At 34.0% G+C, this 60,948-nt stretch overlaps 1 protein-coding gene across 5 annotated transcripts; it reads left to right on the top strand.

Annotated features, from left to right (window-relative positions):
* Positions 1-2,354: 2,354 nt before the first annotated feature.
* LOC143248876 (clotting factor B-like) lies at positions 2,355-58,968 on the top strand. 5 transcript variants are annotated; one of them, XM_076497750.1, is made up of 13 exons: positions 2,355-2,502; positions 2,645-2,745; positions 5,113-5,248; positions 7,045-7,317; positions 8,390-8,556; positions 31,577-31,692; positions 32,312-32,568; positions 48,653-48,943; positions 50,233-50,411; positions 51,771-51,886; positions 56,422-56,678; positions 57,210-57,373; positions 58,003-58,968. In XM_076497750.1, the coding sequence occupies exons 3-13, from the start codon at positions 5,140-5,142 to the stop codon at positions 58,165-58,167; spliced, it is 2,094 nt and encodes a 697-aa protein (XP_076353865.1). In that variant the 5' UTR covers positions 2,355-2,502; positions 2,645-2,745; positions 5,113-5,139; the 3' UTR covers positions 58,168-58,968. The 5 variants fall into 5 exon arrangements, with proteins under 5 accessions (XP_076353865.1, XP_076353864.1, XP_076353867.1 ...); XM_076497749.1 differs by having other exon boundaries at positions 2,358-2,502; positions 2,626-2,745; XM_076497752.1 differs by lacking the exon at positions 2,645-2,745 and having other exon boundaries at positions 2,359-2,502.
* The last annotated feature ends 1,980 nt before the right edge of the window (positions 58,969-60,948 follow it).

Genomic DNA, 60,948 nt, shown 5'->3' with positions numbered 1-60,948 from the left:
AAAAAAAAAGACTTGATGTCAAGACACTTTTCGCATTATAAATCGGTAAAAAGAGAAATATTGTCTACTCGATTAAAATTAAGATCGTATGTAATAGCATCGATTTTGTGTATATATGTGTTTTACGTATAGCTGGTGCACAAAAACATAGCGAGAAAAGTGAGGAAAAATTCTCACTGAGTAATTTAGTGTAATCTCGACTAAAATGATTTGAAGTGCTACGGCGATTGAGAATTCCTTCTTATTTATAATTTCAATGTCAGACAACAGGTGGATGGTTGTTTAGAATAAAGCTATTTATCTGTGCTCTGCCCATCAGGGGTGGTGGTGGTTGAAATCCGGTTTGTAAAGTTATAGGCCTTCAAACTTTCCACTGAACCATTGAAAACAGACAAAACTACTTCCGTTTTAGTGTATAAAACTTTATCCAAGAACAAAATACTGAAATGTTTAGACCTATATACCTTTTATGCGAATAAACAATGTCCATTATCTGAGACTTAAGGTCATCGTGTCGTTGTAACATAATACATCATGTACAAAATAATCTGCTATTCAGCGCTTGTAGCAATACTTACCTTTTTACAAAGTTTCCAACGCAGCTAGAGTAGTAAAACAAAATATTTCTCACTCTTTAAGATATAGGTATGTTGTAAAATATAAGGTTATTCTTTCATCGCTCCCTCTGGTGAGTAGTTCAAAAATTAAGGATCAAAACAAGTGGCCTGAGTAGTTTTCCCATAAATAACATTTTGTTCTTTTTTTCGTAGTTTCGCGCAAAGTTACACGAGGGCTATCTGCGTTAGCCGTTCTTAATTTAGCAGTGTAAGTCTAAAGGGAAGGCAGCTTAATCATCATCATCCACTGTCAACTGTTGGGCTATTATTTTACCAACGAATAGTGGGAGTGATTGTAATATTATAATGCCCCCACGGCTTTGAGGGCGAGCTTCTTTGGTGTGACAGGGATTCAAACTTACGACCCTCAGGTTCTAACTCGAGTGCCTTAACCAACCGGACATGTCGGGTCAAATAAAAGATAAAAATACAATTGCTATGTAGGTATTCCGACAATAACATTATTTAAAAACATCGAACAACAGCAGAGAAAGCGCTTTATATAACATTTTTCTTTTCAAATTTTAAATAAGAAAAAACAAAACAACAACTTTGCTCCACATCTGTCTGCTCAACAATAAGTTAGGGAGCTTATAAGTCTAAAATTGGGTTTCGATACCTGAGGGTTCTAATTTAGCAGTGTGAGACTAAAGAGAAGGCAGCTAGCCAATACTGTCGATACAATACATGTGATCACGTGTTGTTATTGATTATCTGACAACAGGGAATCTTGCCAACAGCTCTGCAGTGTAATTTATATTTTAAAACGCTTTATCGTGAGTTATTTTTTTTTGTGCACCACTCTTCCATGCTTGCTGTCTGTAGTATATCTAGTGAAGGAACACCACACTTTAACAGCACCTGTTTTAACAATCAAGTCAAAATAAAATCTACAGACACTGCGTTTATTGATTTGACTAATATGTCTTCTTATGGAATAGCATGAGCACCCATTTCATTCTCTAGTTGCTTGAGGTATGCAACAATTGAAAACTAGATGAACAGAAGGCTGACCATGGTCAACTCATATCTTTTTTACCACATTTCAAGATGGAAATTTTATTTGTTTATATAGCATACTGTTGTAATATAACTTGATGCACATATGTTTTATTGGATAGTTTTTGTGCCTCAATTAATCCATCTGGATGTCCTTAACATCAGCTCAAGAATGTTTAGCTTCAGAAAACCATTACATGTTCTTCTCTACAGCGATGAACTTTTGTTGCATCAAACTACATCAACAATGTCAAAAATTAGTCCTGATATATTCCATTACACCACAATTCTGTATCATCTGTAGTCGTCACGTGACTTACTAATTTATATATTCAAAATAATTTAATACACTGAACTTTCTGTTCCCTCTATGACAACATTCCTATACAGCTTTGTGCTTAAGAAGAAAAAAAAAACAGTTTGTTTGTTTGGAGTTAAGCACAAAGATACACAATGGACTTCTTGTGTTCTGTCTACCACGATTATCAAAACCCGATTTACTTTGCTACTAGTCCATAGACATACAGTTGTGTCACTGCGGAGGCAAGAAGAAACACACACACACGCCCACATATGTGTACACATATGATATTCAAAGCGCAAATTGAAATACGAAATCATTATTTAACAACCTACTCCGTGTAGATGAAGGTCAAAGTTACGGATTTCCCATTGGCTCATGCTAAATGTTCTAAAACATAAGGCGTCAAACAGGTTTGGTAGGCTGAATAGAAGAAGGATTTTGTTTCCCAGGGATTCGTCACGTGAATAAAATCGTAATTGCTAGAAAAACAACAACAATATCCTGAGGTTATAGACCCTATTTACACAGGATATTAAAATATGAACTATACTCTTACTGCAGAAAAGGAATATCGGTTTTATAGTAAGTGTTTACGTTTCATTTATCAGTTTTACACTGCTTTCTTTAATTCTTATTAATCAAATCCAGATATGAATAGTTTTAAGGAAAAGGATTTATTAACCAAGCATATTAACTACGTTATAGTTACTCTAATCGCTTCCAGGAGGTAACCACGTGACTATCTGGGTAGCTACAGGATAAGGTGTGTTACCTTTAATTCATATCTCTTGCTTCAGTGGCATCATTACGTGGCAGTTATAACGGGTAAGTTTATCATTACATTATAGCTATTTTTGAGTCTCGCTGAACTACATGTTATTTGTGGTAACTGTAAAATCTATTAAATTTCTGTGGGCAATTCGTTAGGCAAAAATCAATAATATGAAACTTTGTTTTTAATGTTTTGTCCACAATAGTCATATTATGAAGCCTGAATGTAATAACACTGGAATGATTTCATATGAATTAACACTGTATTTTACATTAATCTAATCACACCAAATATGCTCGCTTTTTCAGCTGTAATGACGTTATAATGTGACGATCAATATAACTATACGTTGGTAAAAAAGTAGCCCAAGAATTAGCAGTGGGAGGTGATGACTAGTTGCCTTCCCTCTAGTCTTACACTGCTGAGGTGGGGACGGCTAGCACAGACAGCCCTCGTGTAGCTTTGCGCGAAATTAAAAAAAAACAAGATTTCCGATTCTGATGTCATAACAAAATAATAAAAAAAAAATATGTTGGAAGTTGCTAGTTTGGTTAGGACAATAAAAGCATTTATCTTCAACCAATCGGAGCATCAGCATTTTTTAAAGTTTGTATGTTTGGAAGGAAGCAATTCGTTTTTAAAGTTTGGTTTTACCACCACACAGCGTTACGTCTACAGGTTTACGATGCTGAGTGTCGCGGGTTCGAATCCCCGTCACACCAAACATGCTCGCTTTTTCAGCCGTGGGGGCGTTATAACGTGACGGTCAATACCACTATTCGTTGGTAAAAGTAGCCCAAGAGTTGGCGGTGGGTGGCGATGACTAGCTGCCTTCCCTCTAGTCTTAAACTACTAAATTAGGGACGGCTAGTACAGATAGCCCTCGAGTTGCTTTGTGCGAAATTCAAAAACAAACAAACAAATCGGAATTTTGAGAAATGCGTGATGGCCGAAAGAACCCTCTGCATGTAAATTTACAAATCCAATTAAACAACATTAAGGAATATTCTCAAAAATACAAAATTAATACAAATGTTCCCGAAAATCAACTGGTAGTATTTACAAAAGAAATAAAACACGAAAAAGATCCACTTAAACTATATACGAAAACTACTTTAACCAAATTTCTAGGCTTAACCTATGACCCTAAATTAACCTGAGTAAACCACATAAATAACATGTACAAGTTATGCTAGGAGCTTAGCGGGTAAAAAGAAAACTATTGAGCTGTAACAGACAAAATGATCAAAATTTACAAAACATATACAAGATCAGTAACTGAACATGTATGACCAACATGAATATATATGCAGTAGTAAAACGTATCATCAAATTATAAACAATACAATACTCATTACTACATACATTGTATGAAATGGTACTCAGAACCACTTCATCACTATTGACTGAGAAACGTTACCCGATATACTTCTGTAATTCGCTAAATTATTTATGGCAAAATGGGCATGAACATGACTTACAGTGCGACTTAGATCACTTCTGCATGCTTAAAGATAGACTTAAATAGCTCTTGTGCATTAATAAGTACATTAGTAATATCACTTAATAAGCCACCATACACTAGCCAAAGAATTGGTTTGTTTTTTGAATTTCGCGCAAAGCCCTCACGGCTGAAAGGGCGAGCATGTTTGGTGCGACGGCGATTCAAACCCGCGACCCTCAGATTACGAGTCGAACGCCTTAACTCACCTGGCCATGCCGGGCCCTAGACAAAGAAACCGATATCAGTTTTCAGCTGCTAGTCATGCACTGATAGGGTATTTATGTGTCATGCTCTCGATGAGTGTGTAAGTTTTCTTATAGCAAAGCCACATCGGGCTATCTGCTTAGCCCACTGAGGGGAATCGAACACTTTTTCTTAACGTTGTATGTCCGTAAACTTACCGCTGTACCAGCGGGAGACCTCCCGATAAGTAAGTAAAACTAATAAAAGTGTGAAAACTCTTATAGAACTGCATGCCATGTGCAAAACTTTAGCAATAACAAATTAAAAAAAAACTTTTTAACATGAATGCTACTATAAATACTTTCATGAACATTGTCCTGAGAGAGGTCAAAGTAATTTCGTCATACTCTGACCCTTAGGTAGTAATTATAATAACATTCTCCATAAACCAGCTATTATTGTGACGTATTATAATTTATCCTGGACGAGTTTCCGATTTATTATGTTACGTAGTACGATTTCATAGACTCCCTGCATGGCCAGTGGCTCGGGCGCTCAACTCGTTATTTGAGTTAACCAGTTAGTTTTTATATAAAATCGCTACTTCAAGTCAGAGTGCGAATATAATCCACATATAAATGTGTTCTTAATTTTAATAGTTTCTCGTTTTTTTATTATCAGATAAAATAGTATATTTTTTAAATATATCTGTCATTAAAATCCATGATTCCAGATAATCCTTATTTAACAAAGTCCAACTATGAGGAGTCGTTTATGTCCATATTTATTTACAACTCTTGTCACAACGATATTATGTTTGAAGGAACCAGATACAACTGTGAGGTTAAAGCCAGGAGAAGTAAGTGATGGTAAGTAATAAAACTTATTATGAATTGTAGCTTTCTTTTCTAAAATAAGTGCGAATTACACTTGTAGTAAGAGCAGAGGTGAAGATTTTGTTTCTGATATAAATTCTGTTCGGTGTACTAACGAGCATGTGCCTTTTTCGAAGAAACTAATAAAGTTTATAAAAAGTTGAATCATCTCAATCCTTTCAAAACCGTGCATCATCCCACTTTCTCTGCAAGGTGTGTAATATTACTATGTAGTTATTTGTCTTCGTTGTGGTCAATCCAACGTAAAACTGTATATACTAAGGATAATAACAAAAATTGAGAGAAATTAAAATATTAGGCTTAGCTCAGTCTTTGGTTACACACATTTCGAAAGTTTCGTCATCAAACAAAATATACGAGAATAACAATGAAATCTTAATAAAATAGCATGTGCACTCTATGAATGTTCGTTTAGAAAGATGCTAATTTAGCCTTGCTTTCACTACAGTTTACGTAAATTTATTCTTCTGAACCTATCATAATCTGGCATGAACACAAATCAACGAAGTATTTTTTTCAAGCATTACTAATTAAAATATGAGCTAAATTAAAAACTAAAGTAATAAAGCTGTTATAATGATGATATAATTTAGTGAAATGTTCTCACAATAACCAATAATTATGTTTTCTATGATTTATCTAAAAAAAGGAATACGAGAAATAAACTGTTTTACTAATTAAGTGGCAAGTTTGTGGACTTACAACGTTACAAACTGGGTTCTGACACATATGGTAGGCAAAACACAGAGTTCTCACTGTGTAGTTTGTGATTAACTACACAAACAACAACTAACAAACAAGAAATTCATATAAAAGAAGCGGTTTGAGACTAATGTTTTCGCTTTATATTATATGACACTTTTCTTGTAAACAGTTTTTTTATTCTCACACAAAAACTTAAGTTTTGAGAAGAAGTATGTGTTGAATACAACTACTTTTATAATCTTAGAATCGTGTAGCCCTTGAAAATGTGAAATTAAGTGTTAATACAATAACTGTAACAGTAGTTATATTAAAATGTTAAATTAACAATAACAGACAAAATAAATTAGAGAACGAAGCCTTTGACGTTGCTTATGCACATCCAAGACATACTTACATTGCCGATGGTGATTTGTTTTTGTCCATTTATATATCTATGTATGTAAGCATGTAAAACTTGTGTATGTGTATGACCAAGTAAGTGTATAATATACCTCAGTAGCATTGTGTGTCATAACATTAAAAGTGCACTATTCTATAATGAAACATCCGAAAAATTACCTGTTCTATGCACGGGAAGCGAGTATTTATTTTAATATTACAAACTAACTGACGCAACTAATTAGGTACTAGCACGTGATTCCATCAGTTCAACTGGTTATTTGCTCCCTCTTTGTACACTTCATACCACCCCTCACTGCAAAGGAATATCTTTTTTCGTTTCTTTCTTTCTGCGCCTAATTTCATTTATTGTTCGATAATCTATCATTATTCAACCAATCATCAAACAACATAGCAATTGAAATTTCTGTGTTCAAAGACCAGAAATACATTTGTAAAAACTCCTTTTGATGACTGTCGAAAATGGGCTATGAAAAGAAAAAGCTAATTAAATATAGCACGTGCACACTAAATATTATGGACATTAATGATATGAAGACTAAAGTTTACATAACTTAATTAAGCATGTGTCTAACAGGAGGACGTCACATAATATTTGCATGTTAGAGTTATATGGATGAACAATATTTAGGTAATAATATTATATACATTTTTCTGAATCTCAGGAAAAACTTTGAGCAAGTCCGTCTTGACCTCTCTTAGAAGTGGCATTTCTTTCCCTGGAAATGTGGGTGACTCAACTCAAGCGTCTTGCACAACACCGAAAGACAAAAATGGAAAATGTAAAAATATTTCTGACTGCCCTAAAGTACTAGATAATCTAGCTAATGAATATCCTGCAATTTGTAAATGGATTGGTTTAACCCCAGTTGTTTGTTGTCCTGAAGAAACTCCAGATCCAAATACGTCGGAGAACGTTCCGGACCTTCACCTCCAAGGTGAGGAATTTTGAGTGGTTCATGATTTATTTTTAGTGGATATTTTAACCAAATAAAAACACGTTTGTTAAGATTGTTTCTTCTAAGAAACTTGTATAGTTTCAGTTAATCGTTTTGCCGTTAAACATTTTACATTCCATGTTAACTTGTCTGACATGTATTTCTCATCTATTTAATCTTGATGCAAAAGTTTTATTTTTGTATCAATACATTATTTTAACACCAATAGTATTTACGAAGAGGTGTTTAGAACTCTACTTTATTCACATGGATATATTCTGTTCAATGTGTGGAAGGTTACGTTAATAGCAATTTAAAATCAATAATATTTATTTTCCTATTTAGTAACATTTCTGAGTTGGGATAATCATTGTAAATGTTGTTAAGATATTCTTCAAGTCTGAGGTTTCCTTTTTGAAATATCAAAACATTTTTCCTTTCATTTTCTAGATGGCTCTGTTATTATTATTTTCTGTGTGGTACTTGTAATGAGGTTCTTGATTTTAATTCTTAGCTATTATAGTATTACGGTATATATGTCGACGCTGAGTTTCTTCACGATCAAGTCGATGTTGTATTTACCGTTTATTTTTTAGCCTCACGTTTTACCTTTTAGGATACTTTGATTATTTTTTAATTTCTTCTCTTTCTTAATGATTTGTTCGTTTTCGAATTTAGCAGTGTAAGACTAGAGGGAAGGCAGCTAGTCATCACCACCCACTGCCAACTCTTGGGCTACTTTTACCAACGAATAGTGGTATTGACCGTCACGTTATAACGCCCCCACGGCGTTATGAAAAAGCGAGCATGTTTGGTGTGACGGGGATTCGAACCCGCGACACTCAGGTTACGAGTCGCGTGCATTAACTACATGGTCATGTCGTATATAATATAAGAAAACAATGGAGCACAATATCGTACTAGTACAATGATGATAATAAAATTTAGAAATAAAACTGTGTATCTGTAAATTATTTGAGCTTTGTTTTACAATAACAGCTACAATTACTCTAAATGTTTTCAATATTTTTTTAGAAAGTGTCATAAAAGTAAAGTTCTATGTTTACTTCAGGTTGTGGTCTACGCAAAATCTTAAAAATAAGCACACCATTGGTGGCAAGACAACTACAACCATTCAGAAGAAAGCTATCCACATCTATTCTAGATCCGGAAGAGATAAGAGATGAGGTAGCTGTAGTCGGTGGACATGAGGTGGAACGTTATTCTTGGCCATGGATGGTAATTTTCTTTATCAATTCAGAAAGTGTTGTATTCGGTTAATAATTAGGTAAATATTTTGTAAATACCGTGAGATTTAGATACTTCGACATTGCATAAGACTTTATTATATAATTAAGAAGGTATGTTAAACACTGAATTTATGTACGAAATAACGAAGACAATTAAATTATAAGTCGAGAAATAGTGTCGTTCATACAGGAGACTCAGTCTTGTAGTAGCTGCTGACTGTATACATTATACTGATGGTATTAGTCAGGAATTTCCATTGCTTATCAGATATACTCATAGATTACATTTGAATCTAGTTCAAACACTACGGCGTGAGTTGAGTTTTGGAACTCGTGAAATTCTGACTTTGACTTCGTACATTACCATAAATTTTCACTACTATTTAATCGAAAAATACACTGTACGTGTGATGGTCATTCAGTTATTGTGGATGGTTGGATTTCGGCAGAGTGACTTGCTGACTTTTCTGTCATTAGTAGTTCAAAATTAAATACAATGTCAGATAGTCTTTTAATAGCTTTGCAAAAGATAAAATATAGGCTATTGTCGTTGTTTTGAATTAAGCACAAAGCTACTTAATAGGATAACTGTACTCTGCCCTCAACGGGTATCGAAACCCGGTTTTCAGCATTGTAAATCCACAGACATACCGCTGAGCCACTGGGTGGCAGGCTGTTGTCACCTGATCTAGAGTATTATTATACTGATTAATTGCCAGCTACCACGGTGCTATTATCTATCTGTTTCTTTGACAATATTTGCTTCTGGTCCCATACTATGGTAGTTCAAATCTTTTGTGATTATTAGCTAAGGTATGACCTGCCGGTATCGTATACAGATAACAGAAAAGTTATTACATAAAGAATTTTTAAATTATTAACAGATATTTTTAATTTTTATAGAATTTTATACCGAAACAACAATGAAAGTTCCAATCACGACAAGAAATGTGTTTCATTTCAAAACTTTGTGAATAGTGAAAAACATCTACTCATCAGTTACTTTTTACGGTATAATTTTTTTTCATTTCGTAGTATCGATTTAATTTTAATTTTACCACAGTGGAGATGCATGATAAGTTATACGACTGTTATTTTGAGTTTTATATATGGCGATCCTAAACCTCTTTATTAGGTATCAATATAACAGTCCTGTTAAGTTATTATCTTAATCACTTAGAAAAGGAAACAGATGAGGGCCAGTTTTGTTATGTTTTTATCTTACGTTCAGACAAAAGACCCGAGTCGTGTATAATTTCGAAACAATATCTCAACTTCAATAGCACGCGTTTAAACGGTTTCCTTGTTGACCTCACTTTAACTCTTCTACGATACTTGTCAAGAAGAATGCAACATATTAAACGCTAGAAGGAAATGGCTCGATATTTCTTAGAAGAGAAAGAACAGGGTGCTATATTTTAATTGAACAAGATATACAGTACTTTTGTTTAATTGTTTCCAGCGACTTGTATTGATATTTTATTTGTAAATTTTAGATCTATTTGTTTCACCTCATTTTATTTAGGTTTGAATGCTATAAAATAGTTTTTATTTAATGTGAATTTGTAGTGGTAATTTAAAACATGCATTTATATATCACATTTTAGGTTGGAATTTCGCGAAAGTCTACATTTTCTGAAAGATTTCTTTGCGGTGGTGCTCTTATATCGCCTAATTATGTCATCAGTGCTGCCCACTGTTTTAAGATATCAGACGAACCTGTGTAAGTAATAGCTTATTTTTGGTTACAAGCGTTTTGTTCGTTTTTGAACAATGCTACTCGAGGGCTATCTGTCCTAGCCGTCCCTAATTTAGCAGTGTAAGACTAGAGGGAATGCAGCTAGTCATCACCACCCACCGCCAACTCTTGGGCTACTCTTTTACCAACGAATAGTGAGATTGACCGTCGCATTATAACGCCCCCACGGCTGAAAGGCCGAGCATGTTTGGCGCGACAGGGATGCGAACCCGCGACCCTAAGATTACGAGTCGCACGCCTTAACACGCTTGGCCATGCCGGGCTGTGGTTACAAGCGATGTTAAGTTATCTCAAAATTACAAACATAAAAGGATATGGTTTTAACTGTTTTAGTATTTATGCGTAGCTAATAGGGAACAAAGAGTACAAGTTTGAAAAAAAGAGATCAATATTCTTTATTACTTCTTGAAATTGAATACCAAACAATCGCAACGTTACAATAAAACAGGGGTTCCCAACCGGTGGGTCGCGACCCCCTAGGGAGTCGCCAAGCCTTGGCAGGGGAGTCGCGTAGCTTTGTTAGAAGTAGCTTGGGATAACATTAATTTTATTTCATCAATTACATTTTCATGCTTTTACATTTTTTTTGTTTCGGTGCAAAGCAAAACGTGTGCTACCTTAGTTCAATGTCATTAGGTGATATTATGGGTGTATGTATGCGTGCCTGTGAGTGAATGTGCCTGTGTGAATGTGTATGTGTCTGCAACTGTATGTATGTGTGTACTAGTGAGTAGCGAGTATGTGAGTGCACGCGCATGTACGTATGCTTGTGTGTCTGTTTAGCTGTGATTAAGTGTGTGTGTGTGCTCGCTGTCGACACGTGAGTCACATGTCCGTTGCTGATTGGTGGATGACGAATCGCACGACTGGCCACGCTCCCTTCCCTCCCAATACTTACCCCATCATTACTCTACCTGCACCCCCCACAAGTAGTCAGTGTAAGATCTACAGTTGCCAAAGCGTTCATTATTCAACATTTTTATTTTATTTTAACAAGGAGATAAGTAAGCAGTAGAGGTGAGTTGTGTCCATGGCTGAATGGCGCAGATACTCAGAGTGGCTTCACCACTGTGCTCGCCAACGACGGCATCGAGAAACCACAGTGTGTTTTGTGCCATGCTGTCCTGAGTGCAGAGTCAATGAAACCATCAAAACTCAAGCGTCATCTCGAGACGAAACATGCAGAACACGCAAAGAAGGGTTTGGATTTCTTCAAACGGCATGAACGGTGTCTTAAAAGCCAAAGAATCGAAAGAAGTGGGTCGTTTCAGCAGCAGAGTGCAGCCGTAGTGGAAGCTTCATATGAGATTGCATTCGAAATTGCTAAACAAAAAAAGCCTCACACGATTGGAGAAACACTTCTTAAACCCTGCATGATGAAAGCAGTAAATCTTATTCTTGGAGAAGCCAGTGCAAAGAAGATGCAACAAGTATCCCTGTCAAATAATACTATACAGAGGCATATTTCTAAAATGTCTATGGATGTGAAGGAACAGGTTTTGACTGAAATCAAGGGTTCCCCTTTGTTCTCCTTTCAGCTCGACGAGTCAATAGATGTAAGTTCATGTTCTCAGTTGCTTGTCTTCGTGAGATACATTAATTCATGGGACATCAAAGACGAATTCTTATTCTGCAGTGCACTTGAAACCACAACAAAAGCTGATGACGAAGATCTTCAATGGGAAAACGTGTGTGGGATCGAAATCAGGATTCTAGTCGAGAGTGAAGAAGCTAGCACCTAAAGCAAAGGGCATCCACTGCATGATTCACCAATATGCTCTCGCCAGTAAGACTCTCCCTGCCACTCTGCAGGAAGTGCTTGAATCTGTAATCAAAATTGTAAATTATGTGAAGACTCAAGCACTCAACACTCGCCTATTCAAAGAACTATGCAAAGACATGAATGCTGACCACGAAGTCCTTCTCTTCTACACAGCAGTACGTTGGTTGTCGATAGGAAACGTTATTAATAGTGTCTTTGAAATGAAAGATGAAATAAAGTTATTCCTGGAGACTCAAGAAAGGAAAGATCTTGTAGCTCTCTTCGAAGATGAAGCATGGAATAAAAGGATTGCGTACCTAGCCGACATTTTTGACCAGCTGAACAAGCTCAATTTGAAACTTCAAGGAAGGGAAACACATGTTCTCCTTTTTCAAGATAGTCTTCGGACCTTTGTTTCCAAACTGCAGAACTGACGTCGGAAAACCAATCTTGGAAACATCGTTATGTTTGAAAAACTTTGTGGAGTGACGGATGAGTCTCAGATCCAACTGGATCAGTTCCTCAAGGATGAGATTACCGAGCATCTTCAGTCTCTAGAAAAGGAAGTCGAGCGTTACTTCCCTGAGCTTTCACAGGAACAGGAGGCCCTGGTAAGGAACCCATTTTGTACTGAACTTGATGTATCCAGCATCCCAGATGATATCCAAGATGAATTTCTGGATCTAAGGAACGACTCTTCAGCTCGTGATCTCTTCAAGGTGAAATCCGTGACTCAGTTCTGGTGCGCTTTGTATCAGTCATTCTCCAAAGTCAGCATGATAGCTTTACGTGTCCTTGTTCCATTTGCTTCTACCTACTTGTGTGAGGTAGGATTTTCCACTCTTGTCAATATAAAAACAAAGAATAGGAACAGATTGGATGTTGGAGATGACATGAAACTGGTTCTAACAAACGCTCGGCCACGAATTTCAAAGCTTGCTGCTGAAATGCAACATCAGGCATCTCACTAGCTGGGTTGGATAGCTGTTCAAACATACGTTAATATTTTAAGAAATATATGTTCTTTTTTGTGAATTCAGGTTGGACCAATGTGATTTAATTTGCTAATAAATAATTACAGAATTTTTAAATATTTTTTTTAGATGTTTCTTTCCCTCTCCTTCACAGAAAATAAAAGAAAAATTAAGCTGCTGATAGTAAGCCCTAAGTAGGGGGTCACATGGGTTTCAAACTTTTAGGTAAGGGGTCGCGAGTGCCAAAAGGTTGGGAACCCCTGCAATAAAACATCAGTTCCTGTCATGTTACAAAAATTGTTATTACTGTTGAGATGGTGTAAAAAATAGTTGAAAACTGTAAACACTCCTAAAATGTCATATAAACATGGATTTTTTAACGTTCATCAAATATAATTAATTATATAATTTCTGTTTTGGGAAAATTTGAATCGTAAGAAATGAGATTTATTACCACCTATAAAATTTATATTTCATCTTGAACAAATTCGTTCATTCTTCTACAGTTCTCCGTCTGTGTATACGTTTCGTGTGGGAGGTCACACGCTAAAAGATGGAACAAAATATGATGTGGAAGACGTTATTGTACACGAAAGTTACAAGCCCAGCCAGAACTATCACGATATTGCTGTTTTGAAGGTTAAAGGATCAGTTAGCTTTAATAATAAAGTTACACCAGTCTGCTTACCTAAGCCTTCTCATGTGCGTGAAGACTTTATCGGAAGAAGAACTACAACAACTGGCTGGGGAGATACGTCATTCGGTAAATTTGAATATTAAAACTTGATTCTTATGACTGGTGGATCATAAAATCTATTTCTTCGTTTTTTTTTTGAAATTTAGATTTAGAACATTGTTTTCTCAAATAATGGATTATTATTATAATTAGTCACGACATTGTAGTGATGAAATAACTGGTGAGATATTTTAGTCAAAGAGAACTGATTACATTAAAGTTAATTTATTTTCATAAGAATATATTTTTACCTGACTTCTCGTAAATTGTTCATTACAGCTCGAACCAAGAGTTGTGCAAGAAATAACATTTGAGATCGACATTTTGTCTCTCACAAGTCACTGCCCAATAAACTTTCATTCAGTACCACACCTAATCAATTTGGGTGGACAATGGGAGAAATTAGACTCTGTACAACGTTGTTTATGTATGATTTTTATTTGATTGGTGTTTAGCGGAAAGTTACAAAATCGGGTATTTGCGATCTATCCATTAGTGGGAATTAACTCTTTGTAAATTGGTAGTCTTATTACTGACCTACCGATAGTTTAAACGCCGGAAGTCTGCGAACAATTAATCTGAAATCAATAGGCCTAAAATTGTTATGAGAAAAATAATAAGTTAACTGCAGATGTGTTTTCACATTTATTGTAACTTGTTCATTACAAATTGGAATGAGATGGGGTGAAAATAGCATTAAATATTTATACTGTCTCACATAAGTCATTGCCTAATACATTTTTTAACTTGTTAGTTAATAGGAAAGTGAAACGAACACCTACAGTTAGTGTTTATATAACAACTTTTAGGCCTATTGGTTTTTCAATATTACGTATTATTTCGTCATATAAATCGTGGCTTTTAATTAATTCTATTTGTTAATAGACGAGCTTTTTACGGAAGACGCGGCAATGAATTAGAATTAGGCTTAAAAATGAAGCAACATTTTTGGAATTTGTACTTTTTGTTACAAAACAATTTCTTAACCTCAAATGTTAACCTAGAAAATCTTCGTTGATTAAAATGTTTTCAGGAGGACCAAGCAGTGAAGTACTTCAAGAAGTTTCCATTCTTGTTGTGTCCAACAAGGACTGCAACAATTCTTACTCAAAAGTAGCATCGTCGAAGTATCCACAAGGTATCACTAGAGGACAGATCTGTGCTGGAGTGTCTGATGGAGGCAAGGATGCATGCCAGGTAGCAAGAATAATAGCCTAATTTTTCTTAACCTTGTTTAACGCAAATTGGACTTTATTACGAGAATTTTTTGTAAACGTAAGTAAAATAACGACCTATATCTCCAGACCGTATTTTAATTACCTCAATATTTATCTCTTTTGGCTTCATAAAGAGCTATCAATTCCCTACCAGTTCACAAATTCATTTGAAATTAATTACCTAAAATCTTCTGTTATCTTTTAAGCACAATGCTACACAATGTGCTGTGTATTTCATGAGTATGGAGACCAAAATGTTAGCATGAATTGTATACAGTAGTATTTGCTGACTTAGAACAATAACTGTATTTAGAGATTATCCTTTAATGCTTACGGATATTTGTACGTAATGATGGAAAAACTATATTCTCAGGTTTTTCAGATAAACTTAGAAATTGCTCTGCTTTTCATAATACCTTTTAATAGGATCAAGTGAGAACTATAAAATATTTCATTTTCGTTTAACCATTATTGCATAAAACTATTCGTTTAATTTAATTAGTACATGTTGATTAGCATTTACGTAACTGAAATATTGGAACCGATATGTATTATCATCAAGTGGTTGCGATACATCGACATCTAAACACATTTGTGATATTTTATCACCAAAAATTAAAACAGCGCCACGTATTTGACTGTTTTTCCTTAATCGTCGTTTTACAAAAAAAAACAACAACAAATATAATGGTTATTGGTGTGTTTATAATTTTCAGTCGTTTTATTTTTAAATACGAATACTTCATTGTTAAATGTTATAACATTTTAGGGTGATTCTGGAGGACCTCTGATGCAAGAAGAAAATGGACGATGGATATTAGTGGGAGTTGTGTCATTTGGATTGAACTGTGCTGAACCAGGTTACCCTGGAGTTTACACTAGGGTTTCTCACTACCTAAGATGGCTTGCTGCAAACACTGACTTAGGGAAATAACTGGCTTCATTATTTGGACGATTTCCGTTTAGTTAATTACTTTCCTTGCATTGAAATGACTGCTTACCTTTCCTTCCGGTCTCTCTTGTTTTTTAATTTGTAATAACTCTTCATGAAGTAAAAGTCATTCAAATAAGAATTCTGAAATTGGAAATTGTATTTTAATTCTGAGCATAAATGAGCTGCGTAACAGAATCGGCTAATTTTTACGTTAATGTTTTTTTTTGCCAGTATAGATTACAGTATTTAAATTAAAGCTATATTTCATTATACAACAGTTTTGATATCAGTATATTTCAAAATCAATATTTACATCACACTATAAGCTATATGTGTTGTATGTATATGTTTAAAACTTCTGGAAGTAGAATGTTTCAGTAAGCAACACAGTAGTTGTTTACTTGAATCAGAACGGGTTTTCTCCACAGCTAACATTTTATTCACAGACAGAACTGGTGTATCTCAATGCAATAAAATAATACTACCCAAATCGACAAGGACTGGTTCACTAAACACGAGGAAGAGTTTATACATCCAGCCTTACCACCACACTCGCCAGGTTTAAGTGTTGTCACCCTATACGGTCAGTTACTGAAAGAAAGTTCGATTTTCATCACCGACATAACTTTACCCATTAAAGGAAACTTTGATCGAAGAATAGTAAATATCATTTCCTAAATCACAACAGTTTGTTTCATCAAGTGTTGTGTTTTCTGCTGCTGGATGCAAAAATTCATACTAGTAAATCAATTGTAAACCTTAGGTATTACCAATAGTTATAAAACCCCTGTAAGCTTTTAGCATGATGATAAACAATTCGTTTGCATAAATGTTTCTGTCCTTATGCTAAACTGCTACATACACCACGTATTGAGAGTTTTGCTGTTCTGCCGAGACTGGAAATGGCCGGATCTATAAATGTTAAAACTACCACATAATACAAACTACAGTTTTGAAAGATATTTTCAGATAAAACTACTACGATAATGTTTTCGAATATTTTAATGACACAGAAGAAGAAACAACATGTAGTTTTCAAATAAAAATAGTGTAAGACAGAAAACTTTATATATATGCACATATTCTGACTGTATATAATCAGAATTTGGAATTTTTCTCTGACTGATTCATTTTACTTCTGGCTCCAAGAATTCTTATAGATATCTTTAAAAAGTGAACTTTTAGAATCAGGTAAAAGTATTATGAGGATACGAACTTCAATATTTAGACACATTAACACATGTCCATTTATAACTAGAGAAATACTGAATAAAATGAACTGACTATCTGTACTCTGCCTAATACGGATATCAAAACCCTGTTTCTAACGTTTGAAGTCCTGAAATAAAAAACTGTATTACTTAAAGTATGTGCACGGGTCAATGGGCTTATTAATGGGCATACTTGTAGTATGTCTGAAGACACTTGCTCTAGAGCTACAATTATTTGATCAATCTGGTAATAAAAATTGTAAATTTCATCCAGGTTGAAGCAAATGGATGGATTGATACGAACAGCAAGTAGCCGTCAATTCCAAACAAGAGATAATGGGAAACTTTTCTGCGCAACATTAAGTGTAGGTAATTGGTAGCGAGGTAAAATAGATATTGAGATGATTGGGCATACAGCCTTGAGTGTAACTGAGCAAATTCCAGAAGAATAAATGGCACTAGCCAGGGATAATCTCTGGTAAACGTCTTTAGATAGAAGAATGTGAAAGAAGTGCTAATTGTTCAACTCTAATCAAGACTTCAGTTGAAGTAAGTTGATCTACTGTACATCTCGGAACTCCAATTGGAATCACTACCAGAATATTATTGGTCAGGATTCACTAGTGAGTTTCCTAAAATATATTACCTGGAAATGACTTCTTCTGTTACAAGAAAACAAAGTTAAGACAAAAGATTATACAATTTTTGTATATTAAGCTACAGACAAAAAGAATTGATGTTAAGACAGTTTTCGCACTATAAATCGGTAATAAGTCCGGTTTGTGGCGTTAGAAGCCTACAGACTTTCCACTGAACCACTGAAAACAGACAAAACTACTTCCGTTTTAGTGTATGAAACATTATCCAAGGACAAAATACTCAAATGTTTAGGCCTATATACCTTTTATGCGAATAAACAATGTCCATTATCTAAAACTTTTAGTTATCTTAAGGTCGTTGTAACATAATACATCAAGTAAACAATAATCTGCTATTCAGCGCTTGTAGCAATACTTACTTTTTTTACAAAGTTTGCTACGCAGCTAGAGTTGTAAAACAAATTATTTCTCACTCTTTAAGCTATAGGTATGTTGTAAAACATAAGGTTATTCTTTCATCGCTCCTTCTGGTGAGTAGTTCAAAAATTAAGGATCAAAACAAGTGGCCTAAGTAGTTTTTCCATTGATAACTTTTTTTTTTTTTCGTAGTTTCGCGCAAAGTTACACGAGGGCTATCTGCGTTAGCCGTCCATAATTTAGCAGTGTAAGATTAAAGGGAAGACAGCTTAATGGTCATCATCTACTGCTAACTGTTGAGCTATTCTTTTATCAACGAATAGTGGGATTGACCGTAATATTATAATGGCCCCACGGCTGAGAGGGCGAGCTTCTTTGGTGTGACAGGGATTCAAACTTACGACACTCAGGTTCTAACTCGAGTGCCTTAACCAACCGGACATGCCGGGTCAAATAAAAGATAAAAATACAATTGCTATGTAGGTATTCCGACAATAACATTATTTAAAAACATCGAACAACAGCAGAGAAAGCGCTTTATATAACATTTTTCTTTTCAAATTTTAAATAAGAAAAAACAAAACAACAACTTTGCTCCACATCTGTCTGCTCAACAATAAGTTAGGGAGCTTATAAGTCTAAAATTGGGTTTCGATACCTGAGGGTTCTAATTTAGCAGTGTGAGACTAAAGAGAAGGCAGCTAGCCAATACTGTCGATACAATACATGTGATCACGTGTTGTTATTGATTATCTGACAACAGGGAATCTTGCCAACAGCTCTGCAGTGTAATTTATATTTTAAAACGCTTTATCGTGAGTTATGTTTTTTGTGCACCACTTCTCCATGCTTGCTGTCTGTAGTATATCTAGTGTAGAAACACCACATTTTAACAGCACCTGTTTTAACTGTCAAGTCAAAATAAAATCTACGGACACTGCGTTTATTGATTTGACTCATATGTCTTCTTATGGAATAGCATGAGCACCCATTTCATTCTCTAGTTGCTTGAGGTATGCAACAATTGAAAACTAGATAAATAGAAGGCTGACCATGGTCAACCCATACCTTTTTTACCACATTTCAAGATGGAAATTTTATTTGCTTATATTGCATACTGTTGTAATATAACATGATGCACATATGTTTTATTGGATAGTTGTTGTGCCTCAATTAATCCATCTAGATGTCCTTAACATCAGCTCAAGAATGTTTAGCTTCAGAAAACCATTACAGGTCCTGCTCTACAGCGATCAACTTTTGTTGCATCAAACTACATCAACAATGTCAAAAATTAGTTCTGATATATTCCATTTCACCACAATTCTGTATCATCTGTAGTCGTCACGTGACTTACTAATTTATATATTCAAAATAATTTAATACACTGCACTGAACTTTCTGTACCCTCTATGACAACATTCCCATACAGCTTTGTGCTTAAGAAGAAAAAAAAACAGTTTGTTTGTTTGGAGTTAAGCACAAAGATACACAATGGACTTCTTGTGTTCTGTCTACCACGAGTATCAAAACCCGATTTACTTTGCTACTAGTCCATAGACATACAGTTGTGTCACTGCGGAGGCAAGAAGAAACACACACACACGCCCACATATGTGTACACAAAGGATATTCAAAGCGCAAATTGAAATACGAAATCATTATTTAACAACTTACTCCGTGTAGATGAAGGTCAAAGTTACGGATTTCCCATTGGCTCATGCTAAATGTTCTAAAACATAAGGCGTCAAACAGGTTTGGTAGACTGCAATAGATAAAGATTTTTGTTTCCCACGAACCAGTCAATGAATGAAAACGTAGTTGCTGGAAAAAAGACAACAACAATATCCTGATGTTATAGACCCTATTTACACAGGATATTAAAATATGAACTATACTCTTACTGCAGAAATGGAATATCGGTTTTATAGTAAGTGTTTACGTTTCATTTATCAGTCTCACACTGCTTTCTTTAATTCTTATTAATCAAATCCAGATATGAATAATTTTAAGGAAAAGGATTATTAACCAAGCATATTAACTACGTTATAGTTACTCTAATCGCTTCCAGGAGGTAACCACGTGACTATCTGGGTAGCTACAGGATAAGGTGTGTTACCTTTAATTCATATCTCTTGCTTCAGTGGCATCATTACGTGGCAGTTATAACGGGTAAGTTTATCATTACATTATAGCTATTTGTGAGTCTCGCTGAACTACATGTCATTTGTGGTAACTGTAAAATCTGTTAACTACTTGTGCGCAATTCGTCAGACAAAAATTTATTATATGAAGCTTTATTTTCAATGCTTTGTCCACAACAGTCATGTTATGAAGCCTAAATGTGATAACACTTGAATGAATTCATATAAATTAAGACTGTATTTTACAGTAATATGATCACACCAAATACGCTCGCTTTTTCAGCTGTAATGGTGTTATAATGTGACGGTCAATCCAACTATGCGTTGGTAAAGAAGTAACCCAAGAATTAGCAGTGGGTGGTGATGATTAGCTGCCTTCCTTCTAGTGTTACACTGCTAAAGTAGGGATGTGTAGCGCAGATAGCCCTAATGTAGCTTTGCGCTAAATTAAAAAACAAACAGTAATATAAAAGTGATAATTTGTTAAACATTTTCGATTCTGATGATGGATGCCATAGCAACATAATTAAAACAAAACAAAACATTATAGCAAGTGCTTAAAATATTTATCCAAGAAAAATAACTTTGAATTAATCATTCATGTATTAAACCTTTTTAATTACTTTGAAATTTAAATTACAACGTTTTTCTGAAGCTGTAGAAGGGGATAATGTTGGGTTAACACCTAGCGCGACCTTGTGGTAGAACTCTGAATTTGAGATCTGGAGAGACTTAAACTGTGTGTGCATTATGAAAGTAACAGTAAATCTCTCTTAGCGTGAATTTAAATGGCAGTTTATTGCTAATTAGATACTTTCATTCTGGTCAGTTCATAATTAGGATGGCAACATATAGCCTTAGTAGGTTTGCTATAAATACGAAATTCACATTTCGTATGTTATATAAAGTTCTAACATGAAAGTTTTGTTAAGGTTTACGCGATAGGGCAAGAAACATAAATTTGTACTTTCATATGAAAGTTATGGAATATATCCTAGTTAATTTACTATAAGTGCGACCAAACTATGTCTTACAATTTATGTTAAAATTAAAATAGTATGTATCAAACAAAACAGGTAAAATAACTGTAAGACACGTTGAACGAGCTGTTATCAGTGTACGTTACTATTTTAAATGTAACATTACTAATACTGTTATTAACTTGACGAATAGAGAATTTTAAAGAATACACATATATTCAGAACAATGTGTTTGAATTATATTATTTGGAGAAAAAATTATTATTTGACCAACATTTGCATGACTGTTTTTCTGGTGATTAAAGATTGAGAATTATGGAAACAAAATTTGTAAACAAATAATGAATTAAATTACTAGTTAAGTATTGGTACATTACAAACAATGAAACAAATTATCAGAAGAATTGAAATTAGAGAAACTGGTTTCGAGACATCCATGTCATCTTCAGTCTTACGTTTCCTGGCAATAAACTTGTCAACACCTTCACGACCCCGAACCTCGAATTTTTTCGTAGACATAGGTTCAGTTTAAAGTGACTTAGTGAGTTGTTTGTGTTATAGAAGCATTTGTTTGTTTGTGTGAAGTTAAGCACAAAGCAATACAATGGCCTATCTGTTCTATGCCCACCACTCGTATCAAAACCCGGTTTCTAGCGTTGTGAGTCCACAGACATGGTACTGTGCACTGGAAGGCAAAGTGTTTGTTAAAGCAGCTTTCTTCAATTCGTTTTATGTAGTTATTAATTTTGTATAAAATTATTGTTGGTTTCAGTATCTATTTGATAGCTAGAATCCCTCTTCTGGAGAAAAATGGCGTTGTTTGTATTTTCATACGAGGGCTGTTCAAAAAATACGCGGACTGTTTGAATTGCGCGGCTCCAGTTGGTTCCAGGGGAATCCGCTTGGTGTCGCTAGGTTTGCACAGATCAGCTGATTACAACGCCATTTCCCGATTGCAGATATCTTCATTTGTGTATTAGCTACGCGGTTTTAAGTGAAGTGCGATTTTTTCGTTTGGCGGATTTCAGAATGAATGACCTGAAGGAGCAACGACTTGCTGTGAAATTTTGTGTTAAACTTGGAAAATCTGCGACTGAAACTTTTGCTATGCTTAACACGGCTTACGGTGATGTTGCTATGAAGCGTACGGCATGTTTCAAGTGGCATGCACGTTTTAAGGATGGTCGACAGTCCATTGAAGATGATGAGCGTCCTGGACGTCCTTCCACGTCAATTGACGACCCACACGTCGACAAAATCAACACCCTGGTGCGGGCAAATCGACGTCTGACTGTCAGGGGAGCTTGCTGAAGAGTGTGGGATATCGGTTGGATCTTGTTACGAGATTTTGACCGAAAAATTGAAGATGCACCGCGTTGCTGCGAAATTCAGCCTCAGAACTCGTGAGTTTGTGGCCAAACACTCGATCACTGTTCTTACCCCCCCCTACTCACCTGACCTTGCTCCTTGCGATTTTTTCTTGTTCCCCAAACTCAAAAGACCCTTGAAAGGAAGAAGATTTGAGACGATTCCCGAGATTAAGGCATATGCGACGAAGGAGCTGGAGGACATTACAAAAGAAGCGTACCAGGAGTGTTTCAACAAGTGGAAACACCGTTGGGATAAGTGTGTGCGTTGGGGAGGAGAGTACTTTGAAGGGGTCCCACACCTGTAACTTCTAAATAAAGTACAATTTATTTTATGACGTCAGTCCGCGTATTTTTTTAACATACCTCGTATGTAATGAATTTTTTTTTATGGTTAGAAAATATTTCAACACTCTCATTTACATAGGCTATCTCACGTAACTGGTATGATTTTAAATAAACGTCTTGTTTGTTTATCTTGACGTGTGATTTTTGTATTTGAATTTAGGTTATATTAATTGTGTTTAGACGTTCGCGTTCATGTCAGAATTATTATTACTTAGTGTTTTCTCAATATACACAGTATTTGTGTTGTAGTCGATATAAATGGGGTTTCATATTAACATAAGTTAGCCTTTCTCTGTCTTTTTATAACACAATATTTTTCTTGCTGTAAGAAGGCAATTTGTTGTAATACACTATGGAAAATTGGATTGTTTGAAAATACGGCAATGCTTTTAATTTTATGTTCAAGAAATGACAGTTAGCATTAAACTGTAGGTTAAAAGAAACAAATGATGGAATGATAAGCGTTTGGCCTCTTCTTGGTAGAAGGAAATATAACTTAAAGAAATTGTCGGTTTTGTGTATGCAGAGAGTAAAACCTATGTTTTGGTTCTCAAAGTGTCCAGAAAAGAAAAAATTGTCGTCATTATCCCAATGAACTTCAAATTTGATAGTGGGTAAAGATGTTGGAAGTTGCTAGTTTGGTTAGGACAATAAAAGCATTTATCTTCAACCAATCGGAGCATCAGTATTTTTGATAGTTTGTATGTTTGGAAAGAAGCAATTCATTTTTAAAGTTTGGTTTTACCACCACACAGCGTTACGTCTACAGGTTTACGATGCTACAAATCGGATTGTTAAGAAATGCGTGATGGTCTATAGACCTTCTGCTTGTAAATTTACAAATCTAATTAAACCACATTGAGGAATGTTCTCAAAAATACAGAATAAATACAAATGTTCCCGAAAATCAACTGGTAGTATTTACAAAAGAAATAAAACACGAAAAAGATCCACTTAAACTATATACGAAAACTACTTTAACCAAATTTCTAGGCTTAACCTATGACCCTAAATTAACGTGAGTAAACGACATAAATATCATGTACAAGTTATGCTTGGAGTTTAACGGGTAAAAAAGAAAACTATTGAACTGTGACAGACAAAGTGATCAAAATTTACAAGACTAGTAACTGAACATGCATGACCAACATGAATATATATGCAGTAGTAAAACGTATCACCAAATTATAAACAATACAAAACTCATTACTACATACATTATATGAAATGGTACCCAGAACCACTTCATCACTATTTACTGACAAACGTTATCCAATAGACTTCTGTATAATTCGCTAAATTATTTCTGGTAAAACTGGGACAAACATGGCTTATAGTGCGACTTAGATCACTTCTCCATACTTGAAGATAGACCGAAATAGCTCTTATGCATTAATAAGTACATTAGTAATATCACTTAATAAGCCACCATACACTTACCAAAGAATTGGTTTGATTTTGAATTTCGCGCAAAGCTACATGAGGGCTATCTGTTCTAGCCGTCCCTAATTTAGCAATGTAAGACAAGGGAGAAGGCAGCTAGTCATCACCACCTATCGCCAACTCTTGGACTACTCTTTTACCAACGAATAGTTGGATTGACAATAACATTATAACACCCCCACGGCTAAAAAGGGCGAGTATGTTCGGTGCGACGGCGATTCGAACCCTCGACCCTCAGATTACGAGTAGAACGCCTTGACTCACCTGGCCATGTCGGGCCCTCGACAAAGAAACCGACATTAGTTTTTAGCTGCTAGTCATGCTACTATAATTACTTTCATGAACATTGTCCTGAGAGAGGTCAAAGTAATTTCGTCATACTCTGACCATTAGGTAGTAATTATAATAACATTCTCCCTAAACCAGTTATCATTGTTACATATTATAATTTATCCTGCACGAGTCTCTGATTTATTATATTACGTACGTTACGTATAACGATTTCATAGACTCCCTGCGTGGCCAGTGGTTAGGGCGGTCAACTCGATATTTGAGATTTCGAATTCCTGTTACACCAAACATGCTCGTCCTTTCAACCGTGGGGTTGTTAACTTGTTACAGTCAGTCACAGTGCTAAATTAGGAACGTGGAGATTTGCTTGAAATTCAAAATAAAATAAACTATTTCATGTCACCGGAAATTATAAAATTAATTAAATCTCAATATGTTTTAAATTTGTGATACTTCCCAACAATGTTCATACTCACAATGTTCTTTCTTAACGCAAATTTATTTTAACATACAATTACCAATACAATTTATAACAATAGTTATTACAAATAGTATATATAGAAAAGTTTTAGAACCTCACAAACAATATTCAGTCTTCTATCTGGTCTGGAACTCAATATTTTCCCGACTATCGAGGTCCGTGACGATCGAATTAAGTCCGAGTTTGTACATTGTGCATTCCTTTCGACGGATAGCTAACTTGAAGCACATGTAAATGTTTCACCAACAACAATATCTAATGACCTCGTAAAAATACTGACTTTCGAAGTTATTTCACTGAAGTTGAACGGTTTCTATTTTCGAAATTTCTAAACTTTTCTCGTGAAATATCTGTAGCTTTCCGATTAATAAGCGTTTATCACAATTATAACTTTAGAGGTTTTATAATATACTGACTGTAACAGACCAACACTATGACTAAATTGTTTGCTGCAATAACTGCCTTTTATTGTGATTTGGCGAGATTCTCGAAAATTCAGCTGGCTCAAAAAGAATGATATTTACGTAAGTATGTATAATGAAGTTGTCCAGAAATAAATGTGGTTTTAGAAATGCGAAGGTTGGAAAAGTATAAATCACTGTTGATCTATGGTCAATGAACTCCCTGAAAGCTTTTTCTGCAGCTGCCTGGTTTCAAAAACGTTTATTGTTCAAAAAGTTGTGAAAGTGTTTGAAAAAATGAAAATTCTGGAGGGAATGGTCTGGGTTATAAGGATGTATGAGGCAGAACTTCGATTCTCAATTCGTTCAGTTTCTAGAGCGTCATGCTTGACAGGTCTCATAACACCAATCTGGTTGATCCTCAGTCAGCTCACGCAGACCCCACTTATCCAACTTTTTCATCTTTCCAATTGCACTCAGATGGTTGGCAATGCCTTATTTGATTGTGCCTAGCTATTTTACAAGCTCACGTACTGTTGTGTGAGAGTCTGTCTCAACTACTTCCTTTAATGTGTTTTAATTTATGGATGACTTCCTTCTACGACCTTCGTGGTCTTCAAGACTTTCATATCCATGCCGAAATATTTAGAACCAACGTTTACCTGAACGTTCAATAACAGATCCATGGTCGAATGCCTGGTTGATGTTCCATGTAGTTTCGGTAGTTTTTTGTTCAAGTTTGAAGTCGTAGAGAGAAATCAGATGAAAGTCCTTCTTGTCCATTCTGCCTTGGGGGTTGCAAAACGTACTCCGAGTAGAGTTGAAACAGCAGACAATTAATAAAGCCTTGTAAGTGACAAACGTTTGATTAAACCAAACCAACCAACGATAAGTTACTAAATATTCAGCTTCTAAATGACATCTTGAGAATTATGACATTTATTTCTGGACAACCTAACACATAGTTGATTCTAACGCTCGAGAATATACATAATTTTGAGAATAGGCAAGACTTTCCCAATATACATTTAACAATATAAGTCATACGCTTTCTTAATATATACTAAACTGAAACAAACATAGATATTAAAATAAATATACATCTGTTACACTTACTACCAACAGGGAAAAAAAGAGGTCAAATAAGACTTAACTGCGACAAAGATTGCAAACAGACAGACAGATTCTCTACTAGTTGTTGGGCTATATTTGACTCACGAACCGCGGAGGCCCGGCATGTACAGGTGGTTAAGACACTCGACTCGTAATCCGAGGGTCACTGGTTCGATCCCCCTTCCACCAAACACGCTTGCCCTTTCAGTCGTGGGGCTGTTATAATGTGACGGTAAATCTCACTATTAGTTGATAAAAGAGTAGCCTAAGAGTTGGCGGTGGGTGGTGATGACTATGTGCGTATTTCAAAAAAACGAACAGTGGAATATTTCGTAAGTTTCAAAGCGCATCCTCAGGCCCAAAATGCAACTCGTGATTTTGTTTTTGGAAGGCGTTTTTATCGGCAGAGAGTGCTTGAATTCATAATACCATACCAGGACCTCTTTACAAGACAAGAATAGGGATTCTTAAGGAGATAATCATCTCATTATAATAATAACATGATTACAAAAGATTGAAAAACAATTAGCCCATTGTTAAGTATCAATTCTTGGAAAGAGGAATTCTGAAAAATAACCAGTTATTTTTTATATAAAATCGCTACTTCAAGTCAGATTGCGAATATAATCAACTTATTATAAATTGTAATAAAAACTTATTATGAATTGTAACTTTCTTCTCTAAAATAAGTGCGACTTACACTTGTAGTAAGAGCAGAGGTGAAGATTTTGTTTCTGATATAAATTCTGTTCGGTGTACTAACGAGCACGTGCCATTTTTGTAGAAACTAATAGTGTTCATAAAGAGTTGAATCAGCTCAGTCCTTTCAAAACCGTGCATCATCCCACTTTCTCTGCAGGGTGTGTAATATTACTATGTAGTTATTTGTCTTCGTTGTGGTCAATCCAACGTAAAACTGTATATACTAAGGATAATAACAAAAATTGAGAGAAATTAAAATATTAGGCTTAGCTCAGTCTTTGGTTACACACATTTCGAAAGTTTCGTCATCAAACAAAATATGCGAGAATAACAATGAAATCTTAATAAAATAGCATGTTGCACTCTATGAATGTTCGTTTAGAAAGATGCTAATTTAGCCTTGCTTTCACTACAGTTTACATAAATTTATTCTTCTGAACCTGTCATAATCTAGCATGAACACACATCAACGAAATATTTTTTTTCAAGCATTACTAATTAAAATATGAGCTAAATTAAAAACTAAAGTAATAAAGCTGTTATAATGAAGATATGATTTAGTGAAATGTTCTCACAATAACCAATAATTATGTTTTCTATGATTAATCTAAAAAAAAGGAATACGAGAAATAAACTGTTTTACTAATTAAGTGGCAAGTCTGTGGACTTACAACGTTACAAACTGGGTTCTGACACATATGGTAGGCAAAACACAGAGTTCTCACTGTGTAGTTTGTGATTAACTACACAAACAACAACTAACAAACAAATTCATATAAAGGAAGCGGTTTGAGACTAATGTTTTCGCTTTATATTATATGACACTTTTCTTGTAAACATTTTTTTTTATTCTCACACAAAAACTTAAACACATTTTGAAAAGGAGCATATGTTAAATATAACCACTCTTACCATCTTGGAATTGTATAATCCTTGGAAATGTGAAATTAAGTGTTAGTACAATAACTGTAATATTAGTTATATTAAAATGTTAAATTAACAGTAACAGACCAAATAAATTAGAGCACGAAGCCTTTGACGTTACTTATGCACATCCAAGACATACTTACATTGCCGATGGTGATTTGTTTTTGTCCATTTATGTACATTATTTACATTAAACGTGCACTATTCTATAATGAAACATCCGAAAAATTACCTGTTCTATGTACGGGAAGCGAGTATTCATTTTAATATTACAAACTAAATGACGCAACTAATTAGGTACAAGCACGTGATTCCATCAGCTCGATTGGTTATTTGCTCCCTTTTGTACACTTCATACCACCCCTCACTGCAAGGGAATATCTTTTTTCGTTTCTTTCTTTCTGCGCCTAATTTCATGTATCATTATTCAACCAATCATCAAACAACATAGCAATTGGAATTTCTCTGTTCAGAGACCAGAAGTACATTTCAGAAAACAACTTTTGATGACTGTCGAACATTAAAATGGGTCATGAAAAGAAGAAGCTTATTAAATATAGCACGTGTACGTTAAATATCACAGAAATTAGTGATATGAAGAATTAAAGTCAACATAACTTAAATTAAGCACATGTCTGATAGAAGGACATCACATAATATTCGCATGTTAGAGTTATATGGATGAACAATATTTAGGTAATAATATTATATACATTTTTCTGAATCTCAGAAAAATCTTTGTTGAGAAAGTCCGTCTTGACCTCTCTTGGAAGTGGCATTTCTTTCCCTTGTACAAACAAAAATGGAAAATGTAAAAATATTGTTGACTGCCCTAAAGTACTAGATAATGTAGCTAATGAATATGCTAAAATTTGTGAATGGATTGGTTTAATCCCAGTTGTTTGTTGTCCTGAGAAAACTCCAGATCCAAATACGTCGGAGAACGTTCCGGACCTTCACTTTCAAAGTGAGGAATTTTAAGTGGTTCATGATTTATTTTTAGTGGATATTTTAACTAAATAAAAACACTTTTGTTAAGATTGTTTCTTCTAAAGAAATTGTATAGTTTCAGTTAATCGTTTTGCCGTTAAACATTTCACATTCCATGTTAACTTGTCTGACATGTATTTCTCATCTATTTAATCTTGATGCAAAAGTTTTATTTTTGTATCAATACATTATTTTAACACCAATAGTATTTACGTATCTACTTATTAAATAAACATTACTTAGCTTTCAGTCTTTATTTAACTTATGAGCTACAAATGTGTGAAGGCTTTATTTTAGCGAAGGCACATCGGACTATTTGCTGAGTCCATCTAAGGGAATCGAACCCTTGCTTTTAGCGTTGTAAATCCGTAGACTTACTGCTGTACCAGCAGGTGAGCATGAGCTACAAAAAATATAAAAACTTTTATATTTTTGTGTTATTTTATATCAAAGAATAATGAAAATATGTAAAAAACAGAGCTCAAAGTTACATGTATATTCCGTATCTTCAACTCTAACCAGAAATCTTTGTCAATGAATCTCTAAAATAATACAAGGATATAAAAGCGTTTATTTATTTGTAGTTCCGAAGTTAAATAAACATCAAGAGCCAGATAATGTTTATTTGATGAAAACGAAGATATGTTTAGAACTCTACTTTATTCACATGGATATATTCTATTCAATGTGTGGAAGGTTACGTTAATAGCAATTTAAAATCAACAATATTTATTTTCCTATTTAGTAACATTTCTGAGTTTGGATAATCATTTTAAATGTTGTTAAAATATTCTTCAAGTCTGAGGTTTACTTTTTGTAATATCAAAACATTTTTCCTTTCATTTTCTAGATGGCTCTGTTATTATTATTTTCTGTGTGGTACTTGTAATGAGGTTCTTGATTTTAATTCTTAGCTATTATAGTATTACGGTATATATGTCGACGCTGAGTTTCTTCACGATCAAGTCGATGTTGTATTTATCGTTTATTTTTCTGCCTCACGTTTTACCTTTTAGTATACGTTGATTATTTTTTAATTTCTTCTCTTTCTGAATGATTTGTTTGTTTTCTAATTTAGCAGCGTAAGACTAGAGGGAAGGCAGCTAGTCATCACCACCCACTGCCAACTCTTGGGCTATTCTTTTACCAACGAATAGTAGTATTGACCGTCACGTTATAACGCCCCCACGGCTGAAAAAGCGAGCATGTTTGGTGTGACGGGGATTCGAACCCGCGACACTGAGATTACGAGTCGCGTGAATTAACTACATGGTCATGTCGTATATAATATAAGAAAATAATGGAGCACAATATCGTAGATTTTGAGGTACAATGATGTTAATAAAATTTAGAAATAAAACTGTGTATCTGTAAATTATTTGAGCTTTGTTTTACAATAACAGCTACAATTACTCTAAATATTTCCAATATTTTTTTAGAAAATGTTATAAAAGTGAAGTTCTATGTTTACTTCAGGTTGTGGTCTACGGAAAATCTTAAAAATAAGCACACCATTGGTGGCAAGACAACTACAACCATTCAGAAGAAAGCTAATCACACCTGTTCTAGATCCGCGAAAGAGTAGATCCATCTACTCATCAGTTACTTTTTACTGTTTTTTTTTTTTTTCATTTCGTAGTATCGATTTAATTTTAATTTTACCACAGTGGAGATGCATGATAAGGTATACGACTGTTATTTTGAGTTTTATATATGGCGATCCTAAACCTCTTTATTAGGTATCAATATAACAGTCCTGTTAAGTTATTATCTTAATCACTTAGAAAAGGAAACTGATGAGGGCCAGTTTTGTTATGTTTTTATCTTACGTTCAGACAAAAGACCCGAGTCGTGTATAATTTCGAAACAATATCTCAACTTCAATAGAATGCGTTTAAACGGTTTCCTTGTTGACCTCACTTTAACTCTTCTACGATACTTTTCAAGAAGAATACAACATATTAAACGCTAGAAGGAAATGGCTCGATATTTCTTTGAAGAGAAAGAATAGGGTGTTATATTTTAATTGAACAAGATATACAGTACTTTTGTTTAATTGTTTCCAGCGACTTGTAGTGATATTTTATTTGTAACTTGCAGATTTATTTGTTTCACTTCATTTTATTTAGGTATGAATGCTATAAAATAGTTTTTATTTAATGTGAATTTGTAGTGGTAATTTAAAATGCATTTATATATCAATCACAGTTTAGGTTGGAATTTCGCGAAAGTCTACATTTTCTGAAAGATTTCTTTGCGGTGGTGCTCTTATATCGCCTAATTATGTCATAAGTGCTGCCCACTGTTTTAAGATATCAGACGAACCTGTGTAAGTAATAGCTTATTTTCGGTTACAAGCGTTTTGTTCGTTTTTGAATTTCGCACAAAACTATTCGAGGGCAATTTGTGCAAGCCGTCCCTAATTTAGTAGTGTAAGACTAGAGGGAAGGCAGTCATCACCCCCCACCGCCAACTCTTGGGCTACTCTTTTTACCAACAAATTGTTGGATTGACCGTAACATTATAACGCCCCCACGGGTTACGTTATCTCAAAATTACAAACATAAAAGGACATGGTTTTAACTGTTTTAGTGTTTATGCGTAGGTAATAGGGAACAAAGAGTACAAGTTTGAAAAAAGAGATCAATATTCTTTATTACTTCTTGAAATTAAATACAAAACAATCGCAACGTTACAATAAAACATCAGTTCCTGCCAAGTTACAAAAATTGTTATTACTGTTGAGAGGGTGTAAAATAGTTGAAAACTGTAAACACTCCTAAAATGTCATATAAACCTGGATTTCTAACGTTCATCAAATATAATAATTATATTTATATAATTATATAATTTCTGTTTTGGGAAAATTTGAATAGTAAGAAATGAGATTTATTACCACCTATAAAATTTATATTTCATCTTGAACAAATTCGTTCATTCTTCTACAGTTCTCCGTCTGTGTATACGTTTCGTGTGGGAGGTCACACTCTAAAAGATGGAACAAAATATGATGTGGAAGACGTTATTGTACGTGAATGTTACAAGCCCAGCCAGAACTATCACGATATTGCTGTTTTGAAGGTTAAAGGATCAGCCAGCTTTAATAATAAAGTTACACCAGTCTGCTTACCTAAGCCTTCTCTTGTGCGTGAAGACTTTATCGGAAGAAGAGCTACAATAACTGGCTGGGGAGATACGTCATTCGGTAAATTTGAATATTAAAACTTGATTATTATGACTGATGGATCTTAAAATCTATTTCTTTGTTGTTTTTTGAAATTTAGAATTAGAACATTGTCTTCTCAAATAATGGATTATTATTATAATTAGTCACAACATTGTACTGATGAAATAACTGGTGAGTTATTTTAGTCAAAAAGAACTGATTACATTAAAGTTAATTTGTTTTTATAAGAATATATTTTTACCTGACTTGTCGTAAATTGTTCATTACAGCTCGAACTAAGAGTTGTGCAAGAAATAACGTTGATATTTGAATATAATAACATTGAATTGTCAGATCTGAACGGATGAGAACCAGTACTTGAAGAAAGGCGATTACAAAAGGTTACATCAACAACGTGCAATCAGAACTCAAGATTAACAAAAATAAAAATCTATTATAAAATAAATCGCAGAGTTGGTTACCATGGTAGTTCTGTCAATTAGATATTTTAACAACACACAAACACTCGCACACAAGTAAAATCGAGAATGAATTGAGGTTTCAATGGAACAAACATTAGGATAAAGATCAATGAGACAATGTAGTCCAGTCACGTGATTAGTTTTCACACGATTTTCATCAAACTGTCTCTCCTTTCAAAGTTTTATGGCGTCGGCTACCTATAGTTTCTCTAGTTAAAGGTTACGTTAATACTTAAACCTTGAATCAGACCGGGTTTTCTCCACAGCAAACATTTTATTCAAACAGAACTGACCTGTCTCAGTGCAATAAATAACACTGCTGAAACTGACAAGGACTGGTTCACTAAACACAAGTAAGAGTTTGTATATTCAACTTGGTCACCACACTCGCCAGGTTTAAGTGTTATCAATTACACTTGTTTCATCAAGTGTTGTGTTATCTGCTGCTGGTTGCAAAAAATTCATACTAGTAAATCAATTGTAAACCTTAGGTATTACCAATAGTTATAAAACCCCTGTAAGCTTTTAGCATGATGATAAACAATTCGTTTGCATAAATGTTTCTGTCCTTATGCTAAACTGCTACTTACACCACGTATTGAGAGTTTTGCTGTTCTGCACGAGACTGAAAATGACCGGATCTATAAATGTCAAAACTACCACACAATAAAAACTACAGATTTAAAAGATATCTTAAGATAAAACTACTAAAATAACGATTTTGAATATTTTAATGACACAGAAGAAGAAACAACATGTAGTTTTCAAATAAAAATATTGTAAGACAGAAAACTTTATATATATGCACATATTCTGACTGTATATAATCAGAATTTGGAATTTTTCTCTGACTGATTCATTTTACTTCTGGCTTCAAGAATTCTTATAGATATCTTTAAAAAGTGAACTTTTAGAATCAGGTAAAAGTGTTATGAGGATACGAACTTCAATATTTATACACTCCAACACATTACGACAGTTTAGTGAGTTCAGTAGAGGTGAATTTTAATTGGTCCGAAATTAATTTAGAGGAAGTACTGAGGGTCAACTTATAAATATTAAATAGTAATAATGTTTTAGTATCAATTACACGACACGCACTCTGGTGTTAAGTTTTAAGCCTCCTTGAAACATTACGGGGTGGAGAAAGAGTATATTTATTGGTATAATCACCTTATAGGTGTACTTAATAGTAGCTTAAAATATTCCAGAAATTCACTCATCACTTAACTGCCCTTTTTTTAAAGTTTGATCCAATTCTTTCTCCCTTGTTAGCTCAGAAAGTTCGCAGTCATACAAAATATTTTAAACTTGTTAGTTCCTGAGTCCGGCCCGGCCCTTAACCAGGTGGGTTAAGGTGTTCGACTCGTAATCTGAAGGTCGCGGTTCGAATCCGCGTCGCACCGAACATGCTCGCCCTTTCAGCCGTGAGGGCATTATAATGTAACGGTCAATCCCACTATTCGTTGGATAAAGAGTATCCCAAGAGTTGGCGATGGGTGGTGATGACTAGCTGCCTTATCTCTTGTCTTACACTGCTAAATTAGGGACGGCTAGCACAGATAGCCCTCGAGTAGCTTTGTGCGAAATTCAAAAAACAATGATATTTTTGGCTTGTACAGGTTTTTTGCCTTATGCAGTTTACGGCTTAGACAGGTTTTACTGTATTAACGTACAAAGTTATTTCACTGAAATTAAACGGTTTGCAATGTTATAAATATATTATTGTTCCTGGTCAAATATCTGTAGTTTTTCGATAAATAAACGTTTATCACAATTATATCTGCTAATGTTTATAGTATACTGACTATAACAAACCAACAACAATATGAAAACTGTCTCTTGACGCTTCTACTTATAAACTTTAGGCGAGGTTCTCGAAATTTAATTTGGCAACAATATTTTACTTACACATAGTACATTGCTAATTCTTACATTCGAGAAACTTCTATAAATTTGCATAACAGGTGGGAATTTCGCAACATATATTTAACATTATAAGTTACATGTATCTCTAAATATATATTAAATAGAAACAATCACATGTATTAAAATAAATATATAATAATAAATCCATCACAGATAATATATCTTATAGGTACAGAAGTAAGAGCAGAACAAGATGATACTCAAATTAGCACTATTAAAGAGAAGTGGATCAGATCAGTCTGTGAGCTGGCTATGATCTACTCTCTAATCTATCATTTCCAAATCATGAACGGGTAGCGCATATAACTCTCGAGATGCTTGTGCGAAATTTAACAAAACAAACTAGCATGAGGAAAATATATATGTTAAAACGGCTCGTTTGGGTTGAGAAATGTTTTTTATGTAGAGGAGCGAACACCGTTTTTACCTTCTTCGGTCATCGTCAGGTTCACAAAGAAAGAAAGAAAGAAATAATTGACCGATAGCTGACCACTTGTTTGAAGAGGGTTGTGTAACTCAGTGTAGGAATGTAGAGGGAGTGCTTAGATGTTTGATTATATTTATTAATATAGGTATAAAAGTGTTCCTTTGTATTGGTTTATTTTGGGGTTGAGTTGTTGTATAAGTAAGGCTTCCCTAATTTTGCGTTTGTTTATAATTGTTTCTTTATTTAGTATTTGGGTGTTTTCTATGGTTATGTTGTGTTTACTTGATTTGCAGTGTTCGAAACATGAGGTTTTTCATACGTCTGTTTGTTTGTTTTTTGAAATTCGCGCAAAGCTACTCGAAAACTATCTCTGTTAGCCGTCCCTAATTTAGTAGTGTAAGACTAGAGGTAAGGCAGCACGCCTTAACACGCTTGGCCATGCCGGGCCATCCAAAAATATCAAAATTTTGCAGCATTATCTTAAGATTTCTTTTTAAAAATGCCCTCGATATGGCGGAACCTCCGTAACGCGGACGGAAACTATGTTTCTCTGACCTCACATATCAACAAGTAGGATTAAAACCTGAGTAAAGCGGGAAATTTTTTTTATTAAACATTAATTTCTTATTTAATTAATAATTTCTTTAAATATTAATAAATTCTTGTTAATTAATTATTTGTTTAAACTTTCAAATGTTCGTTTAGTCTTTCTACGTCCATGTACAACATCAGTTCTACAGCCACTAGATAATAGAATTATACAGTGTATAAAATTGAAATACAGAAAATTGATGCTTCAGCATATTATTACAAACATGAACGACTGTAAGAGAGCACCTGACCATTAAAATTGACATGTTAGATGCAATTGCATTTTTAAGTCATTCAATCAAATGCGTAAAAGATGAATGCGTGATAAAGTACTTTTGAAACTGTGGATTTGTTCTTGATAATGGCGGAGATTGTGGAGAAGTTGTTTGTTATGATGATTCTAGTGAAATCCAAACACTGATTGAGAAGATTGATGCAGATGATTCTGTGAACGCAGAAAGTTTTGTGAATGTTGACAAGAATGTTTTAACAGAAACTGGTGAAATTGATTTAAAATTTGTAATAGAATCACAAGAGACAGATTCATAAGATGAACAAAATAGAAAAGATAGTGAGGAAATAGAAATCCCTACTTCATCACAAGTGTTAAGTTATATTAACGTTATCAAATTGTATGCAAAAATGAGACGGGAAAATGAAATTCATAAAAAGGCCGCAGAATTGGTGTTCTCTTTTTTTACCGTATGAGAAAGCCCATTATAAAAAACGAAACAGTTGAAATTGGACACTTTCTAAAAATAAATTTGATTAAGATTTTGTGTACTTATGTATGTCTTCAATGTATATTTTTGTTCTTATTCTAATAAATATAGCAAAAACAGCATAATAACTTTATTCACAAACGTCTTACTTCCCTTGAGTCAAGCAAGTATAACGTTCCGCTCAAAAATTATATATAATTAAGGAAATACATGTTCACTGTTTAAGCCGGAAATTTTACTCGGTCCCGTGCGATTCCGCCTTAGACAGGTTTTACTGTATGTATTTCTATGAGAATATTAGATATCTACTTCGGAGTCAAGCCAGCATGTAAACAGCGCGAGTCTAGCCATTAAGCGAAGTATAACAATATCAGGATAGAATTAATTCACTCATCGTGAACCATCAATAAAACATTTAGTTCCTGATCATATAGATGACTTAATATTGTTTGTAAATTTGTAACAATGTTGTATATAAACCATTAATTATAATAAGCGTTATTTTAAATTGTATTGTTATTCTGTGTATTAAAGTTGTTGGCAAAAATCGTAAATGTGATATATATCGACATTCAATTAACTTTAAAATTTAAATTCAAATTTCTGGCTATTTAAAATCGTAGTACGTAACATAATAAATCGGAGACTCGTTTGAGATAAATTATAATACGTAACATATCTGATACCTAAGAGTTAGACTTAAGTCTTTAATTCCACGTAATAAACTGAGCATATTACCTAATCACTAGTGTAACCATAAGAACTGTTGCCAGTATATTTATTGTATTTTATTTTCAGGTTTTAAGAATAAAAGCATAGAGGTAAAACATACGCATATATGTGCAACGCTACACGTACACATTGAACTTATTTTCCGAAATATTATGTTCGTAAAGACCAGGACTAAATGTTTGGGTTCCACTCACAAACTGTTTCTTAAATCATGAATCACGTTTTGTGGGCTTTGATGAATGAAGATTTTTGTTATATTTTAACCACCAGATGTTTCACTTTTGACATGCGAATGTTTGCGATAAGCAGGAACGCTGTTTGCTTAATGTAGCGCCTTATTTGACGTACTGTTGATTAGTAAACAAAATATCTGTTTCATGGCTAGCTGTGTGTTATGTTTGTAAATTTGATATTAAAATTTTAGACGAATACGATTAATTTCTAAGTGAATTTTCTTTGACCAATCACAGTCTCTTTTTAGAGGTTTTTTTTTTATACAATTCCAAGAAATGATCACATGATCAGGTGGCTGGCTTCAAGGTAAAGTATGCAAATCTACCTTCTTTGATTCTCTTATTTATTGACGCTAGTAAGTGAAAGCAGAAATTGGTAAGTTTCTCACTACAATATTTTACTCGCTCAAAATGAGTCATATATATTCTTAAGTTTAGTTAATGTTAGTGTGAGAACTGTTAGATTTTGTATATGAAAATTTAGCAAAACTTATTTGATCATCTTCTTGTTAGAAGATTTTCTGAATAATTAGAATATATAGTGTTGAAGTGTAGGCTAAGCACGGCTTTTTTGTCAATACCAAACAGGCCACGCTTAGCCTACACAATTTCATTATATCATTTATTTCAATGAAAATAATGAAATGAAATGCTTCATTTCATTTATGAATCATATTTTCATGGTTTTGTGGCCACAGCAATTTTACTCATAGTAGTCGGAAGAAAAGTCATAAAATAATGAATTATATAAATAGTATGAACCCTTTATGAGTTGATACGAAGCTTGTAAACCTGATGCTTGTATGACATTTGTTTTTCTTAGTACAAAATAAAACAAAATTTGTATTATTAGTGCAGAAAGACAGATGGATCGATACACCGGCGTCGATACACCTTTTATCGAAAGTATTCAAGTTTCCATGCAGTATTTGTACTTTTACATTGTTTTAGTATTTATCATACCAAATGCTAGTTGTAAGAGATAATTCACACACATATGTCAATACGTACTTAGGAATATACCTAAGTAAAAACGATTTGTGAGTTCCAATGCAGTGGCATTTTACTACAGTTTTGGCCCCAGGGCGACAGGTTAACAGGTTTAAAAACTGATGTATTTGGTTCACGGATAACTTCCAACTAACAGTGCCTTGGTACAGGATGGCTTGTGGCGAGAGAAATATGTCATGGTCTTTCATAGGGCACCTCAGTGGTACAACGGTATGTCTACTGACTTACAACGTTGGAAACCGGGTTTTGACACCCGTGGTGAGCAGAGAACAGGTAACCCATAATGATTGATTACTAAAAAGCAAATTTTTCTTAGAAAGAATATTCGTATAGAGAGATTGTTAAATGATCTAAAGCCAAGTGATACAATATTTCGACATGGGGAACCTTCAATGATATCTATGAAAACTGGTGAACATGCGAAACAGAACATTTAGGATCAATGCAATCATCCGAAAAGCAAAGTTGAGGTTAAAAATGAACAGCTTGACAAATATTAAAATCCCATTGAGATGAAGCTAATATGTTTTATTTGATTGAAGATGAAACTTCACAGGGGCATTAAGGGTAAAAATGCAAAGGCAAATGCTAGATGTGCCACAAGTATTGGAACAGGTTGTTTTTTCGGATGTTTCCCATGGGTGTAAGTAGGCCAATGTAGTTTATTCAACCAAGAAGTAATTGCATAGAGACAAGATTCAAGTAATACTGCATAGTGCACAACATTTGTTTCTGTATTGGTGTACACAAATTCATAAAGACATTTCAGGATACAGTTTGTGATTATGATAGCCCGTACAGCAGATCACTGACGCTACTGTAATTGTCGCTGAGACGAGTAGTGTTGTACCTGAAGGAGTTATGGTGTGCAAATATATCTACTTGCTTCAGTAATATAGATATTTAAAAAGAATTAGTTATCATGACATTTTAGTACAGACACGTGGTCCAAAAAGTCGTTGAAATTACTTAATTCTTGTTGGTTTGTTTCTATGTTCATTACATGACATAAAATGACTGTTCTGCTCTACAAGATGTTCTTTTATAGCACTTGAATTGTAAGGATTACCAACTGTAATTTATTTTGCTGGCCAATTTGTCGTTGTTTAAAGATAACAGCCGACCAGAAACGAAGGTCTCAAAATGATCCTGAACTAGACAAAGAAAGCGAGTTTACCTGTTGATTTCAGGTAAAATTATTTTCATCCAGTACTACTAAAAGATTATCTAGTAAAGACTTACTTCATTGTGATAATGTTTAGTTAAAGGAAAGATAATGTCGAAAAAAAGAAAGTCATGGGGCTAAACACATTCTATTAAAAGTGAATTCCTTTTGTGCGTGAAATAATGTATGCTGTGTTTTTTTTTTTTGTTTTTTTTAAATAGCGAAGACTGTTTTCGTTTCTACCAAATTTGCTCAGTCTCATAATTTTACATACACACACGAGGTAAACTCAGTTGAGTTACCCAAATCATAGTTACTTCTCTTATTTTCTTAGCGAATCTGTTGTTACTTGCGTGTCTGTCTGATGCCTTTCAGAAAATCCAATTTTGCTTGAAAATACTATAAAACCCAACTGAAGTGCCGTTGGTGCAACAAAACACATTATGTTGCTTTCTGTCTGGGTTTGCCAATTTCAACCGTTTATCTGACGTTTTCGTCAACTTTACAAAAGTTCCCTTACAAGCCGCATATTGTTATGGCACTGATTGAGATGGATTTAACCCAACATTACAGTTGATGACAAGGTTGGAAGTCAATGACTAATGGACTGTAACTATTTAATGGACTGATAAAGTACAGTTCACCGTTTTGTCAGAAGTTAATATGCATATGACATCTTCTGTATGACTCCATGATTATTACATGTCAGTGAAGTTTTTTTTTTTAACCCACTGGTTTTGTTATTGATCATAACTATTGAAGAACCATCAACTATCAGCACATGAACTGTAAACCTATATATGTTCATAAATAACGTGACTCCCGTGCTGGTAGACTCCACGGTTTTAATATAGGACGGCGACTCATAGAATATTGGTAACCATGTGAAATACACGTGAAAGTTAATTTAATAGTGCTCACATTTTTCCTATTAAATGCTAAAAGTTTTTTTTATTATTTTCCCTTTTCTTATTTTCATCTTTCGAAGATCTACTTAAATAAATAGTTGAGTCTTACAACGCAAAATGTATACTTTTTCTTTGTGTTCATTGGCCTTAAAATTTCGGCCAGCAGTATATGTCTTGTGGGAGCATTTTCAGGACATAATAATTGCTTCTCACGTGCTTTGTGAATGACCACCTCGGTCACTAGTAGAAGCCTTTCGCAATTCCAGACATTAATGATACAGTTATCCTAAAATTGACCAACATACTAGATGGGAACTCATTATTAGTAAAATATCCATTGTCACATGGATGCAATGCAATTGCAGATACTGGAAGAACGCATTTTAAACATTTATTACGACTAATAGAGTAGTATATTTGACTATCACATTTATAACACATCAACAGCCTTAAAGTGCGAAATGTGATTTATTTGTAGAAATAGTCGGACCATGGAACATTAAATCAATAGTATGGAATGTTATGAATAGCTGTACGTTATTAACAGCTGTATGATAAATGGTTTAAGTGTTTAATAACTGTAGATTCTTGTGTCTGATTAGTTAACAGCAGTGTGGTAAATGTTTCATAACTGCAGAGTTTTGTTTGTCCTTTGTTTATAGCGGTATGGTGAATGCTTTAAATTCTAAAAATCACAAGGTTTTTATCTATACACTTTTCACAGCGGTATAATAAATTCTGTACATGTCTATCGACTGTGAATTTTAGTTTGCTGATCGTTATTGGTGGAATATTAAACGTTATACTTGTCTAGAAACGGTGGGATTTTGTCCACTCGCTGCCAATTGTTGTATGGTTAATATTGACAGCGCGTATTCAAAAACTATGAAGTTTTATTTGCAGTGTTTGTTGTGGTATGGTTAATACTGTACGTAGCTGAAACCCGTGGTTTTGTTTTGCACATTATTAACGGAACATGTCTAGAAATGATGGATTTTTGTCTGAACCTTCTTGGTAGTGGTAAGATTAATGTTGTACGTGCTTAGAAATTGATGGGTTTTATTTGTACCTTGTTGATAGCGGTATGGTTAATGTTGTACGTTTCTAAAAACCGAGGTTCGGTATGGCCAAGCGCGTTAAGGCGTGCGACTCGTAATCTGAGGGTCGCGGGTTCGCATCCCCGTCGCGCCAAACATGCTCGCCCTTTCAGCCGTCGGGGCGTTATAATGTTACGGTCAATCCCACTATTCGTTGGAAAAAGAGTAGCCCAAGAGTTGGCGGTGGGTGGTGATGACTAGCTGCCTTCCCTCTAGTCTTACACTGCTAAATTAGGGACGGCTAGCACAGATAGCCCTCGAGTAGCTTCGTGCGAAATTCAAAAACAAACAATCTAAAAAGCGTGGTGATTTATCTGCACTTATCGAAAACCTGTGGAGTTTTCTATGTACGCTATCGATTTTAACATTGAGACGCTTCACATACTGGAAACTTATTTTGTACTATACAATTTCTGGTAATTTAAAATTATTGAATGTAATATACAAACGTTTTACACCCTTATATGCAAAATGCTTGAAACTTTCGAAATAAAACACGTAAACACAAAATTCAAGCTTGCAAAATAAGTTTAGATTAGCTAATTTAACACTAAAAATATAGAACTAAGTGATAAAAATCTTCAAACTGTATAAATATAAATTCATAATAGATCTATCATAGTGATTACAACATAATTAGCTCACTGTATGTTTAAAATTGATGAATTGTATATTGGAATGTTGGTTGGACAAATATATTAACAAATACTAGGAATCAAAAGACAAAACGTATTAGCTTTTTCGTATACGTGTTATATCAAATAAAAAGATTGTAAAGACAGTTTTGTATAACTTGAGTGCATGTACTGTAAGAGGATAGAAACGAAGAGGGAAATATAAGTAAATATAAAGTAACTTGTAACTTCATGGGGTTATCTTGTGTGAAGGTGAGTTAAACGTTCTTAATAATAAAGTTAACGAACCTCTTCATGTTTTAAAAATTGGTTTGTTCTTTTTTAGTCACATCTAATCTTTGGATTTTACTTTCAGAATAATATTTTGTACGAAGAACAACCATGAAGAATCATCTCAGTCTGTGCTTACTTGTAGCACTTATTTCTGGGGTAAAAAGTGTAGAGAAGACCAACAGGTCAATACCAGAAGACATTATTACAGGTTAAGTATAATATTCGTTTAAAATTATAAATTTTTATTAAGTATTCAAACGACTTAAACATACACTTGTAGTAAAAGCATGGGTATTGGCTTTTTAATCAACTCTGTTACGACCCCAGGTTTATATTTACAGTCCTTAAAAATGTTTATTCAGCCTTTTTTTTTTCCCATTACTTTACCTTTCTCTCAGTGATTATTTCAAGAGACCTGAGCTGGAAACATATATGACGTTACAGCAAGTGGGTTGAATAGTAAATAATAAATCGTAGCCTTGAAACAAGGTAGAACTAATGGCTAGAATTATCGGAGAAAAAAAATCTTGTATATTTACGTTAGTGTAATGTAAATAAAGTGGGGTAAGGAGTAACGCATGGTTTCTGGTAAGGAGTAATGCATGGTTTCTGGTAAGGAGTAATGCATGGTTTCTGGTAAGGAGTAATGCATGGTTTCTGGAAATGTAAATAAAGTGGGGTAAGGAGTAATGCATGGTTTCTGGTAAGGAGTAATGCATGGTTTCTGGTAAAGAGTAATGCATGGTTTCTGGTAAGGAGTAACGCATGGTTTCTGGTAAGGAGTAATGCATGGTTTCTGGTAAAGAGTAATGCATGGTTTCTGGTAAGGAGTAATGCATGGTTTCTGGTAAGGAGTAACGCATGGTTTCTGGTAAGGAGTAATGCATGGTTTCTGGTAAGGAGTAACGCATGGTTTCTGGTAAGGAGTAACGCATGGTTTCTGGTAAGGAGTAACGCATGGTTTCTGGAAAAATGAGTACCAGAGGTTTCGTAATGGAAAACAAAGGATTCTAACACGGAATGTACAACTTAGAAACATATCAAACATTTATGATGCTTCAACGAGACTAATACACATAATTTTCTTTCTTAATACAAATATAGTAAAACCTGTCTAAGGCGGAACCGCACGGGGCCGAGTAAAATTTCTGGTTTAAGCCGGTTTTCCGTCTTAGACAGTGAACAAGTATTTCCTTAATTATGTATAATTTTTGAGCGGAACGTTATACTTGCTTGACTAAAGGGAAGTAAGACGTTTGTGAATAAAGTTATCATACTGTTTATGATATATTTATTAGAATAAGAACAAATATATACATTCACATTATGCATAAGTACACAAATCTTAATCAAATTTATTTGAAGAAAGTGTCCAGTTTCAACTGTTTTATTTTTTTAATAGGTTTTCTCATGCGGTTAAAAGAGAACATCAATTCTACAGCCTTTTTATGAAGCTCATTTTCCTCCCTTCATTTTGCATACAATTTGGTAACGTTAATATAACTTAACACTTGCGATAAAGTAGGAATTTCTATTTCCTCACTATCTTTTCCGTTTTGTTCATCTTCTGAATCTCTTACACTGTTACCATCTCTATTACAGATTTTAAATCAGTTTCTGTTGAAACATTCTTAACGTTCACAAAACCTTCCACGTTTACAGAATCATCGGCATCAATCTTCTCAATCAGAGTTTGGATTTCACCAGAATCGTCATAACAAACAACTTCTCCATAATCTCCGTCATTATCAAGAATAAATCCACATTTTCGAAAGCACTTTATTACGTATTCATCTTTTACGCATTTGATTGTATGACTTAAAAATGTAATTGCATCTAACACCACAATTTTAATGGTCAGATGCTCTCTTACAGTCGTCCATGTTTGTAATAATATGCTGAAGCATCAATTTTCTGTACTTCAATTTTATACACTGTATAATTCTATTATCTAGTGGCTGTTGAACTGATGTTGTACATTGAGGTAGAAAGACTAAACGAACATTTGAAGGTTGAATTTTTGGGTGACAAGTTACATCATCTAGGAAAAGTAGAATATTCCTATTTTCTTGTTCCATTCTTTCGTTTAATTTGTTCGAAAATTCCTCGATATAGCACTTGTCATCCACGCTTTCCATTTCACAGGAAGTTGACTCTTCCCTAAATTTGTGAAATAGCGCAGATTTTCACGTTTACCTATACCCGTGGTAAATTTTCCCAACATTTTAAAATTAGGGAAAATAGGAATTTATTTTTCTTGTGAGAATTATTTAAAGAGCAGAATTTTGCAGCTAAATGACAAATATATTTCTACATATCACGAATCTAATTTAACTGCAAAAATAATGACGGAAGAAAAAAAGAACAGAATATATTTAACCAAAACTTAATGTAACAAAGTGTCCGAGAATTTATTAATATTTAAAGAAATTATTAATTAAACAATAATTTATTAATATTTAAAGAAATTATTAATTAAACAAAGAATTTGTTAATATTTAAAGAAATTATTTATTAAACAAGAATTTATTAATATTTAAGGAAATTTTAATTAAACAAGAATTTATTAATATTTAAAGAAATTATCAATTAAACAAGAATTTATTAATATTTAAAGAAATTATTAATTAAATAATAATCTATTAATATTTAAAGAAATTATTAATTAAATAATAATCTATTAATATTTAAAGAAATTATTAATTAAATAACAAATTAATATTTAATCAAAAACTATTTTCGCCTTACTCAAGTTCTAAACCTACTTGTTGATAGTTGAAAGATAGTTTTCCGTCCGCATTACGCATGTTCTGCTATGTGGAGGGCCTTTTATAAGAGAAATCTTAATGCTGCACAATTTTGATATTTCCGGCTTATACAGGTTTTCGCCCTAAACAGGTTTTACTATAGATTTTAATATACAAATAATAATGTAATTAACAGTAACGGTTATTGCAAATAATTATTTATGTACAAAAGTTTTACAATCTTACAACCAATACTGAGTCTCCTATTTCATCTAGAATTAAATTTTTTATCAAAGGTTCAAGATGAGCAAATTAATTTCGAGTCGATACTGGTACAGTTCACTTAACGGGTAATTAGCTAGCTCTTCTTTTTACCGCTAAAGTTATGCCGTGTTTTCGTAGAAATACTTACGTCCGAAGTTAAACTGTTTGTTATGCTCGAAATATATAACGTTCCTGGTGAAATATCTCCAGTTTCCAGATTAATAAGCGTTTATCACAGTTTTGGCGTTTCGCGTTGGTTGAAAAGCTTGAGAGAAAAGTTTCCAGTAATTTCATTAAGACAACAGTGCTGGTACTTACATACATAAATACTTGTTTGTTTGTTGTTTTTGGAATTTCGCACAAAGCTACTCGAGAGCTATCTGTGCTAGCTGTCCCTAATTTAGCAGTGTAGGACTAGAGGGAAGGCAGCTAGTCATCACCACCCACCGCCAACTCTTGGGCTACTCTTTTAACAACGAATAGTGGGATTGACCGTCACATTATAACGCTCCGACGGCTGAAACGGCGAGCCTGTTTGGCGCGACGCGGGCGTGAACCCGCGACCCTCGGATTATGAGTCCCACGCCTTACGCGCTAGGCCATGCCAGGCTCTACATAAATACATTGACGATTTTTACGCTCGAGAATCTTCTACAAATTTAATGAATAGGTGAGAATTTCGCAATACCTATTTAACATTATAAGTTACACGCTTTTCTAAATATATATATATAACTGAACAATCATGGACATCAAAATAAGTATATAATAGTAAATCCATTAAAGTGATATTCTTTGTGTTTTATTTTTATTTTTATAAGTTATTGGAATGTTCTTATATTAGAATGCGTCACGTCAGAGTAATTAGGATGAGTACGTACGGTTTGGTTTGGTTTGAATTTCGCGAAAGGCGACACGAGAGTTACCTGCGCTAGCCGTCCTTAATTTAACAGTGTAAGGCTAGTGGGAAGGCAGCTAGTCATCACCACCCACCACTAATTTTTGAGATTCTTCTTTTACCAACGAACTGTGGGATTGACAACCACATTATAACGCCCCCACGGCTAAAAGAGTGAGCATATTTGGTGTGACGGGGATTCGAACCCACGACCCTCAGATTACGAGTCGAGTTCCTTAACAACCTGGCCATGACAGGCCTGCTATGTACGTCACCTTATTCAAATATGTTTTACCTACTGCAAATATCTAAAATATTTTACCGTTACAAGAGGTCAGGTGTACCGTTAAGCTAAAGATAAAGAGAGGTAAATCAGAGTGCAAGAACTCTTAGTTGTTAAAACAAATGACAAATGTTTGAGGGAATTGCGTTTGATAAAAAGCATAGTTGAAAAAAATATTTCCTATATCACTGTAGGCCTAAGATACGAGAGCAAGTTCTGTTTCTACTCTTCAACATGTTTAGTGTTCATTGATGTTTCATTCTATTTTCCTGGCTGTATAAATGTTTCAATAAATAAAAATAATTGATGAAAATAAAACAATATGGAACTAAATTAATATATCAGATGGAACTCTATGATCAGTAATATTAAAATAAGTCTAGTTTTCTTCCTTTCATTGAAATTATTAATAGTTAATTTCATTGAACGTGAGAATTTGTGCCAACGGACAAGAAAATAAATAATCTGTTATTTGAACAACACAGGCATAATAATAGTTTTACGAGAAATGACTTACACTGTAACCAATAAACAAACACTTCAATGTACGGCATGGCCAGGTGGGTTAAGGTCTTCGATTCATAATCCGAAGGGCGCGGTTTCGAATCCCGCTTGCACCAAACATGCTCGCCCTTTCAGCCGTTGGGACATTATAAAGTTACGGTCAATCCTACTATTCGTTGGTAAAGGAGTAGCCCAAGATTTGGAGGTGGGTGGTGATGACAAGCTGCCTTTCTTCTTGTCTTCCATCCCTAAATTAGGGACAGAACTTTTGAGTAGCTTTGCGTAAAATTCAAACACTCAACCGAACTATAATTTTTGTACTCATGTAATACTAGAATATGAAATAAACTTCTTTTAAAAGAGGACATTACAAAACTAACATATTTAATCTATGAGTAAGCAAGAAACTATCCTTACCATAGTTAATGATCAAAATAGCTGTTGATAATATAATGTTAAATAATCAAGAAGTGACAGTTGAGCTGCTCAAACGATAACATGAAGTTTACTTTTTTTACGCATAACTAATACTAGTTTGCATTGTTTAACAGTATGAAAATATCACAAAATATTTTTGTTTGTAAAGGTTTAATGTAGTATTTCTGTATCATATATTCTTACATAAGTTGTTGTTTGTACGTTAATAACTATTTAAATTTGTTTTTGAAATAAACTTCAACGTCTTCTAACTGCTAAGAAAAAAGAATAATAGTGCTCTACACTTTAAAGCTGTGGGTGACGAATAAATCTCACCATATGGCCAAACATGAGCATCCAAAAAGTCGTTGTTGGGAACGAATAACTAACAACCTTCACTTTAGCCTATCATTTCAAACTCAGGAACGACTAGCGAAGATAGCCTTTGATTAGTTTGAAGCAAATATCAAAAACAAACAAACCAGATATCCTACTGAATTGTTAAGTGAGCTGAAACAGCACAAATACAGATGTTACTTGAAGGAGACATTAACTGTAATTAGAGTAATTGTCAATATTTTTAATAAGCACTCTAGGTTTGTGTGACTGTAAATCAATAAAAAGTGTTCAATAAGTTTTCGTAAAGTTAGTTTTAAAGATTTTAGTAATTTAAAGCATAAGGTGAACACATATTTAGTATGTCTTCAACCAGATGACAACAGATAATTTTCGCATGCTATAAGTTACACGCATCAACATTATTTTATCTGTATAGTAAAACTACAAAAATATCCCTTAATCCCAGGGAAACTGGCTGTCAATAGACCCATCTCAACTTATCTTAAGCGTGATATAATGTTTCCTGGAAATGATGGAGAATCTAATGATAATTTGTGCACAACACATAAGAACGAGAAAGGAAAATGCAGAGACATTTCTGATTGTCTTGAAGCACTAGACGATGTGAATAAAGAACATCCCACAGTTTGTGAGTGGAATGGCGCGAACCCAGTAATTTGCTGCCCTATGATAGTACCGCCTGATAGTACTCCAGATCCTAGCGTGTCAAGAAAAATCCCAAATCTTTTTTTTCCAGGTGAGAATTTTACTCGGAAATTATTAACTTATGATGTATCTAATGTTTTAAGATATTCGTATTATAGCTTCATATTTTGATTTACAAATACAATTGTTATGTTGTTGAATTTATGAAAGTATTCACCCGAATCAACACCATATGATATTGAGAAAACGAAAGGATTTATACGATCAGAAAAAAGAAACAATAGCTACAATACAGAAGGAAACATATAACAGAAAACACATATTTATATTCAGCAATCGTATTTCACTTTATCTTGTAAACAAACTGTATCCTAATTCAAGAACTATGATATGTATGTTACATCTTTTAATTAGATAATTTATCTATAATAATAAAAGGAGTATCTCTATGTGTATGTGGCCGCCATAAGTCCAAGAAGAAATACCCTAGAAACCTGAAATTTTGCACACATTATAACTGGATCCCGAGGGTGTGCACCTGGGTGTTTTCGTGTTGTATCATAAGAAAACAACAGGATTTATAGATTTTAAAACAAAGGAACGACAACTGTAGTGCAGAAAAAACGTAAAACAGAGAAAAAATTCTTGTAACCAGCAGTCGTACTTTACTTTGTACTTTAATTATTACAGAATAATTTACTCGAACTTTTATTTCAAAAAAATGTTCAGATTTTTAGCGTTTTTCTTCTGTACAAAACTGTGTAATTGATTTATTTTTTATTTTAAGCTCATGTCTATTCTATACCCTGCATGAATAATTTAATACAACCAAATCATGTATAATTTGGTAAAGGAGAAAATAAAAAAAACAGTTATATTTCAATTTTTAATGTGTGCTTGGAGAAATGTAATCTTCGTGTACGAGTTTTTTTGTATTAAATCACACATCGTTTTAACAAGGACAGTTTTGTATTTTCCTTGATAAATGCAACCAACATAATCACTCATAGTTTAAACAAAACATATTTAACTCACTGGCCGTCTCTATTTTTATAAAAGCGTTGCATAACTGATAGCAATATTTATAATTTAGGAAATCATATAATTCTTGTCCGTATATATACATTTGAAACTGAATTTTTTGAACAAATCAATTTTTCTTTTAAGTGTTTTTATTGCTTAATAATGAAAAATAGTTTGCGTCCAGAAACATTAAAATGAAGAAAAGAGAGTAAATATTTCTAAAAAACAATATTTTATTAGTGAACATTAAGAATAAGTAAACCGACTGCAGACTACTTCTGTTGCGGTTTCACCATATTATATCTACAACCATACTTTGTTACGAAATTTTAATAAAACAGTTGGATTTTACTTTAGGATGTGGAATACGAGCAAAGCATCACAAAAGGGAGTCTTTGATGTCTGAACGACTTCAATCATCCAAAGCTGATCACGCTAGCAACGAGAAACAAGCAAGACCTATTCAAACTGATTCCAGTGAAGTGAAATTTGTAGTTGGTGGATTTGAAGCCAGTCCTAACTCATGGAAATGGATGGTAATTTATTAATACGTGAGAACAGTTTCATGTAAACTTAATAGATGTTTTAATATATGTAGCTGCCTTGAAACTTGGATATTTCAACTTAAAGTGAAACAGTATTTTTCAGTATCCACAATTACACAAATGTTGACTGATTAAACACTTAATAAGTAATAAAAGTTTTCTAAAAATTAGTTATTGTTATCATATAGCGTCAGTGGCATCACTTAGTTAATCGTTATGTAAAACAAGTATCAAGTAACCTATCATGTAATCTGTTATACAAATGTGCACTAGGCAACCATTTATCTAGCAAGACCCTGAACAATTGCATTTCCATGTAGTGACACTAGTGATTACAACAAGACATTATTATACTTTATCGCATACATAAAGATTAGGACGGTTAATTTGGACCAATACTATATGTATGTCTTTCCGACGGAAAATAATGGTGGACCTGATATAAAAAAAATATTTAAATGCATACATTCAATCAGCATTTAGAGACATCCTTTTATTTTATTTTATCTGTAAACTGAAAAGCATGGCTGTGGTAATGATTGGCATCGGTTTTTTTTTTAATTTCTAGCTACTGGTTTACTTGTAGGAAGCTTAAAAAAAGAAATAAAAAGTTCATCAATGGTGTGGAGACTCAACAGTAGCCATAAATTTAAACTTTATTTTTATGAGGCCAAACCTGTTCTGGGATATGCGGATTGGAAACTCTAAAATCTGTATTTGGAAACAATTACGTACGTTTGTAAACAAGATTTCTTTGATTTTAGTCAAACTTTTACACTCATCGTCTGCCAAGAATCCCTAAGAGATTCTCAAGTCGACTTATTTATGTGTTGTTAATATTTGAGGTCTTCATATGATGTCCGACAATGTATGAAGGTTCTTGAATCCAGGAAATATAAACAGAGAAAAGAATTAGAAAGTCGGGACGGTGCTATGTTCTTTACTGAACTTGGTATTAACTCGGTATTGAAAATTAGTATTAATATTTAAGAACCCTCTGAAACCAATTTAACTTCAAATTTCGACTTTTTTTCCAACTAGAAACCTATGTAAAGATCAACCTAATTTCGGGGGTTTTCAGGAAATCCGTAGAATTACAATAAAATTGTTAGCGGTTTCGAAAAAACAGCCACTGAAAAGAAAATTCTAACGTACTTTTAAATTTAGGAAACTTTTCAGTTTCGCGCAATACCCAATTCACTATGAGAATCTTAGAGGTTTGGTTGGATCTTAACATCTTGAAAAATATCAATAAGACGCAAAGGCAAACTATATTACTTTTAATAATTGTTGTTTTATGTAAATTTATAATGGTAGTCTAATTTGTTTTGTTTTTCAATCACATTATAGGTTGGAATCTCGCAAAAGTTTGAATTATATGAACGATTTCTGTGTGGTGGTTCTCTGATATCAGCAAGTTACGTCATAAGTGCTGCTCATTGTTTTAAGATATCAGATAAACCTATGTAAGTATTACGTGAACCTTCTAGTTACAAGTGGTGTTTTATTGTCTTGAAATAATAAATGTAGATCTACACTACACAAGTATCCTTGTCGTCGGTTCGGCAGGTGAATTTTGTTTTCACTTCTATGTTTGTCGTCTGTGTGTTTGAGAGAAAGAATATGATTTTGTATAATCTCAGGTGTTTTCTTCTGGTTTTCATTAAATATATTGTGAAGATTGTGTGGTCAAATTAGGAATTCGTAATTTCCAAGATGGGCGTATCCTTTGTGAGTAACAACAATTAAAAAGGAATGACTGTGTATCAACTTGGGGTCCTGGAGTGCTTGGACGATCCAAGAAAGAGATATAAAACAAATCGTACGCCAGTTGTAGCAACATATGTCGTCCTGTAATAGGTGAGAATGCAAACGCAGGGATCGTTTGCGAAATCCTTCCACGTGTTCAAGCTAACAGTCCACATATATACAGAAACTGCTTCCACGACATACTCATTAAACAGTCGTATATTTTAAGTAGCAGAACAGTTGAAACAGGGTATTTATGCTACTCTATTTGAGTACAAGCCGCACGTTGCATCACCTGTTAGAAGGGCGCTGGGGCAGAACTGTTCTTGTACTGTAGATGCCATATATAATGTTTGTTTGTTTTCGAATTTTGCGCAAAGCTACACGAGGGCTATCTACGCTAGCCATCCCTAATTTAGCAGTGTAAGACTAGAAGGAAGGCAACTCGTCATTACCACTCACCGCCAACTCTTGGACTACTCTTTCACCAACGAATAGTGGGATTGATTAATATATTCGGCAACTCATATCCATTTAAGTGCTTATTTGTAAAAAATGTCAGAACAAAACTACACAATTGCTATCTGCGCATAATATTGATTACAGAATACACATCGGTGTTAACATTTGCGTAAAATACTATAATGGATAGGCTTAACCTAATGAAGTTAGGTTATTCTGAAATGCTGTTTTATTATATCATTATTGTACCTTACTTATATATATATATATATATTTATTTATTTATGACTCATTGTATTAATTTTAATTATAACGTTAGCTTTCCTCCTATTTCTTTTATGTAATAATTTGGCTCAGTTGTTTGTCTTTTGTTTTAATTTTGAGAAAGGAACGAATTAGAACAGATTATGTTTTATGTTTAGACAAACTTAAATCTCTTCCAAATGTATTCTATTCATACATTACACTATTGCACACTGTAACTTTACCAATTCAAATCACACTCCTTTATTTTAATAACTCATGTTCTATATTCTCCTCAGTTAGGGCCTGGCATGGTCAAGCGCGTAAGGCGTGCGACTCGTAATCCGAGGGTCGCGGGTTCGTGCCCGCGTCACGCTAAACATGCTCGCCCTCCCAACCGTGAAGGCGTATATTGTGACGGTCAATCCCACTATTCGTTGGTAAAAGAGTAGCCCAAGAGTTGGCGGTGGGTGGTGATGACTAGCTGCCTTCCCTCTAGTCTTACACTGCTAAATTAGGGACGGATAGCACAGATAGCCCTCGAGTAGCTTTGTGCGAAATTCCAAAAACAAAAAACTCTTCAGTTACGTTTCATCGAACGGTGAATTGCAGCTTTATATCTCCTAACATATCAGTTCTTTTTTTTTCTAATTTGAATATACAGTGATAATGTTCTAGATAATAGCAATAACAGAAGTGCGTCCATAAAAACTCTTTGTTTGTTTGTTTTGAATTTCTCGCAAAGCTACACGACGGCTATCTGCGCTAGCCGTCCCTAATTTAGCAGTGTAAGACTAGAGGGAAGGCAGCTAATCGTCACCACCCACCGTTACATTATAACGCCCCAACAGCTAAAAGTGCGAGCATATTTGGTGCGACGGCGATTTGAACTCGCGACCCTCGGATTACGAGTCGAACGCCTTAACCCACCCGGCCATGCCGGGTCATGTACAATGCAGTAAGTGATGTGTTTTGCACATGGTAGTCTCAGGTCGATTCGTTTTACATTGGAAACTACATTACAGGCACTAAAATACAGCATGACTGTATCTAATATAACGCAGTTAGCTTTTGTACTGACCCACTAACGCTATCGTCGTCTATAACAAAGTATTATATCAACAGTTTAATTGGTTTACCGTTTTCAGGTTTGATATGCAGTTTGGTTTCCAAATATGGTAGACAGATAGCTATTAACAGTAATACATAGTAATATAAAATGTAGAAACAGTACGTTGATGACACTTTTATAGTGTTACCAGGATTACATATTATAAAGTTATGACACTTTTATAGTGTTACCAGGATTACATATTGTAAAGTTATGACACTTTTATAGTGTTACCAGGATTACATATTATAAAGTTCGATTGTCAACTAAATATTTAGTTTTAAATGGAAAAATACATTTTTAATATGTTACCTGGACTTACTGGTTTAAAATTGATGGTTAGTGAAAACGCACACTTCTACATGGTGCCAAAAACATTCAGTTCAGTGAGGTTTGTTTGTTTGTTTCTTGAATTTCGCACAAAGCTGCTCGAGTGTTATCTGTGCTAGCTGTACTTAATTTAGTAGGGTAAGACTAGAGGGAAGGCAGCTAGTCATCACCACCCACCGCCAACGCTTGGGCTACTCTTTTTACCAACGAATAGTGGGATTGACCGTAACTTTATAACGCCCCCACGGCTGAAAGAGCGAGCATGTTTGGCGCGACAGGGATGCGAACCCGCGACCCTCAGATTACGAGTCGCGCGCTTGGCCATGCCGGGCCCAGTTCAGTTATATCCAAACTAAAATTATTTTCTGTATAAATGTCTTGAGAAAGTGGCTTTTTACGTTATGCTCCACAGAAGAAGCAATAGCGTCAGAATTGGTGTAGAAGCTAAAGGCACCGTTTTAAGAGGGGATACAGGTCTGGCATGGTCAAGCGTGTTAAGGCGTTCGACTTATAATCTGAGGATCGAGGGTCCGAATCCCGGTCGCACCAAACATGCTCGCCCTTTCAGTCGTAGGGGCGTTATAATGTGACGGTCAATCCTACCATTCGTTGATAAAAAAGTAGCCTAAGAGTTGGCGGTGGGTGGTGATGACTATCTGCCTGCCCTCTAGTCTTACACTGCTAAATTAGGAACAGCTAGCACAGATAGCCCTCGAGCAGCTTTGTGGGAAATTCAACAATAACAACAAAAGTACAAGAGGGGTTACAATCCGAAATTTTTAAATGAATTTAAATAAGAAAAGTCACACACAAATAACGAAAGTTATTCTAATTTTAATTACCAGTATAGCTTGTACATCTCTAATATCGTTTTGACTATTCTAAAAGGAGTTTCAGAACTTTTTAATTTTATCATATTTCACTTAAATCCGGTTTCGTTTCCAAATGGCTTATAAAGCAATTAAGGCTAAGAAGCATTTGTAGCTCTTAAAATGTAATTTATAACGAAAAACCTATATTTTGATCTCGTTTGTCCAGAACGACAGCAAAACAGAACTACTTGATTTGGAATATGTATGCCCGCACACCGTTGCACATCTTGGATTATTCTAAAATTCACCGTCGTTAACGTTTGGAAACAACGAAGATAAATTCGATCGCAACTGTGATATAAGTTTGAAGAGCTAACAAGATGAATCTTTGATAGCTGTTCAATACAGGGAATTAGATTTCAGACATTTACATAAGGTTCTACAATGCCCATGTCTTTTTTTTTTTTAAAACAATAATGTCATCCACATTATAATCGAGACGTAGAAGGGCGAAACACCAATCCAAGTGAGCATATTGTTTGTTTTGAATTTCGCGCAAAGCTACTCGAGGGCTATCTGCGCTAGCCGTCCCTAATTTAGCAGTGGTCTTCAACTCATGTTGTATTTACATATAATAATTGATGATGAGTTTTCCTAGTGTTTAAAATGATTGAGAATTACAACAGCTAAGAAGTAAACTTAAAAGCAGGTAGACTTTTAGTTTGGCTGAAAGATGTGAATTTTGGTATTATTCAATGATGATACATTATCGAACGTTTATACATGAGAAATGTTATCGTTGTACCTTGAAGTTGAAACTAGATACAAATGTTGGTTTATGTATTCTTAAAACAAAGAAATTTTAACATTATAGAAGTCCTTACGACATTTGTATGATTATTTTGAACAATGGTAGAGAAAAAATAGTCGTTTTCGTGCGTAAGTTTAGAGAGTTGTGTTCAAATATTTACAGCTTTTAAACGTTGTAAACATAAGGCTGAAAGTGAAGTCTTTTGCAATTTAAACTTTTAGTTTAACACAATGATTATGTAAACCTAAATTTTATTAAGCTTGATATAATAATTATTTAAACCTAAATTTTTTAAGCCTAATACAGTGATTATTTACACGTGACTTCTGTTAACTAGAAAAATTTTAGAGTGGAATTAAAAACAAAGATTATATGAAATGATTATATCAAATGTAGTCAGAATTTTGTGCATACATAAATGTGGTATTATTACTCTGATTAAAATTATATTACATTCCCTTAAACACATTCCTTCATTTCTAGATCTCCATCTGTGTATACAGTTCGTGTGGGAGCTCACACTCTAAATGATGGAACGAAATACAGTGTGGATGACGTAAACGTCCACGAACTTTATCAGTCTAACAAGAACTATCACGATATTGCTATTTTGAAGGTTAAAGGAGAAGTCAGCCTGAACAATAAAGTCATGCCTGTGTGTTTACCCCAACCTTCATTTGTTGATGAAGATTTTAATGGAAGGAAAGTTACTATCACTGGTTGGGGAGATACATCTTTCGGTAATAGTTGGCTTTAAAATTTTCAATGTTTATTGCACCTAAAACCGTTTCGTTTATTTACGTTTAGATTATTAATTCGCTATTCCGAATGATGCATTATGACAGTTAGTTCACAGGGTAAGTTTAACTAAATACGTGATCTATCATTTTACACGACAGGGATAAAAATAAACAATTATGTTGTTTACTTTAATCATGCTTTTTAATATATGAAGGGAGAGCAATCCAAAGCTATGCTTATAGGTAAACGAAAGATTTCTGAATATTACATATTTAGTAGTTTTACAAGTACATAGAAAACATCTACGTACGTTTACTCATAAAAATGAGGTGGTATTATAGGTCAGAAGCGTTCTTAAATCTGCAAGTGCATATTCTACCCAACTGGTTTAATCGTAAGCGTAGAGATTTGCAGAAACTCAAAAGTATAAAAGGCACAGTAACAGTATCTTAACTCTGAGCTATGAAAACCATTTGTTTTCTAAATCTATCTATTAGTTTAGAAAATATGGATGTTCAAAATGTTTTCAGGAGGACCGAGCAGTAAGGTACTTCAAGAAGTTTCCATCCCTGTTGTGTCCAATAAGAACTGCAATAGTTCTTACTCAAAAGTGGCGTCGTCGAAATATCCACAAGGTATCACTAGAGGGCAGATCTGCGCCGGATTATCTCAGGGAGGCAAGGACGCGTGTCAGGTATTACTTCCCTTCCCCTGATATAAAGGTTTTAGATAAGTAAGTATTTTTTCCTTTAAATGCGAATTTTATATGTTTCTTACGATTAAAAATGTTCCAATTGTTTTAGTTGTCTTCGTTTTAGTATTCACATTGTAGTTTAATGTTACATAGAATTTTAATATTTTTACCTGCATTATGAAGTAATAATTATAACTCATAAAATTATTACTCAAAAGTTTTTTAGGTAACAAAATTAAAACAAACTGGTTTATAATGAGATGTTATTGGAGAAAAACTGATTTTATAAAACTTAGTTGAAATAGATGTCATTTGCAAAATAAAAGTTCTAGTGGCATTTTATTATTCCACGTCATTAATACCATGATAAACGGTCTGGTAATCTATAATACCCGTTATTAACACAAGGAACGGTCCTTTTGTGTTAATAAAATATAAGAGACTTTTGTATATTGTAACGCCAACAATACATTTTTCTTCATTATCATCTATCTCAACAGCTTAATATTTTAATCGATTATTTCTTCTTCTCGTGGTAACATGAGTTTAACAATTAGCAAAGTAGTTTTTATACATTTCAATTTTCATTTTTAAACGAATTCAATATTATTTAATTTTACATATTGTAGGGTGATTCTGGAGGACCTCTGGTGGTAAAGATAAGCGGACGTTGGACTCTGTTGGGAATTGTATCATTTGGGTTGAACTGTGCAGAAGCAGGCTACCCTGGCGTTTATACTAGGGTTTCACACTATCTACGATGGATTTCTGCAAACACTGACTTAGGACAGTAACGAACGTCTTTAGCATAAGTTTGTACTATCTACCTATCTGTCTTAACGACCGTTGGTAACTTTCTTAATATTGTTTCCAGTTCTTCAATTTATACCTTTTCATGAAAGCGAGATACAATTCTGAATAGCAAGTTACTTTGTCCAATTTAGTTTTACAAATGCATTAACAGTGATCATTGTACAACTATGTAGCCTAATTTAAATGAACTAATTAAAACACAACTTAATTTTTAGCTAGTCGTGTTCACTGAACTTTCTATACCACTCGAAAGTTATGTTTTTATCTTTAACTAGCGGTAATAAAACCTTAAGCCAGTGTTGGTTTTTTTCTGAATAAAACGTGAACTAATGGCACTGTCTGAGCAAATTTTCAAACTATTTTTAAGTATAAATAAGATGTTTACAGGTAATTAAAGATATAAATTTAAACGTCTAATTCAGTAGTTCCTACGTGTAGTTCAGTAGTTCCTTTTAATAACCTTAACCATTTTGAGTTATTCAGGAACTGGACGTTTCGAAACAGCATTGAATCAGCTGTAGTACAAGTAACCCAGACGTTTATTACGTCAGAACACTGCAGAAATTTCTTCCATTTGTTTATGAAGCTAGTACGTAACTTATCTATTATTCATTCACATTAAGTTCTTTTAATAACTAAATCCTTTGTCGATTTAATCGTGTGTTTGTTTAAAATAAGAGATACGTGACTAAAGATTTCTATCCAAAAGTGATTGACAAATGTGTTTTAATACGCAGGTTAAATTTAGTCAACCCAATAAAGAAACTTGAAACAAGTAAAAATGATATATATTTCTGTGTAATTGACTTTTCTTCTATTAGCACAAACCATTTACTTCCCTCTTAACAAAACTAAAACTAAACTAAAAGAGCTAATTCACAATGGAATCTATTCAAGTAACTATATTGTAAAATATATTAAAATACCGAAAAGACATGATTTGTTTAACACTCATTAATTTTATTCTAATCGGTCTTAAAATACTCTCTTTTACAATGTAGCTAACTTTTTAGCGAGCAAATGAAAAAAAAAACACTTCTACTATTAAACAGTCTATAGAATTTATAGAAAAATAAGTAAGGTAAATCTAAATAATGGTGGTACACTTATATCTTTTAATATTGTATCATTATTCACGAAAGTAACAGTTGGTAAAACTATTAATTATTTGGAATAAAACTCTGTACTGATTGGAACCACAACTGGTGTGTTGTTTCCTGAAGGAAACATGATGTAATAATTTACGTTTCTCTTTGATGTGTTGCACTGCTGTCATAGTGGTAGCTCGTATTAATGTGTACTTGGGTGCTTGAACAGATATTACTATAGTGACGTATTATTTTAATGCTTAGTTTAAATACTTTTCTTTCTATGTTTTGTTGATAAAAAAACTTTATCGAAAGAGAAAAATCTTTGTTTCATTGATTTATCTTTTTCTCTCGTTTTCTTATGTGGTTCTTACTTTTATCAATTTTGGAAGTTTACAGATATTTTAACTAATTTGAAACACTAACATTTGAATTATATTTGATAGAAGTGTGGTTGCAGTATATTTAGTTTAAAAATTCTGGTTGAATAAATACGATCACCATTTTAACATTCAAATAATACGAAAACGCTACGGTTTCCTGAAGAGAAAATACAAGGAATCCATTCGTTGAGATCTTTTAAAGATGAGAGGAAGGCCCGGCATAGCCAGCTGGGTTAAAGTGTTCGACTCGAAATCTGAGGGTCGCAGGTTCGAATCCCCGTCGCACCAAACATGCTCGTTCTTTCAGCCGTGGGGGCATTATAAAGTGACAGTCAATTCCACTATTTATTGGTAAGAAAAGTAGCCCAAGAGCTGGCGGTGGGTAGTAATGAATAGCTACCTTCTCTTTAGTCTTACACTATTAAATTAGGGACGGCTAGCGCAGATAGCCGTCTTGTAGCTTTGCACGAAATTCAAAACAGCCAAATAAAAATTATGAGAGGACATTAATTAGCAATAATACAGGAAATCTACTTTACACGCGGTTATACCTGCAATTACAGTTTACCTAGAAATATGTATTCGGTGTGAACGTTTATATTACTCATATTTTTGTTTATTTAATATTTCCTTTAATTCCTTTATATAGTTGCCATACATGTACTGTTGTTATGTGCTTATTATTTAACGAATGTAGAAAGTTAAATATTGTTGCTGTTTTTTGCGTTAAATGATTTCAGACTTGCCACTGTTGGGGAATGTTGATGAAATTTTCTATTGCAGATTTGTACAGTTTAAACGTAAGGTAGAATACTACCAATTTCAGGTGTAGTTGACGAAATTTTCTAAAACGATATATCTGCAGCTGTCTCCCAGTGTCACAGCGGTGTGTCTGCGGACTCACACCGCTAAAAACCGGGTTTCGATACCAGTGGTGGGCAGAGTGCAGACAGCCCACTGTGTAGCTTTGTGCTTAATTCTAAACAATCAAACTATCTGTAGCTGAAAGTTTATTTAGAATTTTACGAGAATCGGTGTCAGTTGATGACATTATTTATATAGAAAGTGCACCAGTTAAGGTTTAGTCAAACTTTCACCAGAAACATACTCGACTGTAGATGAAAATTCGTAAAACAATCTTCTAATAGCCAAAATCAGGTATTATAACTGTCATTTTATATAAGAACTTAAGCGGAGTTTAGCCAAACATTTTCCCGTGATTATTATTTCATTGTTGATGAAGTATCATATATAAAACTTAGAAAATTTTACCTTATCGAAAATTTTATTT

The sequence above is a fragment of the Tachypleus tridentatus genome, chromosome 4 (genome assembly GCF_004210375.1).
Source record: "Tachypleus tridentatus isolate NWPU-2018 chromosome 4, ASM421037v1, whole genome shotgun sequence".
NCBI classification, from domain to species: Eukaryota; Metazoa; Arthropoda; class Merostomata; order Xiphosura; family Limulidae; genus Tachypleus; species Tachypleus tridentatus.
The sequence above is the reverse complement of the archived record's forward strand: the minus strand, read 5'-3'. Positions and strand labels throughout refer to the sequence as shown.

Coding starts and splice junctions, on each gene's coding strand:
- LOC143248876 (XM_076497750.1), top strand. CDS start 5,140: ATGAGGAGTCGTTTATGTCCATATTTATTTACAACTCTTGTCACAACG. Junction 8,557..31,576: donor GTTATTCTTGGCCATGGATG/GTAATTTTCTTT, acceptor ATCACAGTTTAG/GTTGGAATTTCGCGAAAGTC. Junction 51,887..56,421: donor AAGATATCAGATAAACCTAT/GTAAGTATTACG, acceptor CTTCATTTCTAG/ATCTCCATCTGTGTATACAG.